The sequence below is a fragment of the Vicugna pacos genome, unplaced genomic scaffold (assembly GCF_048564905.1).
Source record: "Vicugna pacos unplaced genomic scaffold, VicPac4 scaffold_103, whole genome shotgun sequence".
In the NCBI taxonomy this organism is placed as follows: Eukaryota; Metazoa; Chordata; class Mammalia; order Artiodactyla; family Camelidae; genus Vicugna; species Vicugna pacos.
The window spans coordinates 3583919-3654953 of NW_027328783.1; the positions used below are offsets into that span (position 1 = coordinate 3583919).

At 47.9% G+C, this 71035-nt stretch overlaps 6 long non-coding RNA genes across 6 annotated transcripts in view; 4 read left to right on the top strand and 2 right to left on the bottom strand.

Moving 5' to 3' along the window:
• Positions 1 to 4159, bottom strand: part of LOC140694742 (uncharacterized) — a 12869-nt gene extending 8710 nt beyond the window's left edge. Inside the window, exon 1 of the long non-coding RNA XR_012070358.1 lies at positions 3930 to 4159. This is a non-coding gene — a long non-coding RNA (uncharacterized lncRNA). The remainder of the gene's footprint in view (positions 1 to 3929) is intronic.
• A 20549-nt stretch (positions 4160 to 24708) lies between these two features.
• Positions 24709 to 28264, bottom strand: LOC140694713 (uncharacterized). Its single transcript, XR_012070298.1, has 3 exons — positions 28014 to 28264; positions 27659 to 27866; positions 24709 to 24894 (listed from the first exon to the last, which is right to left on the bottom strand). It is a non-coding gene; the product is annotated as an uncharacterized lncRNA (long non-coding RNA).
• Positions 28265 to 31638: 3374 nt separating this feature from the next.
• Positions 31639 to 38597, top strand: LOC140694738 (uncharacterized). The gene is made up of 7 exons (XR_012070353.1): positions 31639 to 31886; positions 32191 to 32311; positions 32577 to 32775; positions 34368 to 34484; positions 34903 to 35089; positions 35196 to 35277; positions 38513 to 38597. It is a non-coding gene; the product is annotated as an uncharacterized lncRNA (long non-coding RNA).
• Positions 38598 to 38933: 336 nt separating this feature from the next.
• On the top strand, positions 38934 to 43042 carry LOC140694743 (uncharacterized). The gene is made up of 6 exons (XR_012070359.1): positions 38934 to 39093; positions 39974 to 40058; positions 40188 to 40275; positions 42006 to 42134; positions 42478 to 42610; positions 43004 to 43042. It is a non-coding gene; the product is annotated as an uncharacterized lncRNA (long non-coding RNA).
• Positions 43043 to 43422: 380 nt separating this feature from the next.
• Positions 43423 to 47076, top strand: LOC140694735 (uncharacterized). The gene is made up of 3 exons (XR_012070350.1): positions 43423 to 43528; positions 45297 to 45406; positions 46802 to 47076. It is a non-coding gene; the product is annotated as an uncharacterized lncRNA (long non-coding RNA).
• A 17609-nt stretch (positions 47077 to 64685) lies between these two features.
• LOC140694761 (uncharacterized) overlaps positions 64686 to 71035 on the top strand; it is a 9763-nt gene continuing 3413 nt past the window's right edge. The window contains exon 1 of the long non-coding RNA XR_012070382.1: positions 64686 to 64936. This is a non-coding gene — a long non-coding RNA (uncharacterized lncRNA). The remainder of the gene's footprint in view (positions 64937 to 71035) is intronic.

The following is a 71035-nucleotide window of genomic DNA, read 5'->3' on the forward strand; positions in this document are numbered from 1 at the left end:
CTGCTCTGGTCCTAGAACAACAGAGCTGTAAAAAGCTCGGCTTCAGTTCAACCAACTCCCTCTCCCACTTTCCCTCCCACCTACGTGACAAACAGAGCACAGCCAGGCACTTTCTGCCCATGACGGTGACTACTAGTAGGAAAGGGACCAGGATAAAAGCATGTCCTATAAAAGATCAGTCTGATTTTAAGGCTATGTTATAAACAATGAACAGCACTGTCAGAGTGGGACACTTGTGTGGCGCTCAAGTAGGGAGGAGGAGGTTGAGGATCCATTTCCAGCACTTCCATGTCTTTTATCACTCCTATTTCTGACCTTTCCTTTGCCACTTTTTGAAGCACTGCCATCACTGGCAGGTAAAGGGGCAGCAATGTGACTTGGCCGTTTGGCTGATGGGGCTACATTTCCCAGCAGTGGAATGAAAAGGCACTGGAAGAGGATCAGCTGGAAGATGTGAACTGCGGTCCTGGCCTGTGCCAAACACTAACCAGGCGACCCTGGGTTAGGCTCTTAGTCTCTCTGGGCTTCCGGCTGTTTACTTATAAAAGAAGGTTTTGTCATTGCACAAATATATCCAATATGAAATGTAACATGAAAGTCAAACATAATGACATCTCACCTGCTTGCTTCAGGGAACTGTACAAGCACTGAACACTATGTGAATGTAAACACAGTCTTAAGAAAACTATTGAGGTAAAGCACTAAACTGAACATGGAGATAAAGTTTTATGGATTTTCTTGGCTTTCTTTTTTAATTGCAACACTGAATTAATAGTTATTAGCTATAATCCACACCACCACCACTGCGAATAAATAAAGAAGGTAAGCACTGCCTGGATGCCTGTTATTGCCCGATGCTAAGCAGGGTGAGGGGTATAAAGGAGGCTGAACAAGTGAGTCTTCTCCAGTTACCAGCTAAGTGAGGAGACACATTGGAAACCACCCAGGAATGGTACCAAGTCAGTACTCAAATCCAAGATTACAGACTACTGATCATAAACAGTACAGGAATACAAAGAGGAGCTAGAAGTATTTGGAATAACTAGGGAAGACTCTATGAAGGGGATGGGGCTCCAACTAGTTCTCAGGGCAATTCTAAGCTGTTTTAACTGAGGACTGGATAGGAAAAGGCTGGTGACTCCTGGTTTTTAATAAGGCACAGGTTACCCTAGGAGGCTAAGTTACATAATGATTGGAACAAATAAGGTAAGTCCAAAATGATGAAGGGTCGAGACTCCCTGGCTGAGATCTGGTTATGTTAAGTCTTTGACTTGACTGTAGATGTGGGAGCACCAAAACTGTAGGTTGACTGAAAGGGGGGAGAGAATATCCAAGAATTCAGCAGAAGGAAAAATTCATGTATCAGGGATGAAAGCTCTTCATCAGAGTATCAGCAATCAGAATAGACACTTGAAACCAAAAACATACAGTTCAAGAAGCTGACAAAATGTGGAGGGTGGTGAGAGAAAGATAAATCAAAGACCACTCCAAGCCTTTGTGTATTCAAGACCGAAAGAATGATTATCCCACTGAATAAGTGGAGACGCTGCAAGAAAAAAGATTATGAAATCAGCTTTAGACATGTTGAATCTGACGTATGAGCTAAGAGTAGGTTTTCTCTAAGAAGCTCAAAATTCAAAACTGAAGCACAGATGTTGAGTACAGGCTTAAGATGCAGATGGACAAGACATGATAAATCTCCTAAAAGAAAACATAGGCAAAACATTATCTGACATAAATCTTAGCAACATTCTCCTAGGGTAATCTACCCAGGCAATGGAAATAAGAGAAAAAATAAACAAAAGGGACATAATTAAACTCATAAATTTCTTCACAGCAAAGACAACCATAAGTAAAACAAAAGGAAACAACAACCTACGAATGGGAGAAAATATTTGCAAATGATACGACTAACAGAGGCTTAATTTTCAGAATATATATAACAGCTCATACAACTTAATAACAAAAAAACAAACAACTCAATCTTAAAATAGGCAGAAGACCTAAACAAGCATTTCTCCAATGAAGACACAAATGGCCAATAGGCACATGAAAGAATGCTCGATATCACTAATAAACTGAGAAATTCAAATCAAAACTATAATTAAGTATCAGCTCCCATCATTCAGAATGGCCATCGCTCAAAAGTTCATGAATGATAAATGCTAGAGAGGCTGTAGAGTGAAGGGTACCCTCTTACACTGCTGGTGGGAATCTAGTTTGGTGTAGTCATTATGGAAAGCATGGAAATCCCTGAAAAAACTAAAAGTAGACTTACCCTATGACCCAGCAATCCCACATCTGGGTATATAACTGGAAAGAACTCCAATGAGATACCTGCACACCAGTATTCACAGCACCACTGTATACAAGAGCCGAGACATGGAGGAAAGCTAAATGTAGCAACAGATGACTGGATAAAGAAGTTGTGGCATATTTATACACTGGAATACTACTCTACCATGAATAGGACAAAATAAAACCATTTGCAGCAACATGGATGGAGCTAGAGATCGTCATTCTAAGTGAAAGCAGCCAGAAACAGAAAAATACCAAATGATACCACTCATATGTGCAATGTAAAAAAAGAGAGGAAAAGACACTGTGAACTCATCTACAGAACAGAAACAGACTTGCAGACTTAGTAAACAATCAAGGTTACCAGGGAAAGGGGATAGGAAGGGATAAATTTGGGAGTTCGAGATTTACAAATGTCAGCCACTATATATAAAAAGAGATTTTAAATTAAGTTTCTTCTATATAGCACAGAAACCTATGTTCATTATCTAGCAATAACCTATAATGAAAAAGCTGATACAGCCACCAACTGAGGAAGCAGGAGAAGAAAGGAGAGTTAGTTATGCTGGGCTAGAGCCCACTTCTAGAATTCTTGTCAGCCACTGAGGCTGCCCCGAGTACACTGAGCTTTCCTCCCAGGGACAGGCTGACATGACATGCGTCCTGCAAACCTGGGGCAGCAGAGGCCGTCCCCAGGTCTGGCCCTAGGGGAGATGGGAGCAAGTCCACCTGCTCCCCTTAGGGCAGCACCCCTCCCTGCAGCCCCCGCCACCTGACTGCACCACGCCTGCATCTCAGGAAACCACTGACTTGAAAACAACTGATCCACGAACCTGGGGCAGCGGCAGGGAGATGGGCAGCGACCTGGCAAGCTGGTAGACTTGCCCCCATCTCCCCCATGGCCTGTCCAGGGCTCGGCCTCTGCTGCTCCAGGCACGGTCCGCAGGTCAGCCTGCTCTCGGGAGGAGGGCACGGTGTGGTTGAAGGCAGTGGCGGGTTATGGGGTCTGCCCATGGGAGCCCTTGGATTTGCTTCAAACTCCCCAGCGCATGGCCTGAGCTTGGCCTCTGCTGCCTCAGGTTCGTGGAACTCAGGTTACAGGTCAGCCTGCTCCTGGAAGGCGGGTGCTGTGCTGTCAGGGAAAGGCGGCAGCTGCGATGGCGGGATTGGGGCTGCCCTGTGAGAGCGCGGGGGTTGCAACAATTTCCCGCTGCTGCTGCAGCCATCCCAGCACACTCATCGCACCGAGCCCATCTCCCAGGAGCAGACTGACCTGTAACCTGAGTCCCACTAACCTGGGTCTTTAGAGGCCGCCCCCAAGGTCAGGCCGCAGGTAAGATGGGAGCAAATCCATGGGCTCTCATGGGGCAGTCCCCATTCCATCCGAGGCCCCGCGACCGCACCGCACCCACCTGCAAGGAGCAGGCCATCGTCTGAGGGCCAGTCGGAGATGCTCTGGAACCGTCCGGCGCCCTCCCAACTCCCGGGGCTGTACCTGCTCTCCTAAACCCGTGTATAAGCGGCGGAAAAACACGGTGTTCAGGAACTACTAATACCGGGGTTACCACGAACCACAGCGGCGGCTGGGACCCGCCTCAGGGTCCTAACGGGACGCGCGGCCGGGACCTCACCTCCGCACCCCTCCCTGGGCGCCTCCTCAGCTGCACAGCCCAGGCGTCACCCGCCGGCTCCCCGAGCAGCGCGCCCCCACCAGCGCCCTCTTAACTGTCCGGCAGCGGCAGCCGAGCCGCGGGCAAGCGGCGGCCCAGGCCCCAGGCCGTGTTCCTCTTCCAGGAGCTGGTCCAGGAGCAGCCGGCTGCCGCCAGCTTCCACGCGTTCTGGGTGGGTTCCGGCGTCCGCGCGTCTGTCCGTCTGCGCGTGCGCGCCCCTCCTCCTCCCGCCCGCAGCGCAAACTGCTCGGGTGGGTCTCCTGCTTTACCGGCCCTGGCCGCTGGGGCCGGGAGGAGCCAGGTGGGGCCCCTCCTGCTTGTCCCGCCGGGTCTCCATCCCCAGAGCCTTCACCCAGCCACCGACTGGGTCCTGGCATTGAACTAGAACCACGACTGCCCTAGGCCAGGCCTCACCCACCCAGCCCCACTTTCCCTGCTCAACTTCCCCTCCCTGTTACTACCCTCCCACCACTGGCCAGGCCCAGTCTCCCACCAGACCTTGAAGACAGGGCTCCTTCTCCTCACACCATGGTCCCTGCCCTGACACTCCATCCTGCTAGGTCCTAACCTATGGCCCCTACACCCACAAGCTTACCCCTCATGCCTCAGCACAGGACACCCAACATCCTGAAATTATCCCCCTCACCTCTCAGCCAGGTCATTTCCACTCTGATCGGGCCCCACACCTCTCAACCTGTACCCCCACACCATGGGATCCCCTTAAATCTGAGTGCACCCCTACCCTGAGCTCACTCACTCACCCTTCACCCTGTGGTTGGGGTGGGGAAATCCGTGCTCCAGTAATGATGACTACTGCCACCAGTGGGGGATCGAGCCTAGTGTGCACCTTCAGAGTTAATGTCTGAGGCTACAGGGTGAGGCAGGCTGGGATGAAGGTGGTTCCAATTCCTGCCTTGGCACCCTGATCCCCGCAGCCTGTGCCTGAACTGACCTGATGGGTCAGGTTGATCCCAGACTGCCAGCCACTGGCCTTGGGCTTTCGGTGGTTGATGGTCCTGATGGTGATCTGGACTCCTAGGGCGGAGGCACTGGGCACGCGGACCTTTGGGGTGGGGGAGTTCAGAGTATGCACTTAATCCCAGGGTTAGACATCAGATGGTGGGCTGTGTGCATGGGGCTTTGTGCATGGCATGGACTCAGCACAGGTGGGTGCAGGGAACTTGTTCATTCACACCAGGCCAGAGGGAAGAGGGAAGGGAGCTTTTAAAGTGTCAAAGTGAGGAAGCCAAAGCTTTAGAGCAAAGTAGGAAGGTGCACTGGCCAGGCCACCATGGATCTTGCCGCAACGCTTGTCCCTTGCATCAGGGGAGACTGGCAGTTGACTGGCCAATGAGACATCCCCTGCTGTGGTATAGTTTACAGGCAATTGAAGGGATTTTGAAAGGTAATTTTAATCCAATAATTTTCAGTTTCTCTGTGGTAGATTAGGTCCAAAATCATGGTGAATCTGGCAGGGATCCTGCCTGAAATCCAGCCTGGGACAGTGGAGGACCCACCCAGGAATCATCCACTTAGCTCTCACCAAAAGTCACTGTAATAGAGAAGAACAAATCTGACTCCATATTGGATCTGTTCCTTTTCCTTTAACCCTCTGCCGTGTTATCTAGGCTTAGACTTGCAAGCTCTGCACTTTTTGTAAAACAGTGTTGCCTTTAGCCTGAAATAAACAGGAGAGCCTATTCTCAAAAGTCTGAGCTTTAAGGATATTAACACTTTGCACTCCTATAAAGATAACAAGTTGCAGAATAGAAAAAGTTTGTTTTGTTGCAGGTTTTGCAGGAACACCATGATCTGACCCACGTGGACAGCTGCAAAGGATTCCAAGAACAAAGAATTCCTACACCAACAAGTTTGCAACAACCAACCACAGCCCCTCCCCTTTTTAGTAGAAAAGGAGCCTGAAGTTGACATGGGGAAGATGGTTCTCCAAGATATTAGTCCGCCATTATCTTGGTTTACAGCTGTTTACGTAGACCAGGTCATAGTGCCTCTGTAAATCCCCTAACAAAACAAAAGTAGTTTTCTATTCTACAACCTGTTGTCTTTATATAAGTGCAAAAGTGTTAATATCCTTAAAAAATCAAAGCCTTGAAAGTAGGCTCTTCTGTATATTTAAGGCTAAAGGCAACATTGTTTTACAAAAGGTGCAGAGCTAGTAAAACTAAGCCTAGAAAAGAGGGCAAAGGGTTAAAGCCAAAAGGACAGATCTTCTATGGAGTCAGATTTTTTCTTTTCTATTATACTATATTCTATTTTTGTTTTAAGTATATAAGAATAAAGTTTAGCCTTTTCCCATTTTAAATTGTGCAATTTTAAGGAGCATTAATTGCATTCACAGTGCTGTGAGACCAGCACCACTTGTTTCAGACTATTTCCTTCCTCAAAGTAAAAGCTTGTATACAAAGAGCACCCCACGTCCTACCTCCCCTAGCCCATGACAAGCCCTAATCCCCTTTCTCTCTCTATGTCTTTACGTATCCTGGAGGTTCCCTATCAGTGAAATCGTATAAAAGGTGGCTTTTTTTTGGTTTGTCTGCCCACATATCTTAAGTAGGGACGGGTGAATTATTTTTTTTTTGTTTTCACGTGAATTAGCATTTTTGTATTTTGAGAGGAAAGTCCAGATGGATTAAAGATGAGACGTACCAAATGAAGCCCTTTTAGTAACTCTGTGTATAATCTCGGGGTAGGCACTGCTGTTCTAACTGTGAAACCAGAGCCAGAAGGGAGATGCTTAGCTCTTCTTGTGGCAAAATAAATCCAAACAAAAGCAGAAAACAAAGGCCAAGAAAGACAGCTGGAAAGACAAACCACAGCCTGGAAAAACCTTTCCTCATGACCCAAGATCGGAAAAAAGCTTCACATCCCTGTGGTCCAAAAAGCTCTTGAAGCCCAGTGTTCTGAAAAGAAACAAAACACACAGAGTCAGTTCCAACGAGAGGCAGTGCAGGTGGCCGGTTTGTACTGGAGATGCTTGACCTCTCAGGTGAGGACACAGGCAGACAGACAGACTGCAGAGACAGCATTGGCCACCATCACCCTGGCAGGTCTTTAGCCCGGTGACAACCAGCCCTGGTGACAACGTGAGCAGGCAGAGGCCCCAGGAGGTACCCTGGAAGGAAGAGCAAATGGACGCTCCTCTCCGGCAGAACAAGGTGTAGGATGCATCAAAGTGCCACAGGTGCATCCCTTCCCTAGCAGTGCTGAGCCTTAGAGAAGATCCCACCAAAGTGCTTGCACAATTTTCAAAGATAATGTTTCTTCAGTAACATGAATTCAAAATAATCAATATGTCGTCAAGGGATTTTCAGAAGTGACCTGCCCTGGACCCGTACAATACACACACATAAATACACACATATACACATAAATATATACACACATACATACAGGAAAAGAGACAGACAGACTGAAACACAGAGAAGCAGGGGGAGACAGAGAAACAGAGAGAGAGACAACTCAGAGAGGCACTGAGAGACAGAGACAGAGAGAAGGAACACTGGAGCTGGTAATGAGTGGAACTCACATACATTTTCACAAGTCAGTCTATGTGTCAGAACCCGGTCCCAAAGTCGATCCACCCTCCAGGGGAGGGTGTGGGGATCCCACAAGGGTGTGGGGATCCCACAGGGGTGTGGGAACAGAAGGCAAAAAATAGGAAGCCATTGTGGGGCAGCCCACCACAGAGGCCGAGACGGGACACTGGGCCTGTATGTCAACATGACAGAATGACCTAGGAGGTTGTATGCCAGAGCGGACGATGTCAGAGTTGTATTTAATTTCAGTCTCACGACTGTGAGCGGGGAAGCAAGCAGCAAGGAAAGTGACTTTCTCCAGACCCCAGGGCAGACCCCGGCCTGTGTGGGGTGTGCTTTGCACTCCGCCAGCCCTCTGTGGGTTCCTTCCTTTGCTGAGTCTGTGCACGATCTCCCTGTGATGCCAGCCCGTGGGGGTGACAGATGCAATAGGTGTTTCTAGGTCTAGAGACAGGATGGCTTCTCTAGGAAGCAGGGGCCAGAATGATCCCCACTGTGCTGATGGGGGATTGGGGAGACCCTGAGAGGCACATGGCTTGTCCAGGATGATAACACTGCTGAGTAGGGGGAGCCAGGTCTGAACCCAGCTGTGTCTTCAGAGCTGCGGCACTGGTTGCATCCAGGACTCCCCAGGGCTATGGGGGGGGGCTGAGTTGGTGTCACTGTGTGTGGACATGGCATGGAGTGAGAAATGAGAGATTGGAAGCCCAGAAAGGCCCTTGAGGAGCTTTGTGTCAGGAGGAAGCTTGGAGAAGTGGACCCCAGGAAGTGACCTCACTTCCCTGGCAATAGAGCCCAACAGAACTTGGAACCGAAGTCACCAGGCACCCGCTCTGTAGAGAAGTCCCTACTCAGCTCACCTGGTTGGAGACAGAGGCATGTTCTGCTGCATCCCATTATCCTGAGGCCACAGGCCCCGGAAAGCCCTCAGCGAGGGTCTCTACCAACGCTGCCGGCACTGGGTCAGGTCTCACCCAAGGCGCCTCTGGCCTTTTGGCCAGAGAGACCCAAAGGTAACACAGGGAGGCCCAGGGCAGGCCCCCCCAGGCTGGGCCACCACTCAGATCCCATCCAGGTAGCCACACGGCCCCATCCTGCCTGGTGGAGGTGGAGCAGTCATGTTGGGGATGGGTATCTGCCTCAAGAAAGAGCAGGACAGAGGCCTGGGGGCCCGGTCACGTAGACAGCCCAGGACAAAGCTGGCTGGCTGGGATGTGGAGAGCCGGGGAAGGGTCCTGCCGCCCGAGGTGGAGCCCATGCTCTCTGGGTATGCATTTTCCCTCCCGGATGTCTGAGCTGAACAAGGTTCCGGTCTGATCTAGCAGCAGAGGGTAGAGTCTACAGAATCAGGAGTGTTCCTGGCCGGGAAGGACTCTGAGACTTCCATGCTGGGTCAGCTGCTGGTCACTATCATTGCAGAGCCATATACCACATGTTGAAAAGAAGCTGATGAATAAGAACACCAACGCCCCCTCCCCAAGTGAAGGACTGGTGTGTCACTCTTCTGAGGGCCAGCGCAGACTCCTGGTGGGTCTGGATATGGAGGGGTCCCCACCACCATGGCCCACAAATCAGTGGGGCAGGCCTCCGACCCAGACATCACCCAGGGCTCTCCCAGGGACCTATCCGGGGCTGACGGGTAGCTCAGCACACCCTGGTCTGACCTGGAGCACCGTGCCCACCTCGCTGCAAGTCAGGTGGAGGACCAGGAGCCCCCGAAGCAGAGACCAAAGGTCAAAAAAGCAGGGCTGGTGTATGTGTGTAGGTGAGGGTGGGGCGAAGGCTGGGCCACACAGGGAGGTGTCCCTAGAGGCTACTGTTGGGACCAGAAAAAAGAATGGCCTCAGAACACCTGTCTGGAAAAATTCAGTCACAGAATACATCCTGTGGGCACTTTCTGGGTGGGAGCTGTCTGGAAAGCTCTGGGAAGATTTCTGTCCTTGTAGAGGCACATGGAAAGGGAGGCAGGTGCGTAAATTTTTCCTCTCTCACAGCATGAGATCTTCCACAAGACTTAAAACTCTCTCCACTTCCAATAGTTACAGAGGAGGCAGGGGCAGGGGAAGATGTCAGAGACCAAAAATGGGACGAACTGGATCCAGCAGGAGACCTCGAGCTCCCTCCTGCCGCTCCTGCAGCTCCTCCTGAACCTGCGTCTGCAGCTGGACTGCTGGGCAACGGAGAAACAGTTCAGGCATCACCACCACCTGGGGTAGAGCCCCCTCTGCACCCACCCACACCTTCTTCTCCAAAATGTTCTCCAAAATTCCACCGTCAGTCCCCCCACAAACTTGACGTCCCTTCCGCTGGAGATGTTTTTGTTTCATTTTCTTTAGTTTCCTTTGCTTGTTTCACATCATTTATGACATCCTTTATTTTTCTTTTTAGAGTTTCATGTAATAAAATGTAGACTTTTCCCCTTTTAAATTGTGCAATTCAGGAGTATTAGGGGTATTCACAATGTTGTGCGACCATCACTACCATCTAGTTTCACACTATTTCTTTCCTCAAAGTGAAACCTTGGATCCAGAGCATGCACTCCCCTCCCTCCTCACCCAGCCCCTGACAACCCCAAGTCCTCTTTCTCTTTGCGTGTCTTTACCTCTACTGGTTGTTCCCTGCCAATGAAATTTTAAAAAAGGATTTTTTCCTTCCTGCCCACATGTTTTCACCTGGGGCTGAGGATTTTTGTTTGTTTTCACTTGAAACAGCATTTTTATTATTTTCATGGGATATGCAGGGGAATTAAAGATGTGATGCACAAAATGAAGCCCTTTTGGTAACTCTGTGCATAATCTCAGGGTAGACACTGCTGTTCCCCCTGTGACACCACAGCCAGAAGACACAAGGGAGATGCTTAGCTCTTCCTGTGGCAAAAACAAAACCAAACGAATCAAAAAAATTAGTAAAAGCCCAGAAAAATTGCTTGAAAGGCAAACCACAACCTGGAAAATGCATTCCTCAAAACCCAAGGTTGGAGAAATTTTGCCCATTCCTGTAGTCCAAAATCCTTTTGAAACTCAGTGTTCTAAACAGAAACAGAACAGACATGGGCAGTTCCAATGAGAGGCAATGCAGGTGGCCAGTGTGTGTTAGAGATGCTTGACCTCTCAGGTGAGAACAGAGGCAGACGGAAACACTGCAGAGACAGCATTGGTCACCATCACACTGGCGGTTCTTTAGTCAGGTGACAACCAGACCTGGTGACAATGTAAGCAGGCAGAGGCTCCAGCAGATCCCCTGGAGGGAAGAGTGAAGGGACGCTCCTCTTCAGGAGAACAGGGTGCAGGACGCATCAAAGGGCGACAGATGCATCTCTTCCTCAGAAGATCTGATACTTACAGTTCATCCTGCTAAAATCCTTACACACCTATTCAAAGATGCCTTTTCAAGGGTGTTCATCACAGCACTGGTTGAAACAGTCGGAATTAAAGCAACAATAATATTGATGGAGAGGGGATGGGGTCCATTCGTTCTGGTTCATGTGGATGAATGAATGCTGTTCAGTTGGAAAAGTGGGTGCCTGGTCTCAACCCAATGTCAAGGGAGGCCTCAGGGTGGAAGTATGCAGACCCACTCTCTGCATCCAGGGTCCCATCTGCACGACCACATGTGTGTGAAATCAATATAGGTGGAAATTGATCTGATTGTGAGTGTGTGAGAGACAGAGATGGAGAGAGACATACTGAGAGACACAGAGACTGAGACATAAGCACCAAATCATTCATGACAGACACCGCTGTGGGTGGGAATTACAAATCACTTCTTTTTTAGGCAATATTTCAATTTTTTGTACTGTGTCTGTATTACTCTACTAATTCTAAAAGGATTAAAATCCTATGCTAATGTGACCCATTCATTACTCATCTATGGAGTAATTAAAGTACATTAATCCTATTTTTAAAAGAATTTAAAGCCTTCTCAGGACTCAGTTCCATTTCAGCTCAGTGGAAGCAGAGGTTCTCCAGGAGGTCGTGTCTCTTCTGAATCAGCATCCAATACAGGTGAGCAAGAAGTACCCGACTTGGACACTGAAGACTACAATAGATGAGAGAGTCTGTTGAGAGAAATTAAGACCTAAATTCAAAGAGAATAATCCCATATTCATGGAGCAGAAGGCTTCATTCTACTAAGATGACAAAGGTCCATGAATAGATCTAAGGATTCAAAGAATGCCTACCCAAATCTCAGGTGGTATTTTGCAGGAATTGACAATCAATCTAAAATTCATGTGGAAAATCCAGGGGGTCAGAATACATGAGTGGATCTTGAAAAAGAAGAACAAAGTTCGAGGAATGGAAAGTCAGATGGAACCCACGGTTAATACGAAACCTCTTTAAGCTGAAAATAACTGAGATTCAAAAGATGCAGAAGAAAACCTGTCATGGAAGCCAATTCTCTCCTTTCCCTTTTCCCTATTAAGTTAGGTTGATAAAAAAGCCTTTAACTTTCACCATTTAACATGGTAGGTACTTTTCTGGTTGGCTCCTGCGTGTGTATAAATAAAACGTTTCTCTCGTTCATCTCCTCTTTACTTCTGTGGGCTCTTTGGGAGGGACTCTGGATTATGGGGACCTGCTCTTTTCTCACCTTCTTTAGTGACATCTTTTGCCCATGGTGAAGTTCTTAAAAAAAAGAAAAGTCTCATTGGTTTTGGGTCAGATTTGGAACATGTATACCTTTGGAGACCCCCTGGAGGAACAAGGGGGTTCAATACTGCCTGGAGAATTCACTTGTCAAAATGCCTAACAAGACGCTATTTGCAAGTTTTTTTTTTTTTAAAGATTCTTACCCTAAAACAAATCCCCTATCTAAACCTCTTGGATGATCAAATATAAAGAAAAAAGGAGAATCATGTCTGGCCTAAGAACACTTGCGTAACAAAACAGAAGGACAGAATCAGTTTCAGAGCAAAAATTAAAATGCATTTATACCATCAACCCTCCCACCCTTTTGTACACTGTCCTCATGTAATCTGCCAGATGGCCCCCTGGAGAAGGCCCTTTGCCCGGAACTCGTGCTCATTTTCAGAGCTCGGCCAAGTGGGAGGTTGGTCCCCAGGGCCTGAGAGGGGCTATGTGTGAAATCTTCTCTGCTGAGACCCAGTGGGCTGAAGGGAACTGTGTTCTCTGAGGGAGAGAGAGCACACCGAGCCTCTGTGGAGGCATCTCTGAGATCCTCCCAAAGGCACACATCTCTAACTCTGGACACGGGAATTTTTGATTAGCATCTTAGTTGGAAATCTCCTCCTGGATAGAAAGAAGCAGATTCAAGATGTTGCAATTGGATGGGCAGGTCGGCCTCTCGAATTAGTCGATGAGGAGGACACGCAATTCTCTGCAGAAGTAGGAACACCCATCCCTGCTCGGCTGACGTCATGTACAGAGAAACAGACGCGACTCTAGGGGGAATTCAAAACCCACCAACCTTTCTTACCGACGTCAACATCCCCACTTTATTCTCCTGTCAGGTCTCTGCACAAAAACTGTGGCTCATCCCCAAATATCACATACCCATCACCCTGTACCACTCTGTGTCTGTGTCCAACTCGAGCATTAAGGCCTGTGACCGTTACTGTTAATTCGTGTCCCCCTTTCTGCCCGTCTCCCGCCATCATCCCAGTCCAACCTCGGTGTCTCTCTCCAGGTCAGCAGTACTCTTCCCACTGGCTTCCCATCAGCTTACCTTGCCCTGCTTCCATTGCTTATTCCCCATACGTTACCCACAAGGGTCTTATTAAAGTATGAATCAGATCAAGTTGTTCCGCATTGCAAAATACTTTTGTGATTTTCCATTGTATTCAGAAGGATATCCAGAGTCCCTACCAAGGCCCTATGTGATCCGGGCCCTCACCGATCTCTGCAGCCTCAGCTCTCACCGTTCTGCTCCAGCCCATCTTCACCGCCCCGATGGTCCCCACCAGGACAGCTGCGTTTCTAACTCCAAGTCTAGTACTTACACTTCTTCCGGCCTGGGAGGCTTTTCTTGTCTGTTACATACGTGGCTTATTCTTTTGCTTTATTCAGGACTTTGTTCAAATTATTTACCCTCAGAGAGGACTTATCTGACCAGATTATTTAGAATAGCATGCACATATTTCCTATTCAAACATTTTCCCTCCTAAAATGCTTTATGTTTCTTTGTGGCAATTATTAGTACCTGGTAGTACATCATATATTTATTTGCTTACTGGTTTACTGTCTGTCTTTCTTACTAGACCTATATTCATGGAACCACAAATAACTGTTTTAACCAGTAACTTTCAAACCACCTTTAAATGAATTCTTTTATAAGATGAGAATTTCAGAGGCTTCCACGGGTTGCTTAGGGGAAAAAAGAAAAAGGATTCAGGTTGAAATAATTTATTAAGGACCTGAGAGTTGGTTATTTATTTTATACATAGTAGTGTGTACCTGTTAATCCCAAACTCCTAATCTAGCAAAAGACCTAGCTGACTACTATTTTTAAAGGAATTTTTTTTCTTTTTAAACTGGGGTTGTTTGAGATCTCTTTTCTTCTTCATTATTTTTCTTTTTTTAAAGATTTTTTCTTATTATTTTTTTACATTGAGGTTCCGCAAATTGAATCCAGCATGTACTCTACCCCTTGAACTATACCATCCCCTCCAAAGACAATTATGTTTATACTTTGACAATACCATATTGAATTAAGATTTTTGTTCCATTTTCCCTTCATAGAGTTTATAACTGAGGGAGAGAGTCAGAGGAAGCCCTGGGCCAACCCTTCCTTCTCAGCGGGTCACTACACAGCAGAGGAGCTTGTCTGTCTCCAGGCCCAGCTCACCTTTCTGCTCTGAGGGCCGACTCAGGCCACTTCTCTTAAAAGCGGCGTGTTAGAAGCAGCAGAAAGCCAACTAGCGAGCAACAATGACAAAACTGACCCACCTGCAGTTGGACATCATCTGCTCTGAAACGAACCTCTTAAATTTCTTCTTATTAGTGGATGGTTTTCAAAAATATTCCCAAGGAGATGAATCTCACTCCATTTTTCTGGATTTCTTAGGCCTTCTATGACTTTAACTGCAGGCTTCATTTTCTGCACAACATCTGCAGGGAAGCCAGGCAGAAAACGTGAACAGACCCTGCAGGCCGCGGCTGAGGCCTCCCGTCAAACATCCTTGTTGTGCAGAGCCTACGTTCATGGGACCAGTTTCATTACTGCTGTAATTAGTTCTTGTCCAAGTGTCCCACCGGAAATGTTTCTAGATAGAACGTGGCCTGACGCAGATGAGCAGTGGGGATGTGGGGTGCAGATGACACACAGACTGGAAGGAGAAAAGGGAAATGTTTCTTCAGGCTTCAGTTTGGAAGATTTCTGATTTTTATATGGACATTAAACTTGGTCAGGCTGAAGCACCATTTGCTCTAAGACGGGGTGATGTACACGTATCCCTACAACTTCAAAAAATATGTTGAAGCTGGGCGTAACAGCCTAGGGGACAGACAGCTTTGAGTGACACCTCCGTTCCAGGATGCCTATGATCTAGGGCTCACAAAGAGGAAAAGAATACACATATTTTGCCTCTGTAGTTCTATGTGAAATTATTTTGACCCTTGCCGGATGGTGTAAGATCAGAGAGCATGTAGTCTTTCGTATATCGCAAAGACGACAAGTCTTCTTGATGAGTCAGCAGACTGTTTCCGATGGCCCGGGGTCTATGTCAGACATTAGCTGTCTAGACAAATACCACACAGCCCCCCATCCCTCAAGGAGATCACAGTGTGTCGTGGAAGGGAAAAATTTAAATAGGTTTTCAAAACAATTTGGTAAGAATCACTTTGCATCATATATACTATATGTTCAGAGGGGCTCTTGCACTGCCTGGGGCTGTGTTCTAGAAGGTAGGGAAGGTGTCAGAGAGGAAATGCTTTCTGCACTGACATCTGACGGATTCCAGCAAATCTCTAGACCAGGAGAGTGCGTGGTGGGGACGGGATTCTCAGCAGCTTGCGTGTCTTGTGCAGACCCCTGGTCATGTCTAAGAGCACTTTGCACTTAGGGAAGGAAGGTCAGTGAGGCTAGAGGCTGTGAGGAACTAACGGAAGCTGAGGCTGAAAAAAAGCAGCAACGAGGTGATGAGAAGGTGTGACGTTAAATCAGAGAGCGTGGACTTCCTCACACACGCAGCGTGGAATTCTTTGCGGTTTTAAGGAGGAGAGTGACACAGATTAGTCATTAAAAGTGAGCAAAGTGGATTGTTCACTCTAAAGTACAGCACTGGGGAGACTAGAAAGGGGTGGGAATTAATGCAGTGGGGAGCGAGGAGCAGGGACTTAGTTGGGGGACATTAAGGAATAGAATTGTAGTACTGATGGGGGTGAGGGAGTGGAAAAGTAAAGGAAAACTCCCAGATGTTTGGCACAGAAAAGAGATGGGACAGTGATGCCATTGTTTGAAAAAGTAAAACTAGTTCTGGGCGAGTGTAAATCCAGACAAACAGAGCTTGAGATTTTTATGTGCTAACCAAATGTGAATGTCTACTTGTCAATTAGAAATATATTTCTGGGACTGAACTGAGATGTCCATGCTGGAAAAGATTTGACAGTTAATCATTGGACAGAGAGCAGTTGAAGCCATGGGAATAAATGCCACCCACTGACAGTTTACCAAAGAAAAGGGAAGGAGGGCACTTCTGGTTCAGAAAATATGGCAGACCAGAATCTTGAAGACCCACTCACTTAAGACACATAAAAACGTAGGACAAAATGCTGCCAGTGTTTTCCTGTTTTTTTTTTTAAGGGCACGTTTATTGTGGTATGATACCTGTACAATAAAATACACATATTTCACATGTACTACTTGGTGAATTTGATAAATGTCTACACCCAGAAAGCCATAACCACGATCAAGATAGCTAACATTTCCATCACTCCGCAAGAGGGGCACTTTTCGAATCCCCATATTTATCCCTTCCCATCCCCTTCTCTCCCTGTGAACCGTAAGTTTGTTTCTCTATGTCTGTGGGTCTGTTTATCTTCTGTATTTAAGTTCATATGTTTCTTTTTTTGATTCCACATATAAGTGATATCATATGGCATTTTTCTCTTTTTCTGGTTTACTTCACTTAGAATGACTATCTCTACATCCATCCATGTTGCTGCAAATGACATTATTTGTTTTTTCATGGCTGAGTAGTATTCCATTGTATAAATATACTACTACTTCTTTATCCAGTCACCTGTCAATGGACATTTGGGTTGTTGCCATGTCCTGGCTATTATAAATACTGCTGCTGTGAGCATTGAGGTGCATGTGACTTTTTGAATTAGAGTTTTCTTCTGACATATGCCCGGGAATGGGAAGGCTGGATCATGAGTTAAGTCCATTTTCAGTTTTTAAAGGAACCTCCACACTGACTTCTCTAGTGACAATGCAGCCCATCTTGTGAAAGCAGAGCCATGCTCAGAAAGTAATGGGTATTTCTAAGGGCCAGACATGAAGTGCAGTGAGTGTGGCCTGTTCAAGAATCAGAGGGCAGTCTGCCAGGGCTGGAGGAGAGTGACAAGGGAAGTGTGGTACAGGTAGGAGTCAGACCATGTGGGGACATGGCAGGCTGGGATAAGGAGCCTGGACTTCCAGTAATCCCTTGGTAACCATGGGGCACTGGTTCCAGGACTCACCCTGAAGTCAACATCCATGGATGCTGACGCCTCTTGTATAAAATGACATAGGACTTGCATGGGACTCATGTACATCCCCCATCTACTTTTATATATATATACAAACTTTTTTTATTGAGTTATAGTCATTTTGCAAAGTTGTATCAAATTCCAGCATACAGCACAAGTTTTCAGTTATACATGAGTATACACATATATTTGTTGTCACTTTCTCTTTCACTGTGTCCTCCTGTGTACTTTAAGTTATCTCTAGATTACTCATGGTATCTAATACAACATGAATGTTATGTAAGTAGTTGCCAGTGTATGGCAAATTCAAGTGTTGCTTTTTGAAACTTTCTGTTTTTTCAACAATATTTTCAATCCACCGTTAGTTGAATCTGCTGGATAGGGAGGCCCTAGATATGGAGAATCCCCAAGCTCCTCCTTCCCACATCCTATATTTTCACTGCAAGCACTGAAGGGGTCCAAACATAGAAGAGACCCATCTACCTGCTGGAAACCCTGAGGAATTCCGTCAGCGTATGTAGAGCAGGAGAGAAGGTTTAGGGCCAACTAGTGGGAAAGGAGGGGCTGCCTGGAGAGGATGGAGGAAGGACAGTAGTGGAAGCCATCACGTACTCTTACTGGAACTAGCTGACAGCAGTGAGGGACGCCAAGGAACTGGGTACACGTCACGTGTGGGGCGATCCTGGCCACCAGGTGCAGGGTTCACATAACTGGGACCCAGTTTGCAAGATCAAAATAACAAGGAGGCAAAGGGGCTGCCTCAGTCCCAGGATCCTGACAACGGCCACAGCGACGTGACCCCAGCTAATGCGGTTCCCCTAGTAAGCCAGAAAAACGAAACTCTGAGCCAAGATATTGCAGATTCCACTGCAGCCACATGGATAACTAGATCTCTAACCTGACAAAATGTAACCACCAGAAACAGGAATCTTTCCTTTTCTCTTCCTTTGGAACTTTGGACAGGGAGTCACAAATCTTTGACGGGAACCACCTATAAACCAATAGAGAGCTCACTTTTTCAGGAATAAGCATGGAGAAAAAGAGTGGGGTGATGGTTTAAAGCAGAAGTCAAAGTTGAAGCCCATCTGAGAAATGGTAAAAACATGTTTCTCAATGAATTCGAGTTATGGCAAAAAGAAGGAGGAAGGTTAAGGAAATCTCTATTAATATCCATTCACCATAAAAGACTAGCCAGCCATAAAAAGACAACACCTTAAATTAATAATTTTTTTTTTTGGTGATGAAAAACAATGCCTTAATTTAAAACAAGGCTTGGGCCATCAACAACGCTCTGAGAATTGTTGACGAGGAGAACATAAATCTGCATATAGATATGTAAGTGTTCCAAGTCCACCACTCAAAAACAATTAGTCAATCATGTGTCCAGTTGATTGGGAAATCCCAATAAGTAAATAACTCAAAAGTGGGAAGGACATGGGATTAAATAGTGGTAGTGAGCAATGAAATCCAAGATGTATATACCTATATTTTCTTTGTTAATGTAACAAACTTAAAGCAACTGTCTAAAAAGTAGTAACTGGAGCACACAAACACACACACACACAATTTAGAACAACAGAGAGGTAAAATATGCTAAATTTATCATTATTGAGGAACAGGATCTAATAGATTATTTCATTTTTGAGACTCTTATAGGAATACTGGTCCAATTGCATAAAAATTTATGAACTTAGAGATGATTTATAAAGATTTAGAGAGAATTTTCTTTAAGAGGCAATATAGCTTCCAAATCACTGAAGAGAAAATTAACAATAAAAAAATTAATTAATCTAGGTAATATGGAGTAACACTGACCATATTTACCACCCTAAAGTAAGCCACAAAATGGATAAAATATATGAAGCAATGATTTTTAAGACACGTGGAAACGATCATCCACTAGGACCTTGCCTTGCCACCTCGATACCAAGGCTCCTAGGCCTCCTACTGCCATCACAAAGGATGTCCACCAGGAGGCGACATTTCCTTCCTCTGCTCCTACTGCAGAGCCAGTCCTGAGCAGTCCTTTTCCAGGTGTTGACAGGCAGCTCCCAGAAGTGCTCTCGTGGGCCTTGGTCCCTTTTGGCCACCAGCAAAGGGATCAAGGATGAGCAGTGAGCCTCCTTCCTCATCCAAGACCTAGGAAACTATCTGACTTCTGAGCAGCCCTTCACTCTTGTCTGCTGTCTGGTACTCTCCACCCGGCTTCCCGAGTCCCCGGCACGGGCAGCCTGCACACTGGCCACAGCCCATCAGAATCTGTTCCCCCGCCAGGAGGCCACGCATGATCATGAGCAGGGCTCCAGGCCTCTGGAGCAGTGCAGCTTGGACTGGGTCCTGGCCCTGGGCGCGCGAGCTCCATGCCCTTGGTTGAGTCAGTCAACATCTCTAAGCTACAGTTTCCTCATCAGTAAAATGAGGACATAATCAATATGGAAAAAAAACAGAATCTGAGGGGGACTAAATTTCTGGTGATTGAAGATAATTTTAATTTTGATTTATACAGCAAAGGACATCATACAATTTTTACTACATCGTATTTCTAAAGGACAGCTTCTACTATTAAAAGTAATGCATGCACGTACACACAAACACACGTGCAGACACACTGGCTCTAGTCCACATACATCCCCACGGGCACACACACATGGAGTCATGTACCACCCACACACCCATAACATACGCACAACCACACACATCCTCAGGCGCACACACACACATAACATACAGAACCACATACATCCCCAGGTGCACGTGAGCACACACAAACACACAGTCATGTACAACACACGTCCCCAGGTGCGCGCGTGCACACACACACGTCTTACACACTTTGGCGTTATTCTAAATCAATTTACAATTGAGGGTCACAGTGTCCATTGTTTTATCCACTCAGAAGGTCCTGACTTTGGAGCGTGAAGCAGGAGCTCTCCTCTCTGGAGATGGTCTTTACCAATTACAGTCTCAGTAGAGCCAACATAACTGCTCTGGACCTTTGGAAGTGCAGGCCAGAGCATACCTGGGAGCTCACATCCTGTACATGTAAACATGTTAAGTGCAGTAGGTTCTAAAGTCCTGCCTTTACAAATATACGTTCATTATAAGGGGGAAGACCAGGTTCAAATTTAGAATTCCAAGACACAGGGGAGTCCGGCAAAGAAAGTGAGCGTGTGGGGAGAGCTGATTCCCAGTCTCTGACCACTAGCCTGATCCTTTTCTTCCCAATGCTGGGTCCATCCCTTGCCACAAGTGGCCTTGGATGTTCACAGGGGGACACTCAAAACTCACATTCGGGATCTGCTCATACCCTCCATACATACACCTGCCCTTTGGCCTCTCTGTGAGTCCTGGGAATCTGAGCTTCCGGGAGAGCCGGTGCAGGCACTAGGAATGGGTCAGGGGCTGCTGAGACAGGGCATCTGGGGTCCTGGGCTTCTAGAGCATGGGATGGAGCCAATGACCCTGCCCCCTTGGCCCTGCTGACTCCACCCCATGGAGGGCGTGGCCAGAGGAAGTGTCAGGGCCAGAGGGACCCTCTGCAGTGCAGGACCCAGGGCAGCGGGCCCCCTTGCCGGGGTCTAAGAGCAGAAGGCCTAAGGAAAGGTCTGAAGAGGCTGTAAGGTATCTTCATTCCCATTAATTAAACAAAAATAAAAGCATACCACAGGCGTGAGTGGAAAGGGATTTGTTAGAACAAGGGAAGGCACTTGCCAAGGTCTGGCCATAGAGGGCTGGTGGGTTTGTCAGGTTGATGAGGAACCAAGAGGCTGTTAGTCCCTTCTGGGTCTAAACACCTCTTGAATTCCTCCGGGTGACACTGAAATGCAGTGAGACACGGAACTCTCTTAAGTTGTTAAAATCTTCATGGTGAACCATTCAACTCTCTCCTCATTCTTGGCTGCGAAAGCACGATAAACACAGGCCAGAAACTCATCAGCCTGTTGGTTGGTTCACTATCCGTCTGGCGCCTCCTCTTGTAGGAGCCTTTATCACATCACCCAGGGCTGACCCGGCTCAGGATTATAGCTGATTTTCCGCAGGTGGCATCACTTGCTAGTGACATGAAGCAGGCACATTAGCCACCTCCCAAACACTGAGGCTCCTCCTGGGAGGAGCCTTCAGACCCCCAATCCAGCCTCTGCACCACGATGTTCCTTAGTGTCACTACCGGTTTGCTGCCTTGGCCTCTAGCTTTGACCAGATCCTCTCCAGATTGTCGATAAATATCACCCATATACCACATCTAAGCTTGCGGTCCAGATGTGACCATGGTTCTTATTTTCTTCCCATCGATGGATTGTTTGATCTTTGAGTAATCATGTCGACAGCAAGGCCAGTACAGCCCTCTTGAGGCCTCCCCGAGCCGCCTCTGTGTATAACTGTCCTAGCACCCCAGGGGATCGGGTCTGAAGCCTGGCACTCAGACACGAGGATGTCAGCTGGAGAGACAGGAATCCACTCCTGCTGTGGCTTCTGCTGTGGCTCAATGTGGCCATAAAAACGGATCCCACAGGCCCTGACGTCACTTGACTCACTGCAGGTATGCTCCCACACTGCCGCGTTCCCCCAGAGACTGAGGGCTTTCTGCTTGTTCCGGAAGGCCCCACCCCCGAGGGGACACTGGGTCCAGTGGAGCGTCCAGCCTGCTTCCCCGCCAGCCCTTAGGGCCTTTGTGGGGCCTGGAACATCAACTAACCTCCCCTTAGGGACCCCTTTGTCCTTTGCAGCCAACAGACCTAGGTCATAAGCACTTTAACTCACCTGAGGGTGTTTTCCTCACTTCAGGGGCAGTGAGGACTGGGCTTCTTCACACTCCAAGTGCCCCCGGTCTGGATGCAGACAGTCTGGCTCTCCCCCCAGTCCTGCAGGTTCCGGCCACACCTCCTGCTGGTCACGGAGTCTGTGCTGTATTCTCTTCCAGGACAACAGGTGCACTCTGCCCCCCGCCCCGTCCCCACCAGCAGTGGCAGAGGTGGAGGACAGGCGGGTGAGCTTGGGCCTGAGACACTGCCCTGAAATCAGTGCCCCAGAGGCCGCTGGTGACTAGAGGGACCACGGGGAAGAAGGCAGCATGGGATGGGAGGGGGAGGAAGGTTCAGGATAACGAGATGAAAAGGGGAACAGATAGCACCGTGAGGACCTCGACCATGAAAGGGAAGAAGATAGACAGTGACAGCTGGAGCGGTGTTGGCGTTAAAAGCTGCGGGCATTTTCATTTAATTTTATTAATTACCATTACATATAGTGACATATTTTTATTTGATTAAAGATTAGGTGCCATGTCATATAACAGGATATAGTATATTATTTATTAAATAATACATAATAGATATACTAGCATGTTATGTTCTGTTTATTTATTATCAGATAGTATATAATACATATGTAGTTATTTATATACATAATATATAATTCATGCATCTATATAATATATAACACATAACAATGTAGGATTATGAATATTATATTTTATAACAAGATTACATAACAATAATGATGTAATATTATCCATTGTATATCTTGGCTCATGACACATTCTCACCTTAGGTGCCTGTCAGAAGTATTTATGTATTAAAATTAATATTATAAGAAACAGTTGTGAACCTGTCACCCAGCACCAGAACAGGACTATTGACAGTGACATACTGTGTCCTATCCTGCCCTAGGCCTCTTCTCACAGGAAGCAACCAGCATCCTGAATCCTGGCTTACACTTGCCTTGTGCTACTTTCACACACACAACATTTAAGATCAGTTAAAACAAATGAACTGCAGGTACATGCAACGAAGTGGATGCATCATACACCCTATGTTAAATTGAAAAAGTAAGCCCAAGAAGGTAGCCTATAGTGTGCTAAGCTTTTAACTGTGTATATATATGTCAACTAAACTCACTAAATTAAGAACAACTACAGCTAGAGTCCAGGTGGGAGAGGGACAGATAAAAGGTGAGGTGAGCAGATTTGCTGCAGGTGAGCGAGTTCCCTTCAAGTAACATGTCATTCTCTCTGAAGCAGGAGGCAAGGCCATCTGCTGGGAGTCAGGGAAGAGACAGAGGGAAGCTTAGAGGTGTGCAGAGAGCATAGAATGTTGACACCACTGTGTGGCAAGTGGGGAAATGTGCTCACTAGAGAAATCCTGGAGGATTGCCTGGCAGTGGCAACATGCTGGGCATTGATTTGTAGTCTTAGAAATCTGTGCTGGGAGAGCCTGCTGCCTGCAGGCTCAGAACAAATAGAGCTGGGTGAACCGAGATGGAAGTCATCCTGGTGAGGAAATGAAAAGATCAAGGGTCAAGGGGGTTTTGTTTGTCATAAAGAGAGTGCTGACTGTGGATGCAGAGCTGGAAGGTGGGGAAGTGGAAGTAAGAGGAACGTGGACAGGTAGGAAAGCAGAGGAGTCAGTGCATGATGCCCCAGTGAGGGTGAAGGAGGGCCAACGAGGCTGGTGGAGAAGCAGCTGGATGGCTAGAGTTGGGCACATAAAGGAGAGAGGCTGGACCTGGGGTGGAGACACGCCCGGGTATGAGCCCGGGGGTAGGGTGAATGGGAGGTGTCTGGCTCAGGCTGACGGAGAAGAAGACCCTACAATGACCATACTGGGTGGTGGAGGGAGAATCAACATTGACGTCTTGATGGTAGGCGGTGAGGCAATACAGAGTTGGTGGTCCAGCTGCTCCTGACTGAGGCAGATGAGCAGGGAGGCCAGGGTGGCAGGCACTGCTAGGAATGGACTGGGTTTTCCAGGTGTTCCCAAGAGAGGAGGAGAAATCACCTCATGGGGGAAAGTGAGCACAAGGAGGTCAACCCAGGCTCCTGATCAAACGGAGAGTGTGAGGGGGCAAATCGTCAACTCCAGAGATGGTGGCCTAGGAAGCAGGGACCATGGGTGAAGTGAGGGGACACTCAGAGAAGAGAGAGAGATGAGTCTTCTGGGTGTAGGGGGAAGAGAGGCCCCAGGACAAAGGAGCACAGGGGCACAGTGATGAGGATGGACTGGCTCTGTTGTGACACTGCAGGAATGGCTGGATCTTTGTCCTGAGGGCTTAGTTTGGGGGGGCTACTGGCCTCATGAGGGCCCCCCTCTCAGCAGCCTGGACAGATGCTCCCGCTCCTGATAGCTCTGTGGCCACCACTGTTCCCGGAAGGGCTCTGCCTCCATCTTCTATCAGACATTCATGCCCAGTCCCCGACTGCCAGTGAGGGAGCCTGGGCCTCAAAGCCGTTTGCCGTGGAGGGACACAGGCTCCTTGGAGAAGCAGGCTGATCTTATTTTTCTCCGTAACCCACGGCCTAGCAAAGCGCCAGCCTATGGGTGGGCCATTCAGGGGCTCGGATACTTCTTAAATTAACTCAAAGCAGTAGAATAGCAGAGCTGGAGGAAGTGACCACTGAGCTCACAGAGTTCACTGCCCACACCCCCATTCTACAGATGAAGAAACAGAGGCCAAGCAGCCAAGGTCATGCTGCTCTTTAATGCTGGCCTCTGTTGGGCATACGAAGTGATGAGCTGCACTGAAGGGCCTGAGGGGGGGCTCTGGGGTCAGACAGCTTGGGTTCAAGTCCCACCCCTGCCATTTACTAGCTGTGTGATTAATGACTGTCCTTCCTGTAAAGTGCCACCTCATTTGTTTGTCATGAACACAGAGTTCCTTGAACAGCAGGACAGAATTCTTTAAAGGTTTGCTGTTGCTTTTGTTACTATTATCACCAAGTGAACCCTGAAATGAAGAACAAAGACAGCAAGATTTTTTATTTTAAAAGATTTTAAAATACGATGATGACTGTTTGATTTAATCTATTCAAGTTTGCATTTGACCATTATTAACAACTGCACAATGGATGACTTTTGAGGAAATGTTACTTCATGTCTTTAATTCTCACTAACTACACAGGCTATTCAACAGGAAGCAATTTTTTTTCCAGGAAGAGGGACAAAAAGTTAACAATATCTCTGTACCTCTCGGTTCCCAGTGAGTTGGTTGTGATCTGTCAACCCAACTTTGGGGAAATGCCCTCTCCTCCTGGGCTCGCTGCACTGCCACGTGGCCTCCAGGGGGCGATTTACCCCCACACGAATCCAGTATCTTGGTTCATATCTTTGCTTCAGATCCCTCAAGGACTGCCCATGCACCAGGGCCCCATCTGCCCCGCCAGTCTCACCTGCTGGCCTCCAGGAATCTATCCTGGGTCTCAACCATCCTCTGTTCCTATGCCCGCCCCACTACTCTTCATTTTGTCCTTCAAGTGTGGGCTCCTGTGGCTTGCCACCAAGCAGGGGTCTCCCAGTCCTCCACCTTGGGGAACTGCATCGTCCTGCACAGTGCCTAGCGAAACTGTGTGGAGGCCGGAAGAATACAGAACAACAGGTGCTCAGAGGGGCTGCCTTTCCCACTGCAGGGGCCCTGGAGAGCTTTCTCCCAGCTGGTTATTCACAGGCGCTGAAGCTGTGGAATCTCGATCTTACCAATTTAAAGGGCATCATCACTAATTACAAAAGAAATCATTTTTTCAGTAGCAAAAGGAGAAAAGACTTTGTGCCCCATGCCCCCATCTTTCTTCCTCGGCCTTCAGAGGTGATTCTCACTCTCTGGGCAAGGGTAGAAAGCAACAAACAGAATATTATTTTTCAATGATTCTTCTTTCCCACTCTGAAGATTGCATCCCAAGACTGATGAAGGCTAGGATGGTTTGGCTTCCCTGTACTGAGTATTCAGAGGCTCAGGGTGGAGGGGGTTAGGGAGATAATTCAGCATTATGGAACCAAACAGAGACATTAAAAGGTTCTACTCTAAACAGAAAGGAAGCAGGATGCTATAGAAATGGGAAAACCATCATTGGAAATGAAATAACGAGTTACAAGACAATAAACATGAAGATGTAAAAAAGAAAAAGTATATCAAAATACAAAAAGGTGGGAAAGGGAGACGGTAGCAAGAAAAGATAGATTTTTTTCTCTTTCTTTTTCCTTTTTCTCATTATTCTTAGGATGTGTTGGAGCCTACGTGATTATCAGTCTAAAGGAAATAGATATGATAATGGGTTGATATACTTGAAAAATAGGGTAACCACAAATCGAAAGCATATAATAGAGTTGAAAAAAAAAACAAAAAAGAAACAAACTCTAAATGGCTTAAAGACTTAAACATTAGACAAGACGCTAAAAAACTCTCAGAAGAAAACATAGGCAAAACATTATTTGACATATATCTCAGCAGTGTTTTCCTAGGGCAATCCACCCAAGCAACAGAAAATAAAAGCCAAAATAAACAAATGGGACCTAGTTACACCTATCAGCTATTTCAAAGCAATAGAAACCATAAGCAAAATGAAAAGACAACCTATGGAATGTGAGAAAATATTTGCAAAAGATGAGACTGAACATGGCTTAACTTGTAGACTATAAAAATAGTTCATACAACTTAATAAGAAAAAAAAATAAACAACCCAATCCAAAAATGGGCAGAACAACTAAACAAGCAATTCTCCAATGAAGATATACAAATGGCCAATAGGCATATGAAAAAAAGGCACAATATCGCTAATTATCTTAGAAATGCAAATCAAAACTACAATAAGTTATCATCTCACACTACTCAGAATGGCCACCATTCAAACATCCACTCACCATAGATGCTGGAGAGGCTTGGAGTAAAGGGAACCCTCCTACATTATTGCTGGGAATGTAGTTTGGTGAAGCCAATGTGGAAAACAATATGGAGATACCTCAAAAGACTAAAAAAAGACATCATTTGATCCAGCAATCCCACTCCTGGGCATATATCCAGAGGGAACCTTAATTTCAAAATATACCTGCACCCCAATGTTCACAGCAGTATTGTTTTCAATGACCAAGACATAGAAGCAACCTAAATGCCCACTGACAAATGACTGGATAAAGATGTAGTATTTAGATATAAAAGAATATTACACAGTTGTAACAAAGAAGGAAATAATGCCATTTACAGCAACATTGATGGACTTGGAGATTATCACACTAAAGTGAAATAACTCAGACAGAGAAAGACAAGTAACATATGATACCACTTATATGTGGAATTTTTAAAAAAGATACAAATAAACTTATTTACAAAACAAAAACAGACTCACAGACTTAGGAAACAAACTTAGGAGTTTGGGATTAACAATTACAAACTACTATATGTAAAACAGACAAACAGCAAGGATTCACTGTAGAACACAGGGGAAAATGTTCAGTATCTTGCAACCTATAATGGAAAAGAACCTGAAAAAGAATAGACTATGTATATGTACAACTGAATCACTATGCTGTATACCTGAAACTAACAAAACAGCTGTATATCTGAAACTAACTAAACATTGTAAATCAACCACATTTCAATTAAAGAAAAGATAAGCTCTAAATAGCTGTATTCAAAGAAAATCTTCAAATCTTACCTCCTACAAAAAGTAAAATGGGAAGCTTGAGCAGGACCAAATTATACTGAATGAGAGGTTACATACCTTCTCCAGCACGTGGCCCATGGTACACATACATCGTGTTTTCCTTCAGGTAAGAATGGCCCTTACTGCCCAGGGAGCGAGTCCTGCTGGGACAAGGCCTCTGTGGCAGTGGCCTCCTTGTCACCGCTCCATCTCACCAGAAGGCCAGGGTTTTCAGAGGGGAGGGAACACAGAGCTCATACACTTCAGATATATTTCCTGAGAAAAACTGTGGAAAGACCAAATTCACCTGCAGTGCAGGAAACATGAGCACGGCCCCTAAGCAGACTGACAAACCCGAAGCAAGACGGCCCGATGTTCACATCGGAACCAGAACAAAAACCGTCTGGCCCCAGTTAAACGATCACCATCTCACCTGCAATGAACTGTTCGTACTCATTGTCAGGGATGTTTCTGTTGAGACTTGAGAGATCAAAAAAGTCAGACCAGGGAATCCGGACCTGGTGGATGTCCAGGCTCTGCTAATGGTAGAGGCGGCCCCAAGGGGGTATCACCAGCACCGACTCTTCCATTTTCAGCAGGGTCTTCAGGAGGAAGGCGATGTGGATACAGACGCCCCTACGGAGGCTGAAGCCCTCCGGAGGGTTGACATAACACAGAAGGTACCTGGCAGGGAGCAAAGGAGAGCGGGTCTTCAGAGCCAGGTCTCTGCACAGGAATCCCGGCTTAGATAGAACAGATACAATGGGAATCTCTGCACAGCACATGGCCTAGACTCAAGACACATTCAGCAGCTTCTGGTTTGTATAGTGGAGGCACTGCCCACCGATCTCTGTGTGGCCAATTATTTCGAGTCCGGGAGCACATGCAGAAGACATCTTGGCATCTGTCTATCAACGCTAAGCACCTGACTAGTACCTGAGCACCCGTTCTCCAGGGAATCTCAACCTTCTTGGCCTAAAGACCCCTGTACACTCTTAAATACTGAGGACTTCAAAAGGCTGCTGTTTATGTGGGTTAAATCTATCAATAGTTCCTGTGTTAGAAGTTAAATAAGAACTTTAAAAAATGCTTATGAGTTCACTTAAAAATAATAACAACCTACTACATGATACCATTAATACTCTTAAGCAAAAAATAAGTATATTTTTCTAAACAAAAATCATTAATGAGAGGAATAGCAGTGATTTTAATTTCTGAGAATCTCTTTTGGACTGGTGAGAGCTTAATTCTATCTGCCTCTACATTACCTGTTTTGTGATATCACAGACTAGGTTTTCCCTGGAAAACCCCACAGGAAACTCGGGAGTGCAAGAGTGTGCAAAAGGCAGGTGACTTCCCGGCGTTCCTACGAAAATAGTCTTGCATCTCAGGGGCCTCGGACTCACTTTGATAACTGCTGCCCTACCCTAGGCGAGACTCTCCTACACAAGAGCCAGGCAAGTGTCCTGGCTTCTTTAATGAGTTACCGCAGCAACACCCCTCCCTTCTCTGTGTTAATGTTTCCCACAACCTCCATTACTGCAGATGAGGATGTAATCCTCAACTGAGGCCTCTAATCCCAGAAGACTACCAACCTTGAAAGGGAGGGCCCATCTACCATCTCTACACCCCGCACAGTCTATTTTGAGTCAAGCCCTAGATAACTGCTAATTGACACTGACCCTTGTCTTATTCCTGAGTTTTAGCGAAGGAGCCAACATCTGGATGGAACTGAAATTTCCCTGCTGATATACAAGGCTGATAAACCACCCTATTCCAACATCTGATTCTGGGGCTCTTCAAAACGCGGGTAAGGCCCCGCTTCATAAAAGACGGGTCCTCCACCTGCCCTTCCCAGGGGTTCTGGGAGGCCGCGGCCACGCAGGGCTACCCGGACTCGCGGTCCAAGCCCCAGAGCCCGAGGGGGAGGAAAGCCGGAGGCTGTGCCCCAGCCCTGTCCCCCCCGCCCCAACCCGCTCCCCGGCACCACAGCCCTCTCCGGCCGCCACACCAACCCGGATCCCACCCCGGTCCATGTCCACTGGCCCCGCCAACGGCGCTGCCGTACGTTTACCGTCTGTGAGACGCCGCCCCAGAAAGGATGTCGGCCGCCGACTGACGCGGCCAGAACTAGTGGCCCGGCCAAGCAAGCCGCCATCCCCAGCAGCAAACACCGCCATGGTCCCGGGCAGCTGCACACTTCCGGAGCCCGCTGCCTGCCCCAGAAGCGCACGCCAGCCCGCGAGGAGCGCGGCGTCTGTATCCATGGCAATGCCGCGGGGCCCTCCCCTAGCGCTTGCGTCTGCGTCCTCCCGAGGCTAGACGTGCGAGAGCAGAACTTTCGGAGCCAATGGGAGCAAGGGCGCGGCCAGGACGGGGGTGGGGGTAGGCTTATGGGGCAGCTGGGTGGGGCCGGGGCGGGCGGGGCCGCGCGGAGGTCCTCAGCTGCAGGTGGCTCCGGCCGGAGGCTGGGGCAATGCTGCCAACAGTGGGCGGGGCGGCGGGGCGGCGGGGCAGCGGGGCGGGGGCACCCTCACCTGTCTGTGTGCGGGGCTCAGCCTGGGCTCCGCGGCCTCCGCTTGCACCGGAAGTGGACCCAGGCTACCGGTGGGCAAGATAGAGGACTGAGCCCAGGCAGGCACGGCTGGCCAGGTAGGGCACCTGAAGTGCAGATCCGCCAGGCCGGCTGCCGGCCTTGAATACGCGCTGCTAGGCAGTTTCCAAGAAGACGGGATCTGTCCCAAGAGGGGAGGTAGGGCAGGGTGCCAGATGCCTGGTTGGGTGCGGTCTTACAGGAGAGCCACGTTGAGAGGGTGCAGAGCAGCCCCTGTGTTGGCGGGGCTAGGAATTTGGGGTATAGGGTGGGGATGATGTGTGCCATTCCCTGTGGTCTCCCAAAGAACTCGCACCCCCAAGCAAAGGACCCTGCTCCCTCCACCCTTCACTGCATCCCCTGCCTTCCCCAGCACCACCGCCCCTGCCCCCGGAGTGTCCCATGACCTCTCCCCACACCAGGCACCGTCCCTGTTACAGGTACTTATCTCCTGGTGGTTCCAGCCCAAGGGTGGGGGCTGTATCTGACCAGTTAGGATGCCTGGAGCCTTTGTATGAAACCTCAGACTATAATGCAGGCGTGCACAGAGGCCCCTCAAACAGGATACCCTGCATTCCCTCCCCACCACGCACCCACAGCGCAGCTGCCACACCAGGCCAAGCCTGCTGGAGGACCGCTGTTCCCTCTCCACCTGTCCCTGATCAAGAGTGCACCGCCCACACTGCTGGGTATTTAGTGGGCCTTAGAAGAGCAGCTGGTATTTTCATGGACAAATATTTGCTCTTTTGGGAAGAGTTGAGTGCAAAGGGATGTAGGGTATGCCTTTTCTGTTGTCCTGGAACTGGTGACTAGGATGCAAACTTAAGTCAAAGCAGTTTTTAGAGAGAGCCGCAATATATCTTACCCAAAGATCACTGTTCCCCTACAAAGGCAACACCACCTGGCGGGTGGGGTCCTGGTCCCTCTTTCTGGAGGTTGGGCTTTGCACCCTCCAGCTGGGACAGAGCCCGAAACAGCTCTGAACACGCTCCAACAGGCTTTCCCAGCACAAACTGCCTTTATTTTGAATCTGGCTGAAGGAAGCAGCTGAGAAATCTGGGTAAATCTTCCTGGGTGTAACCATGCCTTTTGTGCTGAATGAAAGAGCGGCTCTCCACATGCTAACAGCTTAGAACTGAATGTGTGTCGAAGCCTTCATGCATGTAGCATGTTGGGAACAGCGTTTCATGGTGAGGGGAACTCTATAACTTACATGTGTATGGGGAAGCCCTCACTCCAACAGGGTTTTCCTGCACAAACTGCCTTTATTTCGAAATTGGCTCTTGCTGAGAAATCTTGGTAAGTGTTCTTAAGTGTAGCCATGCCCATTATGCAGGATGAAAGAGCGGCTCTACACTTTTTCACATCTCAGAGATGAATGTGTGTTGAAGCCGTCATTCATGTAGCGTGTTGGGAACACAGAATTTAGTGGTGAGAACTATGTAAATTACATGTCTATGATGAAGCACTCTCTCGAGCCGGGTATTCCAGTGCATACTGCCTTTATTTCGAAACTGGCTTCTCAGAAGCCTGTGGTCTCCACTGCAGGTCTGTCTCCAAACCCAGGGCCAGCATGGTAACTCTGCTCCCCCTGTCTATTCTGGAAGTTCTAGGTGTCCTCCATGGCCCTTCCACCATTATGTTTTTGGAAAACCCCGCAGATGGAATGGGCCTGAGAACAGGAGAGCTGGATGCCAGAAGCCACTGCCCAGTGTGAGGCTCCTGGGAGGGGCATCTCCTCTCCGTGGGCTCTGATCTAACCTCCCCTCTCCCCCACCCCCACCCCTCTCCTCCTGCATTTCCTGATTGATCCCTGGATAATGGTCCATACCAGGAATGACCTGGGAGAGGTTTTATGAGTCTTTAAGTGGAAAAAAAAAAGAAATCTTTAGACAAGTTACTGAAAGTAACTTCCAGCTTTACCGGGAAAGACCTCATTCCAATGTTTAAGGCTAGTTGACAGGGTGTCAAATTGCTTAACCACTCACATCTGAGCAAGTGCTACCTCTCTCTCCAGCTCCCCGCAGCATCCACCTGTGGCAACTTGGCCAAAAGAAGGCAAGAAAGCTCTTTCCCCTCGCCAGCACCAGCGTGGCTTTGGAGTCAGTGGAGGCTGAGAGAAAGAGCCCCGCCCTGAGGTTTGAGGGGCCTCCAGCCACAGCCAGAGGAGCGGGGGTTTTCAGAGTGGCCCAGCAGGGAAACCAGGCAAGGCCACCTGGCCCAAGTCTTCCCTGCCCAGAGAGCCCCATGAACTGCTTTGGGCCACACTCCCCGTTTGGGCCCCCTGCAAAAAGTTACCACGGGAGCCACACCTGAGAAGGCAGAAGGACAGCCCTTTAGCCTGGGGTCCCAGCAGGTGTGTCCTGTGAGACCTGTGGCCACATAAGTTACTTGTCTCTCCAGGTCACTGAAGGGACTGTGCTGGGCATCTTGGTGGTCAGGGACATGGGAACACCTCTAAACTCTGAAGAAGGACAGAGAGACTCTTCCTGGAAGCAAGGATTCCAGGGAGACACCTTGCCCAGAACTGGGGGACTGTGTCCTGAGTAGACCCCTGGGAGGCAATGTGGGGCTGTGGGGTCCTCTTCTGAGAAGGGAGCAGGTGAGTTTTCCGGGGGTGGGGTCCTGCTTTGTCCAGACATGTCCTTGTGTAAGACTCATTTACAAACACCTCCAAGTCCACCTAGGGGTGGCCCCAGAGGTGGGGGTAGAGGAGGAGCGTGAAGGGTGCAGACTTAGGGCCCCCTGAGCCACCCAGGGAGCCAAGGGTCAGTGGGAACATCTTGGGAGTCTAGTGCAGGGGTGGAGGACGAGCACTAAGAACATGCCAAGTCATGCAATAAAGTGACCCATGACCACGAGACACAGGTGGCCGTAAACCAAAAGAGGCAGATAGAAATTTAGACCCAGGATCTGAGAACCTTGAGAGGGGCTGGAGGGTCCCAGGAACCCTCAGGAACAGCTCTTCTAGGGGCACAGACATCCCAATACACACATTTCTCATGGAAGCTTTTTGGGGTGCAGAGTGAGTTACCAGGATCCTGAACTTAGTATGGAATCCCACCCCCTTGTTCATCACGGTACCTGGCAATAAATTGCTGTCATTTGTCCCTGGACATGCACAGGGGAGCTGACTGCTGTGGGGGTCACTGCAGGACTAGAATCTTCTGGTGTCTGCTCTGTGACCACAGAAACCCAGGGGGATTTCTCAACGGGAGAACCTGGAGACCATGCCTGCAAGGACCACCCTCATGGGATGGCCAAGGAGCTCGTGGTACCCAGGTCACCAAGTGACGAAGTTGTGAGGTTGCCTGGGGTATACTGGGGGCATGTAGATTTCTGAGGTCAGCACGTGGGCCCAGCACTGCTGGATGGTCTGCACAAAGAGGGGCCTGCCCTCCTGATGATGGCTCTTAACACCTGCAGGGAAACTGCTCCCAGGGCTCCTGGAGGTCCATATTGAGAGTGTCCTGCCAGCCTTATGGGGTCACCTTCCCCTGATGCAGAAGCAGACCTCTCTCCCTTGAGGCCCAGGGGACACCTGGCTCAGGTGCCACCTGTGTGCCCTGGACACGCAGAGCCCCAGAGCTCTGGCACAGCCTGGGGTGTGGTGGTGTCCGGGCAAGAAAGGCCCTGGGAAGGGGGTCATTCAAGGGCAGAGGCCACTCTGCAGGGATGCTGGACCTGGCAGCAATGCACTGCTTCAGTACTCCCTTGGGTTGGGTCTCCAACCTGTGGGATGGAAGGGCCACTCCTTCCTGCGGTGCAGTCGGGGGAACTAGATCCATCGTCAAGGTCAGCCCTGAAAATGGAGGCTGCGCTACCTCCATTCCTGGAAAGAAAATCAGTCCCCTCCAGTCCAGGTGATTCAGAAAGTCATTCAGCAATGTTCGGGGCCTCCACTTTAGGCTTTGAATTAGAGCTGAGCGGCTTAGGAGGCCAGATCCCTGTCCGTGGCTCCAGGAGCAGGCTTTCTGCTGGGGGACAGGATCCTCACAAACACCTGTGTCTTTGTGGGACACTCCCCTCTGACAAGCTGGGAGGCAGGGTGCAGTTGTGGGAAATCGTGTTTACATGAGCAGAGGGCCACCATGTGGTGGGGGCACAGGAGACTGTGAGAATGAGTCCCACAGCCTTTCTGGAATCAAAAAACTGGCAAATGTGAAAAAGTGCATAATTTGTTTTATTGAACAGGCTGCTTATGTACGTTTGGAGGACCAGGTTCAAGGACTCAGCATCCCTCCAGGACAATAGCCTCAAGAGAAGAACAGACAGAGCAGGAGGAGATCTGGGGTTTCTCCCAGGAATGAGGTGGAACAGGGATTTCTGCAGATTTGCAAGGAGTCCCCGACCACTGAGCATGGGGTTACAGCCCCACGAGCCCCTGTCATGTTTGGCTTGGGCTCTGGTTCTGGCCTGCTCATGTATTCTTCCAGCAGAGTTCCAGAAACTCAGAGGGTGGAATTAGAGGGGCTGCGTTTGGAACCTAGTGAGAAGTTGGAGGGTCCTTTATATTGAGTCCCTTCATCCTAATCACCGTAGCTGAAGCCCAACACCCCCCAGGCCCCCATGGTGGCCGTGGAGGGAGAACAAGCCTGGCAGGCGACCTAGGGGTCCCACTACTGTGTCCTTCCCTTGTCTTCGTTCCCTTTCACCCCGGAAGGTGTGATTGTCTCGTGTCATGGTGGCCTCCACAATGTCCCTCCCAGTAATCTCTCTTCTCCATCAGGTGGGGTTCCCAACCCCGCTCAGCCTTCTCTGCATGGATGCTGAAGGACCAGGCCCACCTGAAGTTCTGAGCTCGAGCAGTAAGGTGGAAACAAAGAAACCAATGGAAAAAAGAAGCAAGTGATTGTGGCAAAGCTCCCCACCACAGAGAAGCTGCCCTGAGTGGAAGGGAGAGTGTGGGCATGCCCGTTTGTTTCCTATCTCCCAGTGCTCTTAGCTTTCTTATTGCCTACCTGCATGGTTACAACAAAATGATCTGCAAAACTGAAAATATTTACTCTCTCGCTTTTACAGAAAAGGCTGGCCAGCCCCTGGTCCGGTACCAGGCAAGAGATTGGAGTTCCTTTCCAGTTTGGAAACATCTTGGCAGGCCCAGGTTTGCAAAGGTCTTTAAGAGTAGTTACGGAGTTTTGCTTTTAAACTTTTTTACGGCTGTATATACTTGTGAGATGTGGTTGTGATGTATAATTCTGAGTCGGGATTTTCTCAAACTGTTTCTCACTTCTTATACCAGACATTCCTAAATTCCAAGTGGAACTGCATATTAAGGAAGCCATGGAATTTAGCAAAAGGATACAGATCTCATTTCCTTTTAAGCATCGATGTACCTCCATCATGGCAGTATTTGTTATGTGTTATTGATAGGGGAACTAAGTAGTAAACAGATTAATAGAAAATAGGGGATTTTAGGTACACAGGTTCATCTTTTCAACATTGTTTGTAATATTTGCAGTTTAAGATGACCATTCCTGAGAAACAGGCAGCCTCTTAGAATGAAATAGCATTTCCTCTGAACCATAATTAATTTTTATTTTGTAGACAGCAGGAAGGGTAATAACACGTCACACATTTGGGGACGTCAAAGAGAAAATGTAACTTTCTGGGAGCGCACTCCCCCGCCTCCCCCTGCCCTTTTTACTGTCCCATTCTCCCTGGAAGGCTCTTTCTTATCTTCTGCTCATGGCTCCAGTAACTCTTTCTTCCTCCTTGTTCCTCAGCTGGTAAGGTTAGTTTTCTACTTTGAACAAGCAAACAAGCCAACAGAAGAGAAATTTCACAAGCAACTCCCAGCACATCCACTCGCCTTCTGATGTCTGTGACCTCACTCTCGGTGCCCCACCGCTTATTAAAAGTGGCATCGAAAGCCAGTTCCTCCAAAAGTCCCCGAGGCCCCATCCCTCCCATCTTCTCTGGGTTGTCACTCCCAAAACCATCCTCTCTTTCACTGCCTCATCTATTTTGTTCTCCTGCTAGTTGGCACCATCAGTATATAAACGTCCATCCTCTTAAACCAACAGCACTCCTTGACCCTAATTCACCCCCACCAATTGCCACCCTGTGTCTTTGCAGCAAATCTTTAAGGAGTTGTTTAAACTCACTGTCTGCATCTTCTCTTGAGCCATCCCCTTTTACACCCATTCTGGCTTTTCGCCTGATCCCTCGCTCTATGGAAACTGCCCTGTCAAGGCCATCAGTGACCCCATGTTGCTAAATATAGTGGTCAATTTTGACTCCTCATCATGCTTGGCCCCTCGGCAGCATTTGACCCAGCTCTTCCATCCCTCCTACCCCGTGTTCCTGCTTCACTCAACCTCCAGCCCATCTCTCTGTCTGTTTCTGCTTTTGGCCTGCTGGCTGGTCCTTTGCCAATGTCTCCTGTTTTTTCCAAACATATACTGTGGGTGTTCCCCAGGGTGGGTTCCTGGGCCTCTCCTCTCTCTCTCTGCTATTCCTTTGGTGGAAGCAACCCAGCCTTGGAAATTGGCATGCCATCAATTTCTCGATTTCTCCAAAATTCCCTAATTTCCCCTTTCCATCTGAGCCTTTATCCCTGAGACTCACATCACATTCTTTTCCTTTCATTCATCTTGCTTTCACATTCATACATATGTTCTACTATGAAATTACTTTTCCAAATTTTGAATCAGTACATATATATCATGTAAAATGCTCAAATATGTATTATTTCCACTAAGATGCTAATTCTACCTTAGAACATTTCTGCACTTCTGTATTTATGTGAATAAAGCGAATAGTATTTCTACAAGCCTCATAGTTAAACACTGTTAGTTTGGGGCTATTATGTAACATGAAATAATGGTACATCAACATAGTCGTTTTTCATTTATTTTTATGTAACACCGAGATGAGGTTTTTGCCCTGAAGACTGGTTTTATTGAAATTTTACCTACGTTACGGACAGTCAGTTTATGTGAAAGCCCTCATTTCTCCCCTTTTTGATATATGCTCCATTTGGCTATATATAACATATAACTTGGCATGAAACAAAATTCCCAAATCATTCACATAATACAATTAATATGTTTAATTATATTTTTTTAAATGTTAAAAAGAAAAAGAAAACAGATTCCTCTACCTATTAGGCACTTCTGTGGCAATATGTAACACACCCCTTAACCATGACATTGAAGAACTGAGCTGATACCAGCCCCTTTCCACCTGCTCAGCCCCACCTTTTCCCATCCCCTTTCCCATCCGGAGAGGACATCCCTCCCATTGTCCAGGCCCAGATGTTGGAACCATGTCCTTTCTCTCTCTTTCTTTTACACTCACAGACAGCAAATCCAGCTTGTTAGAAAATTCTGGATATTCTGTCTTAATTAAATACCTGCTCTCTGCTCCCCGCCCTCCTAAGAGCCACCTTCAGCCTTTCCTGGATACCAATAGCCTTCTGTTTCCATCTTTGCTTTCCTACAATCTCTCATCCACACAGAGTCAGAGGGAGCCTGTAAAAACATACATTGGGGGTGGTGGGTGTTGCTCAGTGGTAGGGCGCATGCTTAGCATGCTTGAGATCCTGGGTTCAATCACCAGCACATTCATTAAAATAAATAAATTACTTCCCCCCAAAAAACACAAACACAAAAGCATAAGTTGGACTACATCACCCCTCCCCTCAAAACTCACTAAACGGGTCACCATGTCATTAGGAGCCAAAGTCGTCACAAAGGCCTCAGGACCCGGCGTGCTCTGCCTCTCTGCCCACACTCTCCCCCTCACTCTGGGGGCCTCTGGCTCCGGCTCTTCCTTCTTCCTCCGGATCTATTCTGCTTCAAGTTCATTACTCCGTGAGATCTGCCAGGATTGCCTTATTCTCTCCTGCCTGCCTCCCACCCCACCGCCATCACCCGAGTTTGCTCATATCACTCTTTTTTAAAAATTTATCCAAACTCTTGCTACCCCAACATGCTGCCTGTTTCCTCTGCTAAAATTCTGAGCCCCCAGTGATGGGGAGTCATGTCTATTTTGTTGACTGATAAAGCCCGAGAGCCTTGGGAATGGTCTAGTTAGGAGATTCCCGTATGTAGTAGGAGCTTATACACATTTGCTGAATGAATGTAGATGCCCTGGTCCAATCCGATGGAGCACTTCTGTGACGTGCTCAAAGAATAACTCTCCTTTCCACCTGAGAGGGGGTGACAACTTCCCTGGTGATTAAAGGCAAGAATTTTTTGCTTTATGCTGTTAACCTTAGGCGGGGAGACTGGGGGATCTTCATATATATTTTTAAATTTGGTTCACTCTGCAGTTGGTCTTTGGTCTCTGTATAATTTTGAGAAACTCTTTATGAGTGATCATTCTTTGATCAGATTGAACAGGTTCCAGGGGGAAGGACCAAGCCTGTCCCATCAGCCATTCTATGTGTCTTGTCCTGGGACCCAGTGGATGCTCAGCATTTAAGTGAACCGACAGGAGTGAGTGAAGAGATGGGAGCATCTCATTATTGTGGCGGATCTCTGTCCAATGCCTTGAGATTTGGGGAAGGGTTTACGAGTGCAGAAGGGAGAGGTCAGGTCCTCTGTGCTTTTCCTGAGTGCCCTGGCCTTACCCATTCCCCCAGCCCCCTCGGGGCAGCCAAGCCAAGGAGCTGGGCCACCAGGGGTTGTGCTGATCAATAATCCACCTTCACCCCAATTCCGGGGGTAGGTACACATGGTTGTAGACACTGGAGTCAGGTCCTTGGAGGAATTCCTCACCGAACTATGTTTTGGACCTTTTATTTTTCTCTAGAACCTCCAGCTGAAGAAGATTGTTTTAGACACATGAAAGTTGAGGACACCTTCTGTCCCCTCGCAACCCAGGCGGGGCTGGGAGTCTGCTGTTTCTATAGCCGGTGGGCTCGTGTTGATTTGGGCATCCCTGTGCCTGAATTCCTGCAGTACACTCGGTGGTAAGGTTGGGGGTGCCTGGCAGGGAGGGAAGCGGGTTGGGAGACAGTACAGCTGGGCTGATGTTAACCTGGGGTGAGCGGGAGCTTGCTGATGCATGGCATCTCGGGGCAGGGAACTCTCCACACTCAAGAGGGGTTCCCACTCCCGCAGGGTCCCTTTGATCAGGGTGCTGGGCTGTCAGGGGACCACAGGGGTCCCAGTGAGGATTAGGGTGCCTTCAGGCAATGGGAAGTGTGGGGTCCAGTGGCAATTGAATTAACTGTGCACCCAAACCCAGCCCCCACCTCTTTCAGCCTGTTTCCTAATCTGCAAAACTGGAATGTTATTAAACATCTCACGGGGTCATTGATGGGCTGGGACAGACTAGACAGTCAGGAGCTGGAATTCCTCTGTCCCCTGATTGTTTGCCTTCTTTCTGACTATTTGCTCTCACAAGCTCAGTCTCTCTGTCTCTCGCTCTTTCACTTCTAAGTGTCTCTCATGCTCTGGTTTCATTTGATTTCCAACCACCGCCCCTCCCCTCCGCCAAACTCCAGATGAGTGAACTTGATTTCTATGTGTCAGTTCCAAATTCCCAGGAAAGATGCTCTGTCACCCTCTGGATCTGCTGTCCAACCCATGAGTTGTGGCCAGAGGAGCGAGTCCTTCTGGGACCAGCAGAGGGTCTCTGCCGAGCCCCCAGCCACCACTGTGGGAGCACATAGCTCTCCGTGGAGGAAGTACTGGCTGTGACCTTGTGTCACTAAGTGTGAATTTATGTCTTCTCTTGAACCACCTTCATCCTCCTAAACAAAGATGAAAATTAAACACTCCCGGGATTTGTGTCATGGAACACTCAGGTTGGGGGCTAATGGGGCTGGAATTTCTGCTGTATTTAAGGGGCTACACTGAATCCCCAACGAGAGCCTACAAAGGGAACAGCACCGGCCCCACCCGGCACTTAGGGCGCTGAGTCTGCGTGACGGTGAGCCAGGCTTCTGACCACAGCTCAGGGGTCTGGTCTGACCAATTAGCCTTTGAAACCAACCAGCTTTGGATTCCTCAATCCCACCCTGAGGTTTTACCTGAACCATCAGCTTCTGTATCTCTGAAGACAGATGCTGAGGACCCTTCACGTAAGCCGTTCGCACAGCCCTGTTCAGGCCTTTGTGCTGCACGGTCTGCCCGGCGAGCTGACCGAGGTTGGTATTTTACTGATGTTAGAAGTAGTCTGGTTTCCCGATGTACTGTTTCACTGAACAAGCAACAGAAGCCACTTCTCGCTGATAAAAGCAGAAAAGGGACATAATTAAAAGATACTGGGAGGGTGTGTGGAGTGGCCAGGACTGGAGCCAACCCAGGAGCTGTAGGAGGTGTTAGGGAGCCCCAGGCACCAGGCTGGGAGGGGTGCTACCGGGCCCCCTGCCACCCCAGAAGGGACCCCCCTCCACCCGACCCTCCACCTCACTCACTGCAGGTTCATGTCCCGGCAGGGCCAGGTCACACTGAAGCCACCAGCACACACCTCAGTTGGGGAGCTGGCCCCGTCTGAGCTGCGGGCGTGCCTGGTGTGGGGAGAGGCCCAGTTAGAGGAAGGCAGTTCCCCTACTGTTCCGAGTTAAGGTGCAAGTCAGTGCCCATCACTCAGGAGAGCCAGGCTGGACGGACCTCATTGTGGTGACTAGGCTGTCTGAGTTCACTTATTACTTTCTACGTTTGAAGGCCCTGGAGGGAGAAAAAGTGAAGGTTCTAGTACTTATTTTGTGTTTCCCACGTACCAGGTGTGGTAAACAAGCCACTTCAGACAAGGCCCGGAGCAACCACGTAAATAGGCCACGGAGCAAGTCATGCAGTCAGGCCTCTGTGGTCCCGAAACCCGTGTCCCCATCGGCTCCATAGTTACCAGTGGAAACTAGGGGGATTTATGGGACTGTGTGCTCCTGTGAGGGCTGGGATATGTGTGTTTAAGTCCACATCTTCAGAAACTCGGCTAGAACCACAGCCACTGATTGCACGGTGGCAGAGGAAGGGAGGATTCCAGCCTCTGGTCCAGCTCGTGTGGAGCTCAGAAGTTCTTCCTCCTGTCCTGAAAATAACACCAAATCTGAGGGAGCTGCAAACCCACTGCTCTTCTTAGATCCCAGAAGACTGAGGGGGAAAGCTGCTTCCAACCCAGAGAGGTTGCAAAGGGAACAGCGGGCAGGCTTGGAGAGTCACAGCTCCCAAGGCAGAACCTGCTTTTGTAAGAACCCCGGGGGCAGGCAGATTTAACAGGTCCCTGAGGCCAGCAGGAGGCTCAGTGTGGGGAAATCAGAGTGTGACAACTCCAGGGGGCCAGTCAGAGGGGCCCCATGCTCTTTTTCATGTATTTTACATCCAGGACCGTGTCCTGTTCTCAGAATGAAGGTCAGAGGATAACTCCTCATGCTTCCTGCCTGGAGAGGAGAAAATAACTGTATTGAAATACACCCAGAACATTCTGTTTCATTGGGGGAAGTTGTTTTTTGTTTGTTTTTTTAATGAGAAATTATTTTACCAGAGCCTAACCAACCTGGGAGAAGGGAAATCCCTTCTGTGTCACCCAAATTGGGGTGGGGGGAAAGAGACACACTTGTGGAGGTCACAGCTCAGGGCACAGGCTCAATGAGAACTAATCACAGGACTGCAGATGCCCTGCTCTGTCCCGCTCCCCCAACACCTTACCTCCATGTCAGTAGGGCCCGTGTGTAATAACAGGAATAATACTAACAGAAGTAAATGTCTCAGGAGTGTCTAGGGAAAACCCAAAGACAGCGGGGAGATGAAAACAAGGACACACAGGCTGTTTTAGCCTCTCACACCAATAGCTGTAGCAAACTACACACAGCCCAGCCCCAGTAGATAAACAGACAACCTCACAGAAGAAATTATTTATTTTGGTTCTCTTACCCAGTGCATTCCATGGTGCATCCTCGCCTAGAATTGAGTGGAAGCAAGTCCATCTCAGAAGGGACATAACTGAAGAGGGATGGCTTCCCAGACTCTGAGGGGCAGAGAGAGCACCAGCCTGGGTTAGAGAAAGGTGAGGGGTGGGGTAGGGTGTGGGCTGCCTTCTTCCCCATATAAGGAACCTTCCTGAGGCCAGCACAGTAGGAGGGAGGGCCATGGGGTGGAAGCAGCCAGACTTCATCCTGAGAACTGTTGGGATGCCTCAAAGGGACCATTCAGGTGCCCAAACTGGGCCCTGATTGAGGGAGCCAGTCGGTCTGACTCAGAGCCCAGGACTGAGGTGGGCTCACAGCAGGCCGGTATTACTTGGCCGGATCCATTTCACTTCTCCGAAGCCCTGTGTAAAACATGAAGCGTGGACGGCCTGGTGAGCACAGCTCTGCCCTCAAGACCGGTTTCAACTCCTCTCTTCCCAGAGAACAGCATCTCTGAACCCGTCCTGGGTGACCTCACAGAGATCACCCTAGTGGCCCAGGCTAGTGACCGGGAACATGTACCTTCCTGCAGGCAACCCCTGACGTCCACTGATGCATCATATACTGGCAAAGAGTGAGTCACTGTGCATTGGTCTAACAGCAGAGACTCTGCCAAAGGCCCAAGAGGTGGTGTGTGGGACATGCAGGGGTGCAGGAGTGTAAGCAGCGCAAAAGTGTAACTGGTGACAGGGGTGCAGGGGCTGTGGAGGGCGCAGGCATTTCAGGGGATGTGGGGGTGGAGGGATGCAGAATTGCAGAGAGTAGCAGGGGTGCAGAGGTGCAGGGAGTGTAGGGATGCAGGGAGGTGCTCAGGGACCTGGCCAGGATAAGAAGGCAAGTGCACATCCTTGCAGTCAGCCTGACCCCGGTAGGCTATTGCAATGCTTTTGGGCGGCGGCGGCGGCGGCGGCGGTGGCGGTTGGGAGGCTGCCCGGGCAAGCCGATCGATTTCTTCTCTTCCCTGCAGCCTGGCCTGGGGTGGGGCTTGGCCTCCGGAGATTCGCCAGATGTTGCACTCCAGGTAAGCTTGCTCCTGGTAGGTGGGGCGGTTAGGTCAGAGGGCGGTGGCAGCGGCAGAGGGGCGGAGCGGGTCTACCCCTGGTGAACGGGTGGAATAGCTGCCTTGTCCCGGCTGCTGGGCCTGGGAGCGGCCTCTTCTTCCCCAGGTCGCCGGACACTCCTGTCCCACTCAGCTTGCTGAGTGCGGAGTGGGGGCGGGGCCGTTAAGGTGCGGGACCCACGGGGGGAGGGAGGCTGCCGCGGGGGAGCCGATCAATTCGCTCCGCTCTCCCCGGAGGCGGAGCCAGGGGCGGCTTCTGCTGCCCTAGAGGCGGGACGCGGGTCTCCAGATGAACTTGCTCCTGGGAGGCGGCGGCGGAGGCGGCAGGGGCAGGGGATGTGTTCCAGGGATTTGCTCCATTTCTTCTCTCCCCCACGGCCTGGCTTGGGGGCGACGTCTGCCGCCGGAGATTTGCCTGAGGTCCGACTCCAGGTGAGCTTGCTCCTGGGAGATGGGTGCGGTGCGGTCAGGGGGCTGGTAAGGTGGTGGCTGCAGGCATAGGGAGGCTGCCCCGGAGGAGATTGTGGATTAGCTCCATGTCTGCACCGCGTGGCCTGAAGGCGGCCTCTGCTGCTCCAGGTCCCGGGACACCCCTGTCCCACTTTGCCTGCTGGGGGCGGGAGGCAGGGTAGTCAGGGTGCAGGGGTGGCGGTGGTCGGGGGCCTGCAGCGGGGGAGCGGACCATTTGCTCCCATCTTCCCCGCGTCTTGTCCTGGGGGCGGTCGCTGTTGCCCTGTGTTATGAGACGCGTGTATCCTAGTCGGCCTGACCCCGGGAGTTGGACTTGGTACTTTGGGGGTGGTGGCAGCAACGGCAGGTTTTCCCATGGAACTTGTCCATTTGCTCCCACTTCCCCCCATGGTTTGCCCTGGGGGCGGTCCCTGTTGTCCCAAGTTCGTCGGACGTCCATCTCCAGGTCAGCCTGCTCCCTAGAGAAGGCCACTGTTAGGTCATGGGCAAGAGTGGTGGCTGCTGCGGGGGTAGGGGCTGCCTTGGGGAGCTGGTGGATTGGCTCCCGTCTCCCCGATGGCCTGGTGTGGGAGTGGCCTCTCCTGCCCCAGGTCACCAGACGCACCTGTCCCACTCAGCCTGCTGGGGGAGGGGCGCCCTGGGCGGTGCCTTTAAGGTGCGGGGGTGGCGATGGCGGGGGTAGAAGACCTGCAGCGCGGAGCCTGTCAATTTGCTCTCCTCTTCCCCGTGACCAATCCTGGGGGCGTCCTCTGCTGCCCAAGAAGCCGGATGCCCGTCTCCAGGTCAGCTTGCTCCTGGGAGACGGGCCCGATGTGGTCGAGGGGCAGAGGCAGTTGCGACGGCCGGCTGCCCCGCCTAATGGGGCCACTTCTTCTCCTCTCCCCTGACCTGGCCTGGGGACGTCCTCTCTGGAGCAAGATTCGCCTGACACCCCACACCTGGTCTGATTGCTCCAGGAAGGTGGGCGCAGTGAGATCAGGAGGTGGAGAGGACAGGGGCTGCCCCTGGAGAGCTGGAGGATAAGCTCCAATCTCTCTGCAGGCCTGACGTGGGGGCGGCCTCTGCTGCCCCTCGTTCCCAGGTCACACTTCTCCGGGTCATATTTCCCCGGGGTTGCGGTAGGGTGCGGGGGCGTCGGGGTGTTGGCGGGGGTATGGAGCCTGCCGCTCGGGAGCTGGGGGTTTAGCTCCCATCTTTTCCGCAGATTGGCCTGAGGGCAGCCTCTGTTGCTCCAGGTCGCAAAGCAATTTCTCTGACAGCTTAGCCACCGGAGGTGGGCAGGATGGGCTGAGAGGGCTGAGGCAGCCGCCAAGGCAGCGACGGAGGGGGCTGTCCCTGGCCAGCTGGTCAATTTGTTCCCATCTCAACCTTTGCTGCCGCAGTTTCGCAGAACGCCCTTCTCCAGTTTATTCTTCTCCAGGGAGGTGGGCGCAGTGCATGCAGCCCGAGGTCTGGGCTCTCCCTTGGGAGGGGCAGAACTCTCTTGTTCTCCTTTGTCTTTATTCTTCAGCGAAGTGGTTACTGGACGCAATTCTTAATTCTGAGAAAGTGTAGCCTGTGTTATGGAAGAGCTGCTGGACAGTGAGGTTTCTGGGTGGATTTTCACATCAGCTGATGCCCCAGGCAGGCAGGAAAGCTATTACTCAGAGCTTCTTAGTCTGGGGTTGGGGATGGCCCCGCCATCCTCACCATGCTTTTTAAAAATGTGTTACTCCCCTCTTTTTCCTAGGTGACATTTTAGGTTATTGGGTCTCAGATTGCTGACACACTCATCCCTGTTCTCAGACATCTTTTAAACTTGGGTGAAGTGATAAGTAGGGGAAGATGATTTACTGAAAGGTAAGAATACTTAAATTCGCATTAAAGCTACATTCTGTCAATCTTTCTAAAATGATTTTCCTCTGATTCTAAATCCACGACCTAGTGAATGTTGTACTCCTGTGTAAATTATTGATCTTCACATCACATTTGTTGAGTGGTCAACGAGATTTGTTAATTAGATTATTCCTGAAAGGAAAAGTTCAGGCTTTTCAGAATTCCTTGTCTGATGTCACCCAGGCAGTCACAGTAGAAGACAGAGCTGATATAAAAATCCCTCAGCTGCCTGAACTGCAAAGCTTCTGGGATTACTGATCCCTGAAATGCAGGTGACTCTTGATGATAATCTGGGGGATGGTTTAAATGATCAGATTCTTCCAGTCCTATAAATGGGTTCCGTGGCCCCAGCCCCGGGAGAACTGGACATAAGGGCCATATCGTGTGTGGTGGGATGGGAAGGCAAGGTGTAAGAGCTGGAATCACTGAGATTCCACACTGGCTAAACACAGACTCCAGAGCCTAATTGTTGTCAGGTTCTGTTCTGGATTTGAGAGTGTGTTCATACATGATTCTTGCCCTTCTGGAGTCACTGCCTGGGTGGAAGTAACCTTTACATAGATCTGTGGAGGATGACATTTAAGTAGATGGGCTGTTATGGTTCTCAATGTGCCCAGGCTTGCTCTTCCAGGCACTCGTGGGACTAACGCGAGTCATGTTATTCACTCATTCGCTGATTTATTACCCTTGAATTGATCACTCGTCCCACAGTAAGTGAAACAAGGTAACAGGAAGCTGAGTTTTGTCCCCTCTCCTATCACTGATTGTTTTTCAGTCGGGCGCCCTGCGTATGCATTGTGAAACGGTGGTATTTCGTGCCCAATGGGGCAGCACTGTCAGTTCTGAGAATCAGGGGAGACACATGGGTAGGACAGCACCCTGACACACATGGCACCCCCCATCCCGTGAGACAGAATTGTCGATGCTCAGGTGACCCGATGTAGACTGCGGTGCTAAACCTGAGCATGTTTAGTTATCCTGGTGGCTATGAAAATACAGACTACCAGTCGCTACCTCTGGAGACTCTGAGGGTGTGCACCCCAGAATTCTGCATTTTAAGAAGCACTTTAACGAATCCTGATGAAGAGATCTGAGTGTCCCACGGAGAAACACTGGTGTGCGAGGCACCAATATTGAGGATTCTCAGGGAACGATGTCTTTTTAGGATGGTCCATGGGCCCTCACTTTAGACTTTTGCCTTGGGTTTAATTGTATGTGTTCAGAAGTGATGTCTTTCGATTCCAGTGCATGTCAGCATGCTCTGTGCAGGGATTTACTCTCAGTAGATGGCAAAAACTATGATTCTTCAGGTCACCGAGCTACACTGTGAACGATATTTTATTTTGGTTTTCTTTGTAGCAATGCAGAGTCTCCCGAGAAGAGATTTAGACTCAACAGCTTTGTGTCAGACTTTGGAAGACCGCTGCTGCCCAAGGTGTTCTCTGGCAGTGCAATGACGAATCTAGGTCCCTCTTTCACTGCTACATCAATGAAGTGGACCACTTGGACAAGGCCAAAGCTGGTATCCCTACCATAGCCCTTTACAGTGTTATTCGGCTCCAGGAAGCCATCAGATGCAGCAGGTGGCCAGAGGAGGAGCCGAACAGACTCATGAAATGTGACATCCCCAACTTTATCAACACGGACCAGAACTCTGCCTTTGTGGAAGATGATTTCCTGATTTTGTAACTACCGATTGTTCTAGAAAATAAGCCAGTTGCCCAGAACTCACACAAAGACTTGAATTGAGAAACGTGCTTTCTCAGGTATCTTTCTGAAGATGTGAAGTCTGTCTTTGTATGGAAGGAAGTCCCCTTTCACAAAACTGAATGTGTTTGTGTCTGAGAGAGGGAAATGGAGACAGAAAGAAGAAGAAGCAGAAGAGAGCCCCCTCAGAAGAGATCTAGTTAAGGTGAGTTTTTGTGCCTTTAAAAAACATTTGGGGTTTTAGGGGGAACAAAGTATTTACACTGTCTTATTCTCCTCATTGGAAACCTTGGCCCCGTCGTCAGAGTCAGCGGCCTTGAACGGGGGTTGCACGCTGCGTTTCATCTGGCACTGCGACTTCCACGCTCTGCCTTTAGCACGTTGCTTTGCCTGTCAGGGTTGCCACCCTTTTAACTGTAAGGTGAGGAGTCTGGAGTAGATGATCCACCCCAGCTGTGCTGTTTTGCAAATTTCTGATTTCGTATTCGGATGAGTCTGGGATACACCCAGAGCAGTATAAACCAGGCCCTACCTCCTGCCTATTGCTGGGGCATCCCTCAGGTCTGTGCCTTCTACTCAACCCTTTACTGAGCCCAGCTTTTGTCAGGAGCCCAAGTGCCTACCGGGATGGCAGGGGACTTGTCTTTCGTGGTCACGGTGGCCAAGAATTCTATTGGTGTGCTGAAACAACTCTTCTGAGATCCTCCACCCACCCCTGCTCAAACCTAATGACAGCACTACGGTTCCTTTCCTAGGAGGAGAATCAATCCATGGTGCATTTTATGACAATCCTGTCCCCAGGGATGCACGGAAGTTTATCAGCTGAGTGAGGGGAGGTGCCTCTGTGTCCCTGTATCTCTGTCTGCTGACAGTTCGCTGCCACCGGCTACTGAACAAGAAAAGTGCTATTCACCATGTTGTGTGTTTTCCAAATGTGTAGGTGATGGTCTTGTGGCTCGTGCGTGGGCTTTGATTTGGGATGGTGAAGGGCTTATAAATACCTCATCAACATGTATTCGAGGTGGCCTGGTGCCACACAGATTTGATTCATGAAGGCATCAAGCCTGCACACTGGTTTGGAAACAACTTGGTTTTGATCATTCACACTGCATGCATGACTCGCTGCTAATCTCTGGGTGGTTTTTTCATTTCAGATTTATTCACCCCATGTCTTGCTTAAGCTGAAAAATACATTTATTTCACCAGAATATTCTCTGATTCTTTGTTTACACACATCCAGTTTTTTTAATTCCTTTAAAAATGATTCTGTGTTTATAATGCCTCCTAATTTCTATCATCTCTATGTTGCCAGTGGCCTGAGACATGCACCAGATTTGATGCCGGAACAGTTCCACCAAAAGAAATCCCTTTGCCGTAATATCTTTTGAGGAAAATATTATTCTTTAAGGCTCTAACAGTAAATCGTAGAAGAAAGCATGGAACATTTCTTGTAGTTAATACATGTTCATGCGAAAAGAAATGATATTTTCATTAAACAATGTTGATTTTAATAACTTTTACAAATGTGAACATTATTATTCATAATTTAAGTAACCAGATAAAACCACAGTTATTTATTATGAAGATTGAAAACTATTTACACGGTCTCTTAATTAGAAGTAGCTTTATTAGAAGACTGAAGGGTATTTAAAAGATGGAAAAATACCCATGATGACACCATCATTTTTATTAACTAAATATGAAGAACTGTGCAGGGATAAGATTTAACCCTCTGCAAACTGCCAAGTTAGCATGAGGTAGTTTGTGGATGCTGCCAGAGGACAGGACACTCCCCCAGGATCAGAGACAAAGGACTTCCTGCCAGCACAGCAGGCAGCCTGTGGTTCAAGTTCATATTGGTTCCTGAGTTCCTTTCCTATTGCTGTTGTAACAAAGGACCACAGACTCAGTGGCTTAAAGCAATACACATTCATCTTCTCACTGTTCTAGGGTGCAGTAGTGCAAAGTCAATGTCAGTGGGCTAAAACCAACGAGTGGCCAAGGCTAAGTTCCACACCGAGGCTCTTGGGAGGGATTCGTCATCCTACCTTTCCCAGCTTGCAGAGGTGCTCACACTCCTTGGCCCAGGGCCCTGTGTCACTGTGACCTCTGCTGCCACTTTACATCTCTGTCTCTGACTATATAGATATAGAGGAAGAGTCTTCTACATCTGGTATGGACCCTTTTCCCTACATGGACATTGTATCCCTATTTATGTGCAGATGAAAACCCCTTCCCTCCAGGGTGCGGTGGCATCAGCTCACAAGATGACCACTCTGGGCTTTAAGTGTCCTCTTTGTATTGTCATCAGGGAACTTCTCTCTCCATAGTTAGCTCTGTGTTACTTTGTTGTTATATTTTACCCAGAATTACTGAAAGTTTTACTTAAAAGGGATCCTAATTAGCTCTGTTTACCTGTTTCCAGAGCTGAAAGCTTCAGTTCTAGAGTATCAGTTTGATTTTTCCTAAAAATACATTCCAGTATATTTCTCTGGTGAAAGTCTCTACCCTGTTATCTATTGTCCCATCATTTCCTTATTTTCTTGAATATATTAAAAGTATTTTATAGCCTTTATTGGTAACTCTGATGCCTACATCACCTGGGGTTTGCATCCTTTGTCTAATGCTCCTTATTCTCATGTTATCTGTCATATAGTCTGGACATGTTGCATGTCTAGAAATTCTTTATTACATGGCAGACATTGCAAATGAAAAATCCATGTTATCTTCCGTGAGAGCTTTTCTACCTTCCCGTTAGGCAGACAGTGTGAGGGACTGATCATGTCACTCCAATCAGGCGCTGAGGTGGATCAGGACTAAAGTGCCTTTTTTCTTAAAACAGCTTTGAGGTATACTTGGCAAAATAATTTTCACACGTTTAAAGTGTACAGCTTAATACGTTTTGACGTAAGTATATCCCCAAGGAACCATGACCACACTCAAGACAGTGAACATACCCATCACCCACAAAGCTTCTCTCCTGACTTTTGTTGTCCCTCCCTCCCTCCCCGTCTCTTCCCCTGGGAACCATTGATCTGCTTTCTATCACAACATATTGGTTTGCATTTTCAAGATCCTTATATGAATGGATTCATGCAGTATCTACTCTATGTTGTCTGACTTCTTTCATTCAGTGTAATTATTTTGAGAATCATCTGTGTTGCTGTATTAATAGCTTGTTTGTCTTATAGTAGAGTATTGTTTAGTGCTGAGTTTTTACTGAAGAGTTTATTGTGAGCAGTGTTTGTATAGACCATCATTTCTTTCTGCATTTACTTCTTGATGGATGCATGGGTTATTTACAACTTGTGCTATTATAAATAAAATAGCAGTGAATATTTGGTTACAAGTCTTTGTATGGACATATGCTTTTCCTTTCTAAAGCACCAGATGAGGAATGTCTGGATTATATGGTACACAGGTGTTTACCTTTTTAAAAGAATCTGTTAAAGACTTTTCCAAAATGGTTGTACTATTGTAAATTCCTCGTGGTGTGTATCAGTTCTGGTTGCTCTACTTCCTTGCCAGCACCTTGTAAGGTCAGTCTTTCTAACTGTATTCATTCTAGTATGTATGTGAACTAGTATCTCACTGTGGTTTTTAAAAGTATTTCTCTAATGACTAATGACACCTTTAATCAGCATCTTTTCATATGCTTATTATCCATCTGGATATCTTTACTGAAGTGTGTTTTCTGGCCTCATTCATTCAGGTGTTTGAATTATTATTGAATTTTGAGACCTCTTTATTCTGGATCAGATACAAAGAGAGACCTTTATCAGATATATGATCTGCAAGTAGCTTCTGTCTATGGCTTGTCTTTTCATTTGCTTAGCAGTGTTTAGAAGAGCATTGAAGAGTCTTCATGTTCATAAAGTTCACTCTATCAGTTTCTTTTTAAAATAGATGATACTTTTGGTGTCATAGCAAAGAAAAATTTGCCAAACCCAAGGCCATAAACCTTAAGCCTATGCTTGTTCTCCTAGCTGTTTTATAGTTTTAGATTTCCTATTAAGATCTATGATCCATTTTGAGGTAAATTTTGTATATTTTGTGAGGTGTGGATCAAAGTTCATTTTTTTTTTTTTTGCGTATCACGATCTAATTGTTCCAGCACTACATGCTGAAAAGATCCTTTCTCCACAGCATCCTTTTTGAGAATCAATTGTCTGTATAAGTCTTGGTTTAGTTCTGAACATTCTATTGTGTTCCATTATTCTATTTTCCTGTTTTACACCAACACCATAATTTCTGATTACTGTAGCTTTATAAAAAAAAGTTTGAAAATCAGATAGTGCAAGTCTTCCAACTTTGTTTTTCTTGTTCAAAGTTGTTTTGGATTTTTGGGATCATTTGAATTTTTATATGAATTATAGAATAAGTTTTTAAATTCCTTACATCCTGTTCTGCCAAAATTCCACCCATGTCTTTGGCCGTCTCCAAAGCCACATTTTCTGAAGAAGTCTCTCTAGATCCCAGGTGAAAGGAATTTCTCTTTCGTCTGTGCTCAAATCACATTTGATATTATTTGATTACATTTAATCATATTTGCCTGTATGTACTTGTCTGATCTTTCCAGCCATTTAGTAAATCTCAAAAGATTAGGAATCTTGACTTGGTTCCCTCTGTGTGCTGAGAAACTAGTTCTATGCTTTGCAGGAGTGAGCCCTGCAGTAAGAGGTATCTGCAGCACACATCTAGCTCATTGCTTGAATATTGTCAAGGAATTCTGCAGATTTAGAATTGTTTATTGATTGTTGTCTCCAAGACGGCTCAGTCTTTTTTATTTCTATTGCTACTGCTGCAGTTTCAAAGAACAATGGGCTAGTTATTTTCCAAATATCAAATCATACTCTAATTGTGTTGTCACGCAAATTATGTGCTGCTGTGTCTTAACAACCTGCTTAGTGTTCACAGGCTCCTTCACTCATGGAAAATTTGGGAGAATGTCATATCCTTAGAGATAGCAATGCTGTCTTTGGCGACCTGAGCAGCAGTATCTGAATTCACTCCTGCTGTTTTTCCAGTGTCCCCTCTAGACCTCCTCCAGCCCTCCATGGGGGGCCCTGCAGTTCTGCCCTAGAAAAGCCTGTTGCTTCTCAGGAAGACTTCCCTATGAAACATAACCATGTCCTTCTTGTGGGGACATTCAGTCCAGAGACCTGAAAGCAGGGGAAAATATTTAGCCTGCTTTTGGTAGAACCTAAATTCTTCCATACTTGTTAGAAGCAATTTCAGTGAGGAAACTGTTTTGGCATCTAACAAATCAGCATAAATGACTGAGGAAGATCAGCTTCCCCATCCCACTCAGTCGTCATGTTGATGTGACACACACATTGGCAAACATTTTCTCCTGTGAGCAACATAAAGTTCAAGACGTTATGAATGGCTTTTTGTTTTTATTTCTTAGTCTTTCCACATTCACTGTGTCTCGTGAGATTATATGAATCCTGCTTATTTTCAGCCCAGCACTAAACTTTTTAAAAGGATCACGTGTTTAAAAGGCTAGTGGACAATTTTTTAGAAGACAGAAATCCTTAGATTTTGGTCCCAGAGTTGAATCTTGGTTAGTGGTGAATGAAAATTCCCGTTAAAATTTTAAATTCAGTGATATAAAGTCTTAAAAATAGTTAAATATTAGTCAATTTCATTAAACACTATAAGAGTTATTTACCTTTAAGCCTGTTTCTGGGGCAATTTTGCAATGATTCCCTCCCTTTATCGATTCCCTCTTTATCAGAATCCTTGAGAGGCCCCTGTCATCATTGTCAGTATCATCATCATCATCATGGAACTGATTCTTCTGGAAGATTCTAGGAAAATAAAGAGATGGACGGGATTATGTGTAGGTCAGTGTGTGCATATACAATAAGAACAGCTGTCAGACATTAGATGCAAGATACCCATTTCATTTAGGGGAGAATGTGGTCATGAAATCCTGATGTGGTGAATGAAGGAAGCGGTGGGAACAGGATAGTCAATGGAAAGGAGGAGGAAGTGAGTGAATTGGAGAGTATAGATCCTTGGTTCGTTGATCAGCACATTGGTGAGAATGAGGGGAGTGTGATGGCAGAATCATGTCCCTCCCCGGCCACAGGGTAGCCACCTGTGACATGTTACTGTACATGGCAAAAGGGATGACAGATATTTTAGGATTAAAAATCTTAGAGGATTTCTGTCTCCTAAATTGTCTATTAGTTAGCCTTTAAACCCATGATACATTATTATAGATTAGTGCAGGGGCACAAATAAAAAGGATTCATATAATCTCACCAGACAAACTGAATGTAGAAAGGATAAGGAAGAAAAACAAAAAGTCACTTATAAGTGCCTTGAACCATAAATTGCTCATGAGGAAATGTTACACAAGGTGAATGTCACAGCCACATACATACTGCCTGAGTGGGATGGGACAAGGGGATCCTGAGATGAGACAATAGGGTGAGTAGTCTGGATTGTCCAGGTGGGCTGAATGTAATCACAGGGGTCCTTAAAATGGAGGATATTTCCCAGCTGAGTTTAAAATCAGAGGGAGGTGTAGCGATGGAGCAATGTTCAGAAAGGCTGCTGACCATGAAAATGGAGGAAGTTGAGGGGCACAAGCTAAGGAAGGTGGGTGACCTCTGTAAACTGGAAAAAAAAAGGAAACATTCTCTTCTAGACCCTCTAGGAGGAAGGAACCCTGCTGGTATCTTGAATTTATCCCAATGAGAACTGTGTTGGGTCTCTGACATCCACAGCCATAAGCTAATAAGTCTGTGCTGGTTTAAGCTATTAAGCTTATGGGAATTTGTTACAGTGGTAATAGGAAAATAACATAGTGAGTGGTAGTGTAAGGGATTAAAGGTCTAGGATGGGGTGTGGAGAGAATTCTGACATTTACACCTAAAAAACAACCAGGTGAAGTGGGAAGGTGTTTTAAGGAAGACCTACCTGGCAGGGCTGTCAAGCAGACTGGAGTGAGCGAATCCTTGGAGTTAGAGGAATCAATTAAACCTCACAAGGAAAATAAGAAATAAAATGTAGCAGGGCTTCAGTGTTAGTAGATGTAGGAATGGAAATGGGCAGAGAGATATAAACATTATTTTGAAATTAGCTACAGGTTTGATGACTGCATGTTTGGGAGAGTTAGCCGATGTGTGGACTGAATGCATCCCCTCAAAATCCATATGTCGAAACCTCATCTCCCAGGGTGATGATATAGGGATGCGGGGCCTTTGGGAGGTGATTAGTAGGATAAAATGAGGTCATGAGAGTAGAGCCCTCATGAATGGTATTAGTGTTCTTATACAGGGCCCCAAAGTGCTTGCTTCTCTCTCCTCTCTGGGCCATGAAGATAGTGGGAAGACAGCCATCTTTGAGCTGGCAATCCTCTCCCAGATACATTGACCTTGAAAGCCTCAGCCTCCAAACCATAAGGAATATGCTGGTTGTTTAAGCCACCTGACACACGGTAATTTGTTACAGAATCCCAGACTGACGAAGACAGTGGAGAATGCCACTGTGTTTTGCACTGATTGCCTGGAGAATGCTGAAACCCAGGGAAGTGGGCAGCACAGACGTTTACTCATTTAATCCTGCCAACACTGTAGGGGATAGAGTCTACATTTTCCTCGCTATTTAAAAGGTAAGGAAAAAGAGGCACAAATAATAACAATGACAACGACAACAACAACAACAACAGCAACAATAATTTGTCCAAGATTCACACAGAACTCCCTGGAGGGAGAGTGAGAATTAATACTTATGCAGGCTGGCCCCAGAGCCCCTGCTCATAACTACTAAGTCAGATCACCTTGCTTATTTAATCAGTTTTTTTCAACTGTGATATGAGTGTACTGTGTCCAGTAACTTATAATTTCAAAATACCTCACTGTAAGGGAAACATTAGTCGCAGGCATTACAACCCACAGAAAGCTAGACATACAAAAATAACTTGTTAAGGCAAGATAACCAATAATGTTTTTAAATATTATACCTGCTGACCCTTTGCAATAAAGTGTTTATTTATAATTCTGTCTGGCTACAGAATAACATCATAATCCTGCATGTGGCTGGTGGCTCCCGTGTTGGACAGCACGGGTCTAGAGTATTTAAATGACTTGCCCAGCCTTGCCCAGGAAGCTCGTGGTGGGATCAGAGCTATAGTCTGGGACTGTTCCTTCCTATCCAAGTCCCTCATGGAAGTTTAGAAGCTTCTCCTTTGGTGCCCAGCTGTCTATCCGTACTTATGACATCTTGTCAGGTGCCCCGGCCTGCTCCTGAACATCAGCCAGAACCCACTTCTGCTCTTTTTTGGCCAGGTAATACCTTCTAGCAACTTCCATTGCCTTCTTGGCATCAGTTTTTACATGGAAGGGTAGTGGCTAGAGAAGGAAATGTGTCCACATGACAGGTTTTTCATAAATATAGTAGGAGTGGTCAAGAGAAGAAAACCTCAGGAATACGAGTGGAAGCAGGTCATTTAATATACCAAATGCGTACTTTCAATGTATGTTTGTGTTTCCCAGGCCCCGCTTGTTCTACTCGTGCATTATAGGCCAACACATCAGGAGACAAGGATTTGGGGCAAGAAATAGCGGCTTTAATTTGTAAAGCCAGCGGAGAAGATGGTAGACCAATGTCCTGGAGAACCATCATCCCAAGTCAGAATTCAGGCTCTTCTTATATTAAAAAGGGGAAGCGGGAATGCTTGGTTGTTGCAAACTTGGTGTATGAATTCTTTGTTGTTAGAATCCTTTGTTCTTGCAGCTCTTCACCTGGGTCAGATCCGTGTAAACCTCCAACAAGCAAATGTTATTTTCTATTCTGTATCTTGTTATCTTTATACGAATGGAAAAGTGATAATATCCTTCAAAGTCAGAGCCTTGAGAATAGGGTCTCCTGTATATTTCAGGATCTAGGCAACATTGTTTCACAAAAGGTGCAGAAACAGCAAGACTAAGCCTAGGAAACAGGGCACAGGTTTAAAGTCAAAGGAACAGATCTAATATGGAGTCAGATTTGTTCTTTCCTATTTCAGTAGTGCCATGGAGAAGGCACTGTGGGCAGCTTTCTGTAGGGTCCTGGAGGCTTTCTCTCTCAGCCTCTGTGCGCCTCTATTGAAAACCCGTCATCGCTATCTGGCCTGCTGGAAAACCAGTCGGCCTGTTTTGCCCTGAAGTTGTGTTCTGTTTATAACTCATCTCTACTCCTTGGAAAACAACTCAATAAAAACTCAGTTGGTTTCCCACCAGCCCTGAGCAGGGGTGAGGGATAGCATGTTATTATTTTATAAAAAAAATATATAAAAAAGTTTTAAAACAGCACTGGGCACATAGGAGAGAGACAATCGATGCTTCCTGGCTTAAATCGAAAATGATGACTCAGTGAGTCTATGGCTGCTGTATTTGCTGAACTAGTTACTCCTTTGCTCCATTACACATTTATTTTAACTGAAAAAGAAATATATGCGTATGGTTAAAAAAATTCAAACAGAGCAAAAAATACTCAAGTGAAAGAAGTTTTCCCTCATCCTCTGTTCTTACACGCCTCCCTGGAAATGCCAATGTTTACAATCCTTTGTGTGCTTTTCCAGATATGCTATGCAAGTTCCCACCAATGTATGTAAATTCCTTTAAAGTTTTACTTATTTTTAACTTTAAGGGATTTAAATCCTCAAGTGGCTTCTGCCACAGTAATAGAAAAGAAGAAATCTGACTCCATATTAGATCTGTTCCTTTGACTTTAACCCTGTGCTCTGTCTCCTAGGCTTCTTCTTGCTTGTAAAACAATGTTGCCTAGAGCCTAAAATATACAGGAGAGCCTATTCTGAAGGCTCTGACCTTTAAGGGTATTTAACACTTTTCCAATCATATAAAGATAACACGTTGCAGAATAGAAAATAACGTTTGTTTTGTTGGAGGTTTACAGGGATCTGACCCAGGGAGATAGCTGCAAGAACAAAGGATTCTAACAAGAAGGAATTCCTACACCAAGAAGTTTGCAAAAACCAAGCACATAGGAAAGCAGCCTGAATTCTGACTTGGGGAGATGGTTTTCCAGGACATTAGTTTGCCATCTAGGTCTACAGAAACTTGCTATTCCATGCCCCAACACTTGGTCTCCCAACTTACTGGCCTGGCCTGCACTGAGGAGAATGAATTTGGACTCAAGAACACTTCTACCTACCTAGCAAGTTGGACACTGGGACTGAGGGCAGCTCTCCCACACACAGGGGCCTACGGTGAGCCCTTGATTATTCCCCGAGGTTGGGGTGTGGTTTACCCAGGAGGGATGGGGACTCTACACCAACACTCAGGCAGTCTGCTCCTTCTGGGGCTCTGACATTTTACCTCCCGCTCCCTGCCAGCCCAACATTTGGGACAGTGGAGCTAAGGCAGAGATCGTGCCTGCCTGTTTCCCAGCGTGTAAAAGGGGAATATGTACTCTTCCCAAGGTAGTTCTGAGAAACAACACCTGCGGGTGCTTGGTTCCCTGAGCAACAGTAAACCTAGCTCCTTGTGGGGGCAACGGGTATGATACCCGTAGGGTTTCTGCAGAGACCTTAGCTGGAGGGCTGGGCCAGGGACGTAAAATATGAGCTGTGGGCAATGACGGGTAAGAGAAGGGTGTATAGGCAGGACTGCTGCCTCCTTCGGGGTGCCACAAGAGGTAAAACGCTTTCTCCCCATCTCTGTTACTCCCCTCCCAATTCCAGATAACTGCCTTCCCTCTGCTCCTCCTGTCCATGTGTCTCCCTCCACTTTTCCCCGCCTCCCCTCCTCCTCCCCTATTCTCCCTCCCTCGGTTCCCCTTCTCTCTCAGGACCCAGAGCGGATCGCTGGCCCTCCTGCGCATGCGCAGTTGCTGCCAGCTGGACCGCGGGTTGGAAGCTCCAGCTCCGAGCCGGGGATCGGCCCCAATGGCTTCTCAGCTCTGTCGCCCTGTAGGCCTTTGGCTACTGCCTGGGGCCGGGGCCTCTGGCTGTGGAAGTGCAAGGTGAGGGGATATCGGGAAAGGGGTGAGGCGGCTGCGGGAGGGCGGTCGGCGTGTCACAGCCCCCCAGGGCGCCAGTCAGCGTGTGTTCAGCTGGATTGCTCGGGCCAGACCCCTCTGCCCGCGCCACCTGCCCCGGCGCCCCGGCCACAGCTGTCCAGGGCCAGGTGTGCCCCTGCCGCCTCTTGGCCCAGCCGGGCTCCCCTCAGTCCGCGGCTGGCGTCCGCTTCCCCTCTCCCGCCCGCGAGTCCTCCCCTCCCGGGCTTCCTCTCCTAGGCCGCCGACCCGTCCCCACCACTGGGCGGGCTGTGTCCCGGGCGGGCGGGGTCTGCACACCCGGACGGGGCGGGCGGCTTGGGCTGGGGCTGGGGCTGGCCTCCGAGCGGGGCTGCAGCCCGCGTCCCCCACCCCGCTCTCCCTGCCCCGCGACCCCGGGGCTGCCTTCCTCTCCCTTTCCCGATCCCTGAGGTCCAGATTAGCGGCGTGGGCGCTGCTCCCCAGGCTGAGAGCCCGCGGCTGTAACTCCCAGCTTCTCCTGGTGGAGTCGGGAAAAGGGAGCGGCAGTGCTGAGGGAGCTTCTGTCTCCTTGATCAGGATTTCTGCCCCAGGTAAGTACCTTGAACACTTTCAGGTGTTATGATGGCGGTGCTTGTTGATGTCACATGTTTTTATACTGAGAGGGATTACAGTGGTGAAAGCAGGGCTTGGTTCAGTTAAAAATGAGCTGAAGGCATGAGGCTGTCTCATCCTCCATCATTCACTCTCCCAGGGTGAAACGTGAGACCGTGGATCTTAAAAAGATACTTATAGTCCCTAACTAGTCCAGCCCAGCTATTGTGTGTTAACAGGAACAGCACAACCTGAGGCATTGGAGACCCAGGGACATTGCACTCCTAAAGAGCTCCTGGCAAAATCTGGTTTGTTTTGTTTTTTTTGTTTGTTTGTTTTACTTAAATTGTGGGACAGACTAGTAGTATAGAGGGAAAAATAATTGGCAAGAAGGATTTTTTCATATAACAGCTTTATTGTGATATTGTTCACACACCATGAAGTCCACCCACTTGAATGTTACAATTCAGCAGCTTTTAGCATATTCACATTTGTGCAACCATTATTATTCCAGAACGTTTTCATCACATCAGAAAGACCAGTTGAAATGCATGACCTATCCACCCCTTCCCAGTGGTGGTTCTAAAGAAGTTTCTTGGCTGTTCCTGACCATAAATTAACTTGTTACATTCCATGAAATATCTGGGAGGAATTCTAATCAGAATTGCAATGAATCTGTCTATCAAAGCAGGAAGAATTAATGTCTTTATGGCATAAACTTCTTCTACACATGAATATATCTGGGACCCTATCTTTTCATCTGTCCAGAGCCAGGCCTATGGGAAATCCTCATTAATTCTTGGGTTTGTGAATGATGAGATTCAATACATCATTAGATGCAACTGTAGCCTTTCACTGAAGAGAAAAGTAACCTCGTAGAAGCCAAGTGATTCTCTGATGGTTAGAATGAGTGACCGCCAGTGCTGGAGTATTCGAGTGGACTTGGTGCTTGCAGAGTTCTCCACCACCTACAGCTAAGGGGATTACCGTGTTCTTTTACTTTTTTTTTTTATGGCGTTGCTTTTATTTTTACTTATTATATAAAATTATTTTTTATTGAAGTGTTGTAAATTTACCATGTTAGCTTCAGATGTACAGCAGAGATTCAGTTATAAGCTTATGCATATGTATATAAATGTTTTTCAGATTGTTTTTAGTACAACTCATTACAAGAAATTGAAAATAGTACCCTGTGCTATATAGTAGGTCCTTGTCATTTATTTTATATTTATTAATGTGTATCTGTTAATCCTCCCTTTCCTGCCTGCTAACAACAGTTTGCTTTCTATGTCCATGAGTCTATTTCTAGCAGCACCGTTTTTGCTAGCAATATATGCTGGTTGGCTCTTTTCTGTTTCAGTAGTTCCATCTTATGTGTGGGCGTTTTTCTTCTGGTGGGCCTGTGTGTGGTTTGCACACGTGATAATAGAGATCTGTATTTGGGAGAACTCCAGGCCTCGTGTAGTCCCTCGTATGGAGTGCCCACTGAACTGATGCTTGAACTTGGAAAAAAACAGTAAATGTTGGAATTTCCACTATGGTTGAGACTTCCAGGTTTCTATAACCTCTTTAGCCCACCTAAATTTTGGCTGCACCCAATACTGGATAATTTGGTGGAACTTCATGGTATGGTGGTGTAGAGACAGGGCCTTGTATGCTTCTTCTCTTTCCTTTTTCTAACAATCATTTTCCTGGGCCTTCCAGGTACTCCCCCAGAAGGGCCCAGGGCTGGCTTGGTGTTGCACTGAGGCAATATTTGTTAATAAGTCCCTTTCCTCATCTCTTCTGAGCCTCCATTTCCTTCTCTGCACAATGAGGGCTTAGACTAGATAAGTGCTTTTCAGTTTCTTTTAAAGCCATGTTTCCTTTGAGAAACAGAAAATTCAAATCTCTCCTCCCATCACAACCCTTTAGATTTTGACACGTCCTCCAAGGAGTCACATAGCTCTTTGTGGTAAATTGACGTGATTGTGATTCCACGTGGCACAGAAAAGACTCTTCAGAGATTTATTGCAGGGAGAGGGCAGGAAAGGGGCAGTATGTCACACTTTCTTGTGTGAGCACTGGAGCAAAGGCTTGGGTTTAAATACAGTGTCTGATGTGGCATCTCTCTAATCTTGCACAATGTGATAAACCTCTATCCCTAGTTTCTTAATGTGTCAAGTTGGGGTGGTAATGTTTTAAGGCTTTTGTGAAACATTATACACATAAGCCATTTGTGTCTCGGTAGATACAAGACCTGCTAGAGAGTCGGAATTTCTTTAAAAATACATATATATTGTCCACATCACTCTGTCTGTGTGTATTTTGAAGTTCCTGGAGGGTGAGGGTTGAGTGTAATGTCCATCGTGGGACAGGTGGCCCATGGGTCTGTGTGCCTCAGATTGCCCCCTCCTCCCCAGTCCTCTTCCTCTCAGTCCAGGATGAAGTTCCCTAGTAGATTTACACACAGGTCTTGTGGAAATGGCTTTTCATTTTATTGTTTCACCAAGGAGGGTTGCCATCATGATCTCTGTGGTCAGGTTTTGGTGACCTGAAGGCTATGCAATTGGGGATTTCTATTTTATAAAAAGAAAAAAATTACAAATACAAAATTAGACCTAGGTTGGTGGCAGGGGCTTTTGAAAGTGGGGACCATTAGCTTTTTTAGCTTCAGGTGCAGTGGCCTCTGGCCACGAGGACACATCCTCATGCTCTGAATTTGGAGGGACCAGTGGGTTCAGTGGGAATATTTACTGAGTGCATCTCATGGGCTGCGCATTCTCTTATTTGTACTGTGTGTTCCTTATTTGAGACGGTGAGCTGATTTAAACTCAATAGCCTCTTTAAAATAATAGACTTTTTATTTTTAGATGTAATGTAGATTCCCATGTAGTTGTAAGAGATAATATGGAGAGGGCCTATGGACTCTTTGCCCAATTTTCTTTAATAGTTCCATCTTGCAAAGTTGGGGTACTATTCATTCGTGACTCACTAACCCTTTTAGGTTTGTGTTATTGCCCTCATTTCTATTTATGAATAAACTGGTGTTGAGAGAAGCACACAGGTCTGCCCAGGTCACCCACGTGGTTAGTGAAGATTTGGGTGGAACGTGGGCTTGGCATTTCCAAGCAGTACCATTATGATGGTCTGTGGCAGGGAGCAGCATTCACTTTGCTTGTTTATTCATTCATTCAACAAACATTTATTGAATAAACTCTGTGGGTCAGATGCTTTCATAGGGTTATCTGATTCTTCAGCAGTATGGAGAATCAGGTAATGTTTTCTTTTTCTTTTTTTTTTTAATATGAGAAAAATATCTCTGAGAGGTTATAATCTCCCCAAAGGAAAAATAGCTCATAAATGAGGGGTAGTACATTTGTACAGTTCCTTCTTCTTATGCAGGTGGTACCCTAGGCATTTTACATTTGCAAACTTCCATAATCCAGATATATTCTTGTAAGGCAAGAAGTTTTTTTTTAATTGAAGTATAGTCAAGTTTACAATGTTGTGTCAATTGCAAGGTGGTTTTTTTTGAATTTTGAATGGAGAAAATATTTTTTGAGGGGGTTAATTAAGTTTATTTATTTGTTTCATTTTTCTAAAATGAGGTACTGAGGATTGAGCCTAGGTCCTTGAACATGCTAAGCACGTGCTCTACCACTGAACTGTACCCTCCTCCCCAAAGCAAGTTTTCTTACCCATTATTCTGCACCTTAGGAGTTCAAATAAATTGGCGTTGAAATCCAGATATTTTGATCCTACTATGGTTCTTTTCATTATATCCTGCTGAGGGGTGGGGAAGCAGTTCCTTTATTCATTCATTTATTCAGCAGTTTTGAGCACCGACTTTGCATCAGGGCCTGCCTAGGTGCTTGGAAACAGAAAACAAGAAATGATCCTTTTCTGCAGGGGATGGAAGCCTAGACCAAAAGCTGGGTAATGTGATCTGAGCTTCAGTAGCCATGTGCAGATGCTGAGGACAAAATTATCCCCGATTTGCTTGGACTTCCCTTGCCTTCTGGCTGGTGCACACCAGGTCGCCGCATCCCAGTGAGGCCCGCAGCCCACAGCACAGTATGTACATTGATTTACCCTCCCTTCTCGGCAGGGCCTGCAACATGAACGCCCCTGACTACGTGCAGTGCGCTGAGGACCACCAGACTCTCCCGATTGTGGTCCAACCCGTGGGGATCATCTTAGAGAATTTCTTTTGCATCTATAATGGAATCTCCTTGGTGAGCCAGATCAGACCGTGCGGCTCCCAGTGGGCACTCTGTATCTACTATAGGTATCTCTATGCGCCCGAGAATGGATGGAGTGACTTCCAGACCCACCGCAATGTCATGGGCCTTGTCACCATTACTGACTGCCTCTTGGCCAAGACCTTCTAGAAGCTCCACGCACAGAGGAGCTGTATGGCACCACGCTCTACGACTCTCAGCTCTTTGTCTTTGTGCTGTATGGGGAGGTGGCCGAGCAGCCGCACACCGACGTGGCCTTCAATCTACGAGGACTGCGGGTGGTGGAGAAGAGGATCGACGACTTCACTGAGTCACTCTTCATCTTGCCCAAGTCCAAGTGGCTGGATGGGGACCCCGAAAATTCTGGGGAGAAGACCCCCCTCCTCTACATCCTATTTGAGAAGGAGGACTTCGTGGGACTGGACACAGACAGCAGGCAAGTCAACCTGAAGGCCGGGCCACCCTGGCTGTGTGACAGATTGCTTCCCTACATCCAGAATGGGATCATCAAGGAGGAGGGCTTTCTTGTAGCCAAGGCGGGAAGGAGGTGTAGCCCGCCGGTTTTCAGACGTTTAAAACTAAATCCGCCTTTGTTTCAGAGAGATCCTTTTAGGGTTAGTGTGGACACTTACTCCCCCTTTTCAGCCAGGACACTTGGGGGGACCCCTGGAGTTGCTGTCCAATAGAGTAGCCACAGCTACTGATGTTAGTAGTGCTGGGGAGGAGGCCGGTCTGAGCTGAGATGTGCTGTAAGTCAAATGCACATCAGACGCTGAAACTTGTCTAGTAAAAAGAATATAAACTATCTTGTTACTTTCTATATTGATTACACGTCAAAATGATAGTATTTTACATACAGTAGAATAAGTAAGGTCTGTTCTTAAAATCAGTTACTTGGTTTTTTTTTTTGTTACATTTTAAACGTGGCAACTGGGAAACGTTATTTACATGACTCTCATTTCATTCCTGTTGGACAGCCTGTCCTGGGACAGTTTCATCCCTTTGCTTATAAATGAGACTCTGAATCCCGAGACGCAGAACGAGGTGCTGGTTGAGCTCAGGGTGGAGCCGATGTCTCCTGCCTCCCAGGCCCAGCACCAGCACGGCTCAGGCCCTCTCCCCTGCCTGACAGCCACCATGCCAAGTTAGGACATCAGAAACACTGCCAGGGGCTTCCGAATTAGCTCCTTACGCAGGGAAAGGCGTGTCACGGTGTATGGGACACAGCAGGGAAAAATTCGTCCTCACTTTGTCCCTGTGATTAGGTCAAAGGCCCCACTCTGCCTTGGAAGTGCAGACGATCACTTCTGGGCTGCCTAACCCCTCACCCTCTACTATGTTTCCCTGTGTATCTTTCAAGCTGTCCCTCAGGCAGAAGAGGGTGAGACGTCTTTGCCGAGAGGTGGTCCCCCTTTACTGGGGAGAGTGAGGTGAGCTGTGTCCCCCCGGCCTACGGCCTCGGGCCTTGAGTCTGGAGAGCGCTCATGGCGGTCCCACAGGTGACGGTCGGAGGACATGGCACGTGCTGCCGGGCCCGCTGTGCAGGAGGGGCTCTGTGATTCTCTGTGATTCTAAGGTCAGATTCTACTTTCTTGTTGTTGGTAAGATGGAGGAGAAGATGCCAGAGAATTGATAAAAAGAAAATCCACACCAGTCCTGTGAATGACAGACACAGGGGATCCGTGTCCCACCTGCGTGTGGTGCCTGGCAGGCTCTGGAATAATTTTCACTTCCTCCCCGGACATTCCTCTATGGCTTAAGGAAGGGGAGAGGCATGTCGTGGCCATGATCTGTACTTGTCCTCACAGGGCCCTGTGATCTACATGCCCACACTACACTTCTGCTCCTTGGAGATGAGGTGTCAGGTTTAGGAAACTGGGCACTGCTGAGGGCATAGCTGCCAGAACCGTGCTACACCAAGGCTGGCTCCGTTCACCTCACCTGTCACCTCCTGTTGAGTCCTAAGGCGTCATTCAAGGTAGGTGCATCGGTGCAATGAAAGCAGGGACCTCCTTCACCCCCTGGACAGACTGGTGGGTGTTCAGTGGAAGCCTGGAGCCCTGCCCCAGCCCCACGCCAGTGCCTCCTATTTTGTCATAGGAGGCACTGGTGACATTTTTGCTCAGCAACTGCTTGGCTCTGATTCTGCAGAGCCAACAGAGAATGCCAGCTTGTTTTTGCCTTTTGAAGTCTGCCCTTGGGATTTGGCGGAGTAGCTGGATGTGTGCTTAGCCCATAGTGGTTGACACTGTCACCATTGTTTACCCAGAACCTCGTGTACCAGGCATGGCTGCCGGCATCAAAATACAGCAGCGCATTAAACCTCCCTCCTGGTGGGTCTGTCTGTTCTGGTACCATAAGGGCTCAGCCAGCATCTGAACGTCAGTGAGATAACGTGGCCAGTGAGCTCGGGTCAAGCACGTTCTCCTCCAGTGACTTTTACTCCATTGTTGCTTTTACTATTACACAGTCATTAATTTTTTAAACAATGCTTTGGTTCAGGAGCAGAACCTAATTCTCCCCTGTTCCTCTTGGTGGGAGTGAGTAAAGTTGTCCAGCTTGAAATGCGACCACATTTTGTAGCTCAAAAGCTGTCTACACGCATCTAGGTGAAGTTTTGGTTTGGGGCGCTGACCACGTTGGGGTCCCCCGGCAGCATCGCTCCCCTCAGGCCCCTGCCTTCCCTGGATCAGGAGGTGAGGGTGGGCCTCACCGTCCCTGCGTCCCTGTCCTCATCACACTGACGTAATTTCTTGTAAATGCTGTCAAAGTCATTTTTGTTCTCGTGTGTTTCTAATTTTGGCTGTTCCTCTATTCCTTTTTCTATTTTCCGTTTTCCCTTATACCACCCCGTGAGCATGTTGTTGGGTCTGAAAATGTGGGCTGTGCACACCCTGCATTGGAATAGCCAGATCGCCCTCTGTGCCGTCTCCATCGCTATAAAAAGCAAAAACTTAACAGTTGCCATGATTCGTATATTATCCTAGTCATCTTATTTTCTACTTTTTTGGAATTTTTGCTATGTTAGCACATCACCCACTGGAGTTTGATATCTGTTAAAGTCCTTGCTTTGAGGAACCTGTTAGTTCGTCCTTATATTTGGTAACAAATGCTCTCTTACTAATTTTGTTTATTTGCTTTGAAGAAGTGAGATGCGAATTGATTTAGGCGGCTGCTGAGGGATTTTTTTCATGGAGTATTTAAACTTGGAAAGTCAAATTCTGCAGCACCTTGCTTGATTCTGGCTTTTACACAAACGTGCTCGGCACACGGTTCCTGGCTGTCGCTGTGTGACGTGCGTGACGGCGCTTCCTGGCCGGCGGTCACTGGTGAGGAAGTGGCCGGCTCGGGGGTGAGCAGCTGCAGGGGACGCTGTTGGAGGAAGCAGTCACCGGTTTTTTGTTTTTTGGTTTTTTTTTTTTGCATTCACCTTCCCAGTGCCATTTACTTTACTTTGCATTCATAGAGGGGCAGGAGCGGGCCTAAAACCATGCCACTCTTTTGTTCCCTTTATGAGGCTGGTTTTTCTAAGTATCAGGAAAACATTGCCTTGTCCTAAGTAACTGGTTCACTTGGATCTGGTGGACACAGGGACCGCTAAAGGGGACCGTAGCTTCCTCTCTGCTTCAGCCAGTGGGCATTCAGAGCCGGGTCTGTGGTTTGCCTCAGCAGCCGTGCAGGCCTCCCTGCACCGGCCTTTACTTTTACCCCTTTTTGGCAGTAAATAGCTGACTCTGTGTCTGTTGCAGCTGATGTCCACCACTGACGGCCGTGTGGTTATTTTGCGGCAGTGAGTCTCCAACACCCCTGTCAGCCGTGAAGGGACCTTGCATTCTCACCCCGACCCTGGTTCATCTCACCCAGGGAAAGGGCTTGGCCACCACCGTCATGCTGGACATGAGGCCTTGTTTCTCCTTTCATGCTCTGGTCCAAATGTGGACACTTCATCCTTCACTGACTTGGTCTCGCTTGAGACAGTCCAGACTTTCTGAAAGAGTCCATCACATTCTGGGGGGGAACAGAACAGAAGTAAGAGTCGCAAGTAGGAGTCTAGGCTGTCTGGGTTGGCAAATGCAGGCTGGGATCTGTGATGGCCGGTCTGTGCCCTGGAAACTGGCCTTTCCCGTGGCTCCCGAGAGAAAAGGGGTCGGAGCGAGAACAGACTTGCCTGGGTTCCTACCATCCTCATCTGCTCACTGACAGGAGTGTCAGCTAACTAGGAGCTCCCCCAGACCTCGGGCCCTTCAAACCTCAGATCACGGGAGATCCTTGAGTCCCTTCTTCTGGTCCTTCTTTGTGAGAATCCAGTGCCTTCTGAGGTGACTGGCAGCAGGAGATGCCTCCCCCTCCAGGGAACTCCCTTCGGAGGACTGTGACTCAGTGCACCTTGCTGTGAGCTTGTGGGTTTCCATCGTGCTCCCTGCAGAACCAGACTTGAGACTGGCTTAGCGACAGAAATAACAAGACTGATTCCAGGGCAGGGCCAGGTGGCGGGAACAGTGGAAATTGAATGTGACCTCAAACACCTAGGTGGGTGCTGGGGCTGTTACTAAAATGGGGAGCCTGGGAGGTACCTGCCAGGAATCGAAGTCTAGAGTAAATGGTGGACATAAGGCCTTTTTTTTTTGACATATGGCATTTTTAAGATGCCATTTGTCATCCAAGTTAGGACTTCCAAGAGGCACACGTGTCTATGAGCCTGGGGCTCAGGTGAAGGAGCCGGACTAGAGATACACATTGGGATTCGTCATTCTTAGCTGGTGTTCACAGCCGTGCAAGTGGATCAGCTCATCTCAAGAGGTGCAGACTGTGTCTGAGGGGGGGCAGGGCTGTGCCTGGTTTGGAGGAAAGCCCGGACCATGCAGCTTTGGTGTGTCAGTCAGCGGCGTTTGTGATTTTCAGAGCAATGGCATTTATCCTTAAGGTTCTGGGGGGTGGGCAGGGCCACACAGGAAGAAATCTGAAGAGAGGGTTTTGGCCACGTGTGCGCGTCTTGGGACGATCCAGAGGCTGCAGGGTCCAGAAGGGGAAACTCCTCAGAAGCTGGAGTCGGAGTGGGGAGTTGGGAGAATGTAGTCACACTCTCCTGTGATGAAGGGAGGGAGGCCTAGGGAGTCCGCACCCTAGCGGACTCTCTTTCCCACGAACAAAAGGCAATCAGACAGAAGATTTGAGGTAAGAAGTGATGGGCGTTGGGAGAGGAGCCAACCTGGAGAACGGTGGTTGAACAATTCTTGAATAGTCTCCCTGAAACATAGAGTTAAAAAAACCCAGACTCTTAAGAATATTGATAGTGACTGGGGAGGAGGCATTTGTTTTTCTGACCTCCTAAGGGTAAGGTATGTATCCGGGGATATACAGAAGAATCGGGCAGTCTGTTCCTGGGGCTTCACCCTTACCAGGGGGAACAGTGCAAGTTTAAAGGGGGAGAAGGGCAGCGGAGGGAAACTAGCCAGGTCCCGTGTCACGTACCAGTCGGCCGCCCTACTTGCGTGTTGCATTCACATCCATGCCTCCCAAGTGGGCGGTGGCAGCCCCGTTTTGAAGATTGGGAAGCCTCCTCAGAGGTTTAAGGAATTGGTTCATTTAGCAGCTAGTAAATGCTGTAGCAGGATTCCAGCAGGGCCTTGTCAGACTTCAAGGGCATGTTCTCTCTACTAATTCCGTTTGTACCTGAAATGGTGAAGTGAGTCAGTTTCGGAGCCTTTCAGAGAAAGTACGCTTTAAGTGCCTCAGGACTGTTGCACAAAGCTCAGTGTTCTTTCATGGTTCGGAACCACCGCAGTGCTTTTTGCCCCACAGATGTAAGGTCTTACTCCTTTGACGATGGCGTGGTTGTAAATGACATACAGGTGCAAAACCACACTTAGCAGCTTCTGAAGGGAAACTCTCCTGTTCTCCCTTGATCGGCTTTCTTCCACGGGATGTAACTGTGCTGCAGCTAAGGCCTGAGCTTTCCGTATGGAGTGAGGGTTTGATACCCAAATTTAGCATAAAACAGTCAGATGGAGAAAATCGAAGATGACAATATATTTTGGGGTTTCATTAGACAAGACATACTATCTGTTAATGGCTCATAAAGCTAATGAAATTGAGTACAGAACATTGCATTTCTTACTTTCTACTGAGAGCTGTCTTCCAACATAAGGTTCTCTGCTTTGGAACTTCAGCTCAGCCACTAGGGCGCCTGTCATTGTGTTGGTGTGATTGCATTTACACAGTGCATGTAATCTGGGCTTCCTTAGCCCCAAACACTCCAGTGCAGAATCATAGGCTGTAGCCATCACTTAGTTATACAAATACTTCTAAAACTATATGATACCAAAAAAAATAAATAAATAAAAATAAAGAGAGAGAGGGAGATTGCCTTTATCAAAGTTCCTTTGGATTTTAACTGCAAAGTGTTGTTGAGCAGCTCTGGTTTCCTTTGGATATGAATATATACATTTCTTTGCATGTAACTTGGATTTCAGGCTTGAACACCAAGCTCTTGTTTTCCATGAGCCACAAAAATCATAGCCAAATGACACACGTATGAAACAGTTTATTCTTTTTATCTGAGACAGAATCCTTGAATTTGGGACTTGAGCTGCGACTTTCCTGTTTGCTCTTCCCACCCCTCTTGTCACCTCACTCCTTTTTCCCACGTGGCCTCCAAGAGGTCATGGTCTCATAGGAGCAGGTGGACAAATACCAGTTGGTCGCCAAGCAGTGCTGCTGTAGATGGAGCCCAGCCAAGAGCTAAAGGACATCATCAGGGAGGACTTCCTGGAAGAAATTGGCTCTACATTCAGTTCTGGGGACAGAGTAAGAGTCAGCCAGGGGAAGGAATCAAGAGGGTGACTCAGGTGGCAGGAGCAGCCCGGGTAGAGGCCTGGAGGCTTGTGGGGTGGGGACTCGGGGAGACTGCCCTGTGTGGTCCAGGGTGGTGGGTGACCCTGCTTTGAAGGACACTGGAGAGGGCCTAGGGGTGGAGGGCTTTGGAGGAGCTTGGTTTTTACTAGAACTGACACAGAAGAGGCAGTGAAGGGTGTCAGCAGGAAGTGACCCTTAGGAGAGCAGCTCTGCCTGTCCTTTTGAGTCCCACCCCTTCATTCTTTTATTCACAACACACGCAATTCTGAGTGTCTAGGGGAGAGGGGGTGGACCCACAGTAGTAAGCAAAATGTACTTGCTTCTTGAGAGCTTAGCAGCGTCAGAAGTTGACTTAGATTAAAATGTTTTATTAACACAGCAGGGCACCTAATCCAAAGTGCGGAGGTTGGAGGGAAGGAAGACTTCCTTGACAAACAGTTAAAATGAGCCTGGAGGCTAGTGGGAAGTAGCAGCAGGTCACGGGGCCCCTGAGGTCACTGGGGACCTGGTACTGAGGTGAGGATGGACAAGCAGGGTCGGGGGTGGGGCTAGAACTCTACCAGGGAGCCTCTGATGGGTTTGAAGTGGGGGAGATGTAATCAAATTTGTGCTTTGGGAAGGCTGCCTTGGCTGTGTGTGTGTGTGTGTGTGTGTGTGTAGCGGGGAAGAGGGGGAGGGTGTCACCAACTGGGAGGGTCATTAGAAGACCATTCACAGGCTCGGAGGCCACCAGTGGGAGAGGGGCGTCGGGACTGCTTGGGGACCGCAGGGGCAGAGTGGATGCCGGGTTTCCTTGTGTGGAGGGCTTGTTAGCGGGGTCGCTCTAGCGACACCTTGTGGCTGGAAGTAAACAGATGGAGGCCGCCAGGTGGACTTACCTCTTCTCTCCTTCCCTGCCTTGTGTGATGATCTTAGCTCTGCCAACATATGGAACAGAAGAGCTAAGTTCCAGAGTAGCCCAGGACTTTGCTGGGCTCGTTCAAGTGAGAGCAGATAGGATTTAGGCTTGTGTTGAGATCTGTAAGTTAACTTAGCTAGAAACGTCCTGTCTTTTGGATTTTCATAGGGGTAGTAATTCTTGATAAAGATTGCTTTCTTGGTGAGAGGAATTTTAATACAACTGATGTCTTTCTCAAAAAATATCTTATCTTTTAAGAAATTTAATATTCAAAATAATAGGAATATTTTAAAATGATAAACTAAGGCTTTCGTGTAGTTTCTT